Below are 71,336 nucleotides of genomic sequence, written 5' to 3'. Positions count from 1 at the left end.
TTGCCCCAGCCTGGAGGAGCAACTTGAAGCACTGCAGGTTGTGGTAGGCTGCGCTGATGTACAGGGGGCAGACCACCAGAGAGGTGAGGCGCCGGGACAAAGAGGGCTGGAGGTCGGAGGACAGGTGGTGGTTGACATCCACGTCAGCCCCAAACCTAGGAGGAAGAGGGGGAAAAAATCAGTTCGTAGCTCCTGGTACCCACAGAAACAGCAGCACTCAGTGAGCCCCAGGGACCCTCAAGTCTCACAGGTCCTAGTAGCCTCTGTCTACTAGGGAGAGAGAGCAGGAAATGCCGAGTTATCACACTAATCCATGAGGACTTGGGCAGGACCCAGCACAAGGCTGAGCTGGATGTAGCTGAGAAGACAAAGGTCCGTGAAGAATTCTTTCAAAGCCTGAAAGCTGCGGACCCCAATCTATGCGACTTCAGAGCAAACGAAAAAGAAATCTTCTAAAATTATCTTAGGGACCTCTTAAGAGAGCTAATACAGCAGGCAGGGTGCTTGCCTTGCACACGACTGACCCAGGTTCAATCCCCAGCATCCCATATGGTCCCCCTGAGCACTTCCAGGTATGACCTAAAAAAAAATAATAATAATAATAAAATAAAAAAATTTTAAAAATCATCCAGCCCCACAGATTCACTCTGTTCTCAAAAGAAATAAACCAATCAGTGAAAAATCATGGATACATGGGCCATGAAGCTAAAAGGTGGCAATCTTGGGAAGAGACGGATGACCCTACGGATGCCACGCCTGCTGCACTCATCACCCATAATCACCATCACCACTTTACCTACTTTGCCACTATTCTACAACTCTCTGTAGACACACCAATCTGACCAAAACTCCAGATATGCCAGTATTGGGGATGATAGAGTAAGTACAGGCATCCTCCCTCCACCTTCTCATACTTCCAGAAGACCTGACAGCTGAAAACAAACACCACATCAGCAATAGTGCTTTAAATTCCTGGACACACAGACATATTTGTGGCCAAATGATGGCCCCATTTTTAACACTGTCTTCCCTGTAGGAACACACCAATTTAGACACCAATGTGTATCTGAAGCCACCTAATGTTCAGAAATAAATGAAGTATTAGAATGGTTAACTAGCAACAAGAGTTTACTAAACCTTCTGACAATGATTTAAAGACCTCGTTGGAGATACAAATTTTTAAAAATTTGCTTGTTGCTGTATTTCTTTTTTCTATTCTTTTTTAAATAATTTTGCTCTTATCTGAAAACAAATGTATTACAATCAACTAGCTATCTTCTCTTTAAATAAAGTAAATTAAAAAAAAATTTTTTTTGCTTTGTATACATGAGGCTCTGGATTTGATCCCTAATACCACATGCCCAGTATGGCACCTAGTTTAGAGAAAGAGGAAAATTGACACCATGAGCCCAGGGTCCTCCAGAAGCACCAGCATAGGCCTGTGTTGGACACAGCAGTGACATAGGCATTTGGGTCCTAGAAACAGTGGGAAAACCAAGCTGAGTTCTAGAGAATATTCCTCTTTCATAGAAGAAAGAAATCAAAAAAAAAAAAATGGTGGTTTAAGACATGCGCACCATCAAGAGACCATGATCTGACATAGTCGAAATTAATTCCTCAAGTAGAAGCCAGGAGCCAGTCACAGATGAATCAAGATGTAGGAACTCCCAACAGAAGCTGCCTTCTCCACTGGAGCCAATCTCTTGTTTGGGATGAAAGGCTGTCTTGCTAGCAGTGTTAGGCACCACCAGGACTACACACAGCAATAACTGGAAGGCCATACAGTTTGAGGATCAAACTTTAACTCTCACCCACCTAATCTTTAAACAACTTCCCAGCAGAACTTTTGGATCCCTGTAAGAGATCCATCCTTGTGACCATCCCCAGGGGTGCTAACTACTCTCTACCAGGTCAGCATCATATACCAGTCCAGGTCCCTTTCCTCCAGGCAGGAGCAGACAGGTCAGACACCCCAGCCCAGAGATCTGACCAAAAAGGAGCCAGCCCGTGTCTGAGGAGGCAGTGTAGATGGCCACATGTGGAGATGAGGCCACAAAAGGGAGGGTGTTGACCAAGCCAGAGGTCTGAGAACACCAGCAGTACAGAGAAAGAGGAAAGCAGAAAAAAGGGAACTGGATCTGGACAGTGGGAAAGCCCACTGACAGGGAGCACCCCAAGCATCCTGGTCATGGTTTACAAACACCATTTTCTGAAGAAGGAACCAAGACTGGTCAGCAAAATTACCAATCCCAGGGCAGAGAATGAGCCTGAAGTGCAAGCCAGCTCAAGATTGAGGAGACCCCTCAGGGAAAGCCCAACAACCCACAGAGGCCTCACAGCTCAGAGGTCTAGAGGGGAAAGAAGATAGGAAGTGTTGGGAAGACATCACAGGGCACTGGGGCCCATTTCCAGGCACTGTCTCTGGTCTCTACACTTCTCAGAGTCCAAGGCTGGAGGACATGCAGACCAAGATAGTGTGCACACTCTGAACAAGAACTGAGTGCTGAAAGGGGATAAAGTGATATGCATAGTATCCCTTAATTAGCAATAGTGCAAACCACAGTATCAATCAAGAAGAAAGAGGAGAGATCAAATGCCTTTCCCAGAAGCATGCAGTGGAGGATGGGTAGGAGGGAAACTGGGGACATTGGTGGCAGAAAATGTGTACTGGTAAGGGGTAGTGTACATTCTATAATGGGGACTCAACTGTGAACAAATTTGCAACCACAATGATTAAACAAATTATTATAAAAAGAAAAATGGTGTGTTCATGTAACTAGTGTCCCACAGGGAATTCAACATCTCAGATACTACAGAGGCAAGTGTTACATCACAACATTCAGGGGTGGGGTGCATTTACAGCAGCTACCCAGCAAACAGCCCATCCAGGAACAAGAAGCAGAATCCTTCACGATCTCTGATTTGGGGCGATCAGCTGGAAAAGTCAGCACTCTAGAGTTCCTCTCACATACACTGGCCAGGATCCAGTTCATTTTCCAGAATTCCCAACTTCAATCTTGCTGGCAAGGAGCCAGTGGAATAACTCAATAAATTGACCCAAAGCTGCACTTACACACACTGCTCCCTGCCTTCACTTAAAAAGCAGCAATGCGGGCCCGGAGAGATAGCACAGTGGCGTTTGCCTTGCAAGCAGCCGATCCAGGACCAAAGGTGGTTGGTTCGAATCCCGGTGTCCCATATGGTCCCCCGTGCCTGCCAGGAGCTATTTCTGAGCAGACAGCCAGGAGTAAACCCTGAGCACCAAAGCAGCAATGCAAACCTCGGGTACAGGTGGAGGCACCAAGGAGCTGCCAGTCACTGGCCTGTGCCAATCCCACTGCAGGCTCCAACTCTAGGAGACAGAGCACAGGATCTAAGCTCCAGGAAGGAACAAGGTAAATAAATAGCCTCCCAGAAGGACCCAGGCCTTCTGCATGTCCAGCTGTGACTCAATCACAGAACTACACATGTGCCTGGTGGAAATACCAAAGGAACTTCCAGGCCTGTATGAAAATCCACTCCTCCCCAAATTTCTAAGTAATGACTTGCTGTTGTGCTTTCTTCTAAATAAAACCATGTTTTACTCACTTCTGACACTGTACAGTACATGATGGCTCAAAATGAACAGACTAGCAAATATTAAAGAAAAAAAAAAGATCTTGAGGCCAGAATGATAGGACTGTGGAGAGAGCACTTGCCTTGCACATGACTGGCCCAGATTTGATCTCCAGCATCAATATGGTCCCCCAACACTGCCAGGAGTAACTGCTAAGTACAGAGCATGAGTAAGCCCTAAACACAGCTGGGTGTGGCCCCCCAAGAAAAACAAAAGAAGCCACTCTGACACAGTAATATCACCTTTACTGAACAATGCCACCTGGCTTCTACTCATGCCCACAGCCAATCCACAGCCACTTCTTCTAGAGACGTTGGGATGGGATCAGCAACTTTTTTCCGTTCTGGTCAGGGGAGCCCCAAGTCACTTTACCATCCCCACAGTCTTTACCAGGCCCCACAACATCAGGAAACACTCTCATCTGCAATACCCCTCCCCAGCCCTGATGAACAGAGCTGCAATCAATAGATTTGCAGCAATCTGCTGAAAATTAAAATCTGGTGTAAAGGAGCCAATTCCACCAGGTACTGTGGGTTTGCTCATGGAGAGCAGTCTCACTATTAATGGATTTCTGTTCACACAGAGATAATAGATTCTGATCATGTGGGGAAAACATAACTGTTATTTCCGTGCCTCCTGTCTGGACTTTTGAGGAGAGAGAGAGCATTGTCCAGCTTCTGTTACTTCCTTTTATAATGCCTGACCATTCTGATCATCCTAGGATTAAAGTCTTTAATGGTACTAACCCCTATGCCTCTGCTAATCCTTGGTGGCCTTTACTCTAAACTTACAAAGACAGAATGCCCACTGTTAACCCTTGAGATTCATGGCAAGAAATTTAAAGGTATGTTTGACACAGGTGCAGATGTTTCTATCATCTTGAAACACAGGCTCCATAATTGGGCTTTGCAGGAAATACCTTATGGCCTAGAAGGAATAGATGCTCTGCCTTCCCCCTCTCAGTTCTAGATAACTAAAATGCATTGACCCTGAAAGACAGACATTTTTCTGCCATATGTAGCTCCCATTTCTCTGAATCTATGGGGCCAAGATCTACACAATCAACATAGTGCTGAGTACCATAACCCTCGCCCAGCACCTCCCTGGCCACTATTTCAGAGGTTTTGCCTTTTATATTGGAGCTGCTGCAGTTCAGCACCCACCACCCCTCTGCATTGGGTAGAAATCCCATGTTCCTCTATGGAAGCTGCAGTGGCCCCTCAATAACACAAAATTAAAGGAGCTTAATAGGCTTGGTAGAGAAATAGCTTTAACTAAGAAATACCAAAACCTAATTTTCATAATGAAACTCTCCTGTTTTTGTATACAAAACAAGTTGGACAAATGGCAGCTGTTAATTGACTTCAGAAATGTTAATTCTGAGCCCATGCCCAGACCCTCCCTAAGGAGCCGAGTGGGGAATGGGGAAAGCCTAGGGTACCTTCAAGCTCTGCCAAGGGACCCACCTCGCTGGCTTGCCCAGGCATGTGACCCGGGGAAGCCCTGGAGATCTGGAGCAAGACGGTAGAGGGGTGCTGGGGTCACCCAAGTCCCACACCCCCCTAGGCCTTGTTAAGAAGGCCTCTGGCATGGCGGAGGCCTGCCGAACCCCATGCTGCTAGAGCCTCCCAGCTCCCAGGAAGGAAAGAGATCCTTCAAAAAGCTGGGAGGCCGGAAGTTCAGAGCCCACTCCCAGACCCTCCCTAAGGAGCCGAGTGGGTAATGGGGGAAAGCCTAGGGTAACTTCAAGCTCCGCCAAGGGACCCACCTTGCTGGCTTGCCCAGGCATGTGGCCCGGGAATGTCCTGGAGATCTGGAGCAAGGCAGTAGAGGGGTGCTGGGGTCTCTGAACTTCCGGCCTCCCAGCTTCTTGAAGGATCTCTTTCCTTCCTGGGAGCCGGGAGGCTCTAGCAGCATGGGGTTCGGCAGGCCTCCGCCATGCCAGAGGCCTTCTTAACCAGGCCTAGGGGTGGTGCGGGACTTGGGTGACCCCAGTACCCCTCTACCGCCTTGCTCCAGATCTCCAGGGCTTCCCCGGGCCACATGCCTGAGCAAGCCAGCGAGGTGGGTCCCTTGGCGGAGCTTGAAGGTACCCTAGGCTTTCCCCCATTCCCCACTCGGCTCCTTAGGGAGGGTCTGAGTGTGGGCTCTGAACCTCCAGCCTCCCAGCTTTTTGAAGCAGTCACTGGTAATCTCTTACCAGTCTATATTTTCAAGATACATTAGTAGTACTGACTATTATTGAATTATATTTTTATGCATGCAGAATGTCCATTTTGTACTCTGCTCTTTCTCACACCCCTACAAAAGATCATTTTTCTCTTTAACTCTCTCACCCCCTATCATCATTACTCTATATTTACCCTTTTTAACTTAAGTACTGTAGAGTCCTAAGTCACAGACCAAAGTAGTGTGCCCTGGAGTTAACACACACATACCCCCCACTATTCCAAAAGGCATAAAAAAGGACACGTGGGCTGGAGAGATAGCATGGAGGTAAGGCGTTTGCCTTTCATGCAGGAGGTCATCGGTTCGAATCCCAGCATCCCATATGGTCTCCTGTGCCTGCCAGGAGCAATTTCTGAGCATGGAGCCAGGAGTAACCCCTGAGCACTGCCGGGTGTGACTCAAAAACCACAAAAAAAAAAAAAAAAAAAAAAAAAAGGACACGTATGTCTTTTCAACATTTTATGTGTGTTTTCTTTGATGGCTATAACTCTTGCTGAATATTTTCTTATATAGTGACGATTCCCACCCCCTTTTTTTTTTTATCTTTTCTTCTCTTTGTGAACTGTTCAATAGGGAATTTGGTGAAAGAGTCCCTCAGTTTACTGCTTATGTTTGAACCAAGTCATGGGTATTGTTGGACGTGTTCTTACACTTCCATATACTCTGATAACGCCACGTGGCTTTATTTCTTGTTTGCATAGGCACATTAAAACGGGAAAATACTATACATACAAATAAGTTCTTATCTAATAGAGATGAGAACACACAAATCTTGTAGTGCAATGGCACCTTAGACCCTGAACATTGACATAAAGACCTGGCATGGGCCTCAGAAGAATGGGCATTCTCCATTCACCCCTGATCTAGGGAAGACATCTACGAAACATCCAAGGTTGTCTATAACATCACCTGGAGGCAATCCTCTACCAGGGAAGACCCTACCGCTGCTCGACATCGATCTACTCACAAGAGACTTCCCTTAACACTGAGAAGACTTCACAACAATGACCTGCTTACTGGACAGGGCTTTCTGTATTGCTGCTTATTTGTGAGGTGAAACTAGAGGATACTCCACACCAGCCTGACTTTGATGTAGGATGTGCAGATTCCAGGATCTTTAATACAGAAACCTGATGCCAACAATAGAGACTGTGTGAAAAATAAAACTGTATTGGCACTACAGACAATGACTTGGATTGAATAAACTAATTTGCCTGGAGCCTAGAGTTGGTCTTGTGCCAGGAAAAATCAGGGGTAGGGTCTTCTTGTATTTAGACCAAGGCTTATCCTTTCCATGTCCCCATATTTTGGTGGGCCTATGCAAACAATATTTGCCACTCTAACACCGTTTTTACTGTGCTCTTTTGACTCTAACCCTTAAAAAAAAAAAACCTCTTAAACTTTTGATGGTAACTTAAACTAATATGCATGTGCATGAAAATATAAAAAAATACTATGCCTTCAATGTTTAAGGAGTCACATAAATCTCATGGCTTTAGATTGCTTTGTGTACTGCTAAGAAATGTTATAATGTACTACAATCTAGGGACTTGTGGACAAAGTAATTGTACATGGGTTCTGCCTTATTTTTCTTAATGTTCTTTGACTGTAAGTTCAATATTTAGGCGTCAGCAAGGGGATTTCTTCTGAGAACTCTGTTTATGAGCGATTATCCTTCCACTGTAATTTTACTTTGTCCTCTTTGCATCACTGTTCTCATAATTAAAATAAAAAAGAAAAAGAAAAAGAAAATGTTAATTCTACTATCCCCACCGTGCTTTACAACTAGGTCTGCCCACCCCAGCAGCAATACCTAGAGAATGGCCAGTGGTGGTGATAAACCTAAAAGACTGCTTTTATAATATCCCCCATATACCCTGAGGGTCACAAGCACTTTGCATTGTCCATTCCCTCTCTTAACAATAAGGCGCCTTGGGGCCGGAGAGGTAGCCTGGAGGTAGGGCATTTACCTCACAGGCAAAAGGACAGTGGTTCGAATCCCGGCTGCCAGGAGCAATTTCTGAGCCAAGAGCCAGGAGTAACCCCTCCCTCCCCCCAAAAAAAAGACAAGGACAGCTTGGCAGATAGGCCAAAGCTTCAGAAATTGGAAACTGTGAGAGTGTACATTACTAAACAGGAGGAAAGTACTCATGCCAAAGGTTTGAGCAAAAAGTAAAGCAAAATCAAGGAAAATGTAAGAAAGGTAGAGAGGGAAGTTACTGAAGCAGCAACAATAAGTAATAAGCAATAAGCTGTATAATAAGCAATAAGCTGCCCACACTGACCTGAGCAGCTCCTGCAGAAGGTCAGCCCTGCCTACCCGCACAGTGTGGTGCACAGGTGTGCTGCAGTGGTGCCGGCTGCCATTGGGGTCAGCACCGGCCTCCAGCAGGAGCCGTGTGCTCTCCAGGTGCCCGTTCACCACAGCCATGTACAGCGCTGTCTGGCCCTTCACGTCCACCAGGTCCACCTCGGCCCCCTTCCGGATCAGGAGGTCCACACAGCTGCCATGGCCTGCAGTGGCGGCGATGCGCAGGGGCGTGCAGGGGAGCCAGCCACCTTGCCACATGGACTTCTCGTTGATTCGGCTGAGAGACAGGAAATTAAGGGGTGATGGGAGGAACCCCAGGACACAACTGAGAAATGGGGTCAGGCAATGAGGAATGAGGGGCCCTGAGAATATGACTCAGATGGGGGGCAGGGGAAGGGGAAGGGACCTCCAAGGGTATGACCAAGACAGGAAGCCAGTGGATGAGGGGGAGGGACCCCAGAGAGGATGGCTGAAAGACAAGAGGCCAAGTGGTGAAGATGAGGGACACTTGCGGTTATGACTAAAGCAGGGAACCAGGTAGTGAGGGGTGAGGAACCCCCAAGGATATGGCTGAGATGGGGAACCACAGGATGAGGGAGGGACCCCAGAAAGTATGCTTGAGATGAAGAACTAGGGAATGACAAGGGTAGGATTCCTGAAGGGACCCCTGAAGCTATGGCTGAGACTAGGAGCCAAACACTGAATGAGGGGTGAGACCCCGGATAATGTACCCTGGGTTCCCATACTCCCTGTCTAATAGGATGGCACAGCAAAAAGGCTGAGGCACAAGCAGGAGACAGAGCCTCCCAGGCAGGGCCTCCCCCATGCAGGCTCCTCCCACCAGGCCCACCAGCAAAAGCCTCGAGGCACAGCAGATGGTCTCTTTGCTCTGCTACAGTCACCCAGACTTGCCCCAGCACTTCCCCAGCCACACTGACAACCCAACAGTCCCAGCTCCTTCAATTGTGCCCTCGCCAAGGAACACTCCCAGGACTTGTCAGAAACAGTGGCAAAATCTAGAGTGGGAATCAGGAGGCAGCCTGAGCACAGGAAGGAAGGACAAGGGCCAGGGTGAGGTGGGTTGGTGAGGGAGCAGCACCCTGCTTCCCACTGTGTAGTCTGTCGCTGGCAGGTGCAGGCTCTCCTGGCTGGTCAACCACATCAGACTCCAGTGTGCCCCATCTGACTGACATTCAGCACCCCCGGCCCTCAGCCAACCCTTACTGCAGTTTGGAGCTTTGTCCAAGCTCCAGTCTGCTCAAATGGCCAATGTTCACATAACGGCACTTAGAAGAGGAATCTGCATTTCCCCACAGCGGTGGAACAGCCTCTGGAAGCCTCAACAGCCCGGATGCAGCACTTCCATTCTAGGCCTGAGTGGGCAGCCAGGTCCTCCCAAGACATGGGGTAGGTACTTGGGGTTCAGTCACAGGGCAGGACCAGGCTCTATGGACAGGGGAAGCAGTGTCAGACACACTGTGAGAGAACTGGCTCTGGGTGGTGAGCAGACAAAAATGACAACCTAAAGGACGAGGCCTTTAGGAACAGTAGGAACAGACCCCTCCTGGAGAGGGCGCAGCTCACCTCCGGTAGTGCTCATCCTGCAGCAGGCTGCTCAGGGCCTGCACATTCCCTTCGTGGGCTGCATCATGGAGCCGTGTATCTTCACAGTGCTCCAGTGGCTGGTCACAGAACTGCTCTCTCAGCCACTCCTTCAGGTTGGAACCTGCACTGGAACAGAGGGAGCAACTATCAGCTCAGGGCACAGGGCCCACTGAAGAGTAGGAGAGTATCCCACCACCACCCCAACCCTCCACAGCTCTGTGGGTACTTACACTCTCACAGACCTCTGGGCCAGAGCAGAGGGCAATCAATAAGAAGGATGCAAATTACCTGGTTCGATCCCTACACCCATTGGGTTCCCCAAGCCAGCTAAAAGTGATCCTTGAGCACAGAGCAAGGAATTAAACCCTGAACACACGGGATATGGCCCCCCCAAAAAAAGATTCCTTTGTTTCTAGCACACTCTTGATAGCAAGTCTATCAAGAATCATATTTAAGGGCCAGAGTGATTGCACAGCGGTAAAGTGTTTGCCCTGCACTCGGAGATCCGAGACAGACCCATGTTTGACCCAACATACCAGAAGCAATTTATGAGCTAAGAGCCAGGAGTAACCCCTGAGTGCCATGTGTCATGAACCAGATGTAAGGGTGCTGATGTTAAAGAAATGATTAGCAAAGTGAAATTAAGCACATGTCCAAAATAAAATGACTCTGCCTCAATACTGTGAAAATATGCAATGGTCTCCTATGGACAAAAATATACTTAAATACCAGGGACAGAACAACGTGTTCGTATGCATGAAACCCAGACCATATGACCTCCTTAGTGCCCATGCCAGCCCATGCTGTCCCAGCTGTGGCCCCTGGAATTGGAGTGGGAATTGGAGTGGGGGAATGAAATAAAACAACACGCCAAAGAGATAGCATGGAGGTAGGGTGTTTGCCTTGCATGCAGAAGGATGATGGTTCAAATCCCAGCATCCCATATGGTCCCAAGCCTGCCAGGAGCAATTTCTGAGTGTAGAGCCAAGAGTAACCCCTAAGCACTGCTGGGTGTGACACCCAAAAAAATAATAAGTAGAACACTTGGATTTGAAAAACTATGATAAAATTTTATAAAATTCCGGGGACTGGAGATAGCATGGAAGAAAGGCATTTGCCTTGCCTGTAGAAGGACAGTGGTTCAAATCCCAGCATTCCATATGGTCCCCCGAGCCTGCCAGGAGCGATTTCTGAACGTAGAGCCAGGAATAACCCCTGAGTGCTGCCGGGTGTGACCCAAAAAAGACAAAAATGAAAAAAAAATTTTTAAATTTTTATAAAATTTCATATCAAACCCTGCCACTTATCTCTGTGCTGGTGCTACAAAGGCCACTGAAAAGTGAACACCAAAAGCTCAAATAGGAACAAGAACCATGCACATCGTCCATGAGAAGATACAATGCCAGGAAAACTGAAGCTGATCACTAAGACGTTCAACGAATTTCTCTGGGGGTCTGGTGTGTGTGTGTGTGTGTGTGTGTGTGTGTGTGTGTGTGTGTGTGTGTGTGTGTGTGTGTGTGTCTGGTGTGTGTGTGTGTGTGTGTGTGTTTTGGACCACACCCAGTAATGCTCAGAAGTCTGGTGTGTGTGTGTGTGTGTGTGTGTTTTGGACCACACCCAGTAATGCTCAGAAGTCTGGTGTGTGTGTGTGTGTGTGTGTGTGTGTGTGTGTGTTTTGGACCACACCCAGTAATGCTCAGAGGTTACTGGCGGGGATGTGGAGAGAAAAGAACTCTTATCCACTGCTGGTGGGAATGCCGTCTAGTCCAACCTTTATGGAAAGCGATATGGAGATTCCTCCAAAAACTGGAAATTGAGTTCCCATACGATCCAGCTATACCACTGCTAGGGATATACCCTAAGCACACAAAAATATAATACAAAAATCCCTTTCTCACGCCGATATTCATTGCAGCGTTATTTTCAATAGCCAGGCTCTGGAAACAACCAAGATGTCCTTCAACAGATGAATGGCTAAAGAAACTGTGGTACATATACACAATGGAATATTATGCAGCCGTCAGGAGAGATGAAGTCATGAAATTTTCCTATACATGGATGGATATTGAATCTATTATGCTGAGTGAAATAAGCCTGAGGGAGAGAGACACAGAATAGTCTCACTCATCTATGGGTTTTAAGAAAAATAAAAGACATTTTTGCAATAATTCTCAGAGACAAAAGAGATGAGGGCTGGAAGGTCCAGCTCACGACATGAAGCTCACCACAGAGTGATGAGTGTAGTTAGAGAAATAACTACATTGAGAACTATCCTAACAATGTGAATGAATGAGGGAAGTAGAAAGCCTGTCTAGAGTACAGGTGGGGGTTAGCTGGGGAAAAGGGAGAATTGGGACACTGGTGATGGGAATGTTGCACTGGTGAAGTGGGGTGTTCTTTACATGACTGAAACCCAACTACAGTCATATTTGTAATCAAGGAGTTTAAATATATTTAAAAAATGACAGTTGGTAGCACAAGTTGACAGTGCTCCTATGTGGTTTCTTCTGGCTATATAGTCATAGTTACAGTTTAAATAGCCAGGTCTTTAGCCCATGATATGAAGCTTACCACAAAGATTGGTGAGCAAAGTTAGATAAATAACTACATCAACAATTATCACAATAATGGTAGTGAGTGAAACAGAATGCCTGTCTTGAAGACAGGCAGGGGTGGGGGAGGAGAAGATGGGGGGCACTGGTGGTGGGAAGGTTGCTCTGGTGGAGGGTGTACCTTTTTTTAATGACTGAAACCCAACTACAAACATGTTTGTAATCATGGTGCTTAAATAAATATATTAATAATATATATCACAAAATGAAAAAAATCGTTCCTGGCAGGCTGGGGGACCACAGGGGATGCTGAGAATCAAACCAAGTCCGTCCCAGGTGGGCCACATGCAAGGCAAATGCCCTACCTGCTATGCTATCGTTCCAGCTCCTCTTCTTTTGTTTTTTTGGGCCACAACCAGATGTGAATGGGACTCATTCCTAGCTGGCTTGGAGGAACCATATGTGGTGTCAGGGATTAAACAGGGGTCAGCCAGACTCAAGGAAAGAATCCTAACTGCTGTACTATACATCTGGCCCCAAGAAGACCTTAGTATAAATACCTACTGTACTAACAAATTTTTTTGTTTTTGTTTTTGGGTCACACCCAGCAGCGCTTAGGGGTTACTACTGGCTCTGAACTCAGAAATCGCTACTTATAGGCTCAGGGGACCACATGGAATGCAGGGGATCGAACCTGGATCTGCCCTGGGTCATCCACATGCAAGGCAAACACCCTACGGCAGTGCTATCGCTCCAGCCCCAACAAGTAAATTTTAGGGCCAGAAAGATAGTCTAGGTAGGAGATACTTGTGAACCAGCATAACCCTGGCTTGAATCCCCAGCACCAAATATGGTCCCTTAAGCACCAGCCCGAGGGATCACACCAGTGCAGAGCCAGAATTAGGCCCTGAGTACTTGTGGGTGAAGCAAAAAATAAGCAAAAAATGTGTGAATAAGAAATTCAAATAATAGGGGCCGGGCGGTGGCGCTAAAGGTAAGGTGCCTGCCTTGCCAGCGCTAGCCTTGGACGGACCGCGGTTCGATCCCCCGGTGTCCCATATGGTCCCCCAAGCCAGGAGCAACTTCTGAGCGCATAGCCAGGAGTAACCCCTGAGCGTTACCGGGTGTGGCCCAAAAAACCAAAAAAAAAAAAAAAAAAAAGAAATTCAAATAATAAAGCAATTTCTATGAAAATGTAGAAAAACATTATCATTTTTTAAAATTCAAAATAATGGTCACCAGAAAAGAGACAGGTCAGAATATGAGAACACAGAGGCCTAGAGCACACGTCCTAAGCAGCTACATGGTGATCTCCCATTCCAGGCCATTGGTAGAAGTGAGGCCTGCAGAGGTACCCACTGTAAAACCAGGGAGCAGCCCGGGACAGACCCAATCCCACAGCAGGCACCCTGGCTCTGATCAACACCAGGATCATGAAACACTAGAGCTGGGTTTCTCTGGGCTCCTTTCCACCTAGACTGTGTTCCGCAGCCCAGGGGACAAGGCTTCAAGGCAAACTAGAACTTCACTCCATACTGTCTCCACCAGGCCTGAATTTAAGCGGGTGGATGTGTATGAGCTCAGGTGGCCCTAAAGCCATCTGCCCACCTGTGTAGATATGAACAGCTGTGTGCACATCCAGCTGTAAGCACATGAACGCCCAGTCCAGCAGTGTGCACATCCAGCTGTGAGCAAATGGCCAGTTCAGCTGTGCACACACCCAGCTGTGAGCACATGAACATGCAGTCCAGCTGTGTGCACATCCAGCTGTGAGCACATGAACGCCCAATCCAGCTGGGTGCAGTCCAGCTGTGCGTGCATGAAGGCCTCGTCCGGCTGTGTGCACATCCAGCTGTGGGCAAATGAATGCCCAGTCCAGTTATGTGCACGTCCAGCTGTGAACACACGAAGGCTCGGTCCAGCTGGTGCAGGTCCTGCAGTGTACATCCAGCTGTGAGCACATGCATGCCCAGTTCAGCTGTGCGCATGTCCAGCTGTGAGCACACGAAGGCCCAGTCCAGCTGGGGGCCAGCCCAGCGCCTAGCAGTGCCCAGTACTCCTGGGGCAGGGTTGCCATTGGGCTGAAGGCGCTTTCTAGACCCAAATCCCCTCAGAGCACGTCAGAAAGTCCGCCGGCGCGGGACCCCCACTCCACAGCCACTCGGACCCGGGCGGGGCAGGGCTAGGCAGTGGGTCTCCCCCAGCTGAGCCAAGGGTGGCCCTCTCGGGCCCTCCCGCAAGTCTCCAGCTGCCCTGGATCTCCAGGTGGCTTTTCCGGCTGCCCAGACCCCCAGAGCGGGATCCAGAAGCAGAAGGCGCGTTACCTGCGGGCCCCGCCCTGGCCCGCTCTGCGGGGCCGCCGCCCCCGGCCATGGCGCCCGGCCGGCCGCGCCTCGCCTCGCTTCGCCTCGCCTGGCCGGCCCCCTGAGGCCGAGCGAGCGACCACTTCCGGGTCACGACCTCCGTGGGAGCCCTTCGTGGGGCGCTTCCTGCGCGACTTCCGGCGGCCGCGCTCCGGCCTGGCGCGCTCGGGGGAGACCTCAGCCACCGGCCGGCCCGGCGCATGCGCATGCGCATGCGCGAGGCCGCGGGTTGATGCGGCTGGTGGCGCGCGGTGAAGGGTGCCCGAGGTGTTGCCGCGTTTTTTCTGCGTTTCTGGCGTGTGCTGGCCGGCGGGGCCCAGCAGAGCGCGTTTGTTTCCTGCGGGCTGGTGGAGCTTCCAGGAAAGGGCCCAGAGGCTGGCGGGATGACCTTCTCTGGCCCTTGCTAGGCTGCAGTTGCAGAGGGGCTACTGGCCGAGAGAGCCAGGGGCCCCCCACGCTGTCCTGGAGACTGGCCAGGGATCTAGGGAGCTCCTGGCCCTGCCCTGCCCTGCCCCAGCATGTTTGTCCTTGATAACCCCGGAGCTACCCTGGCACAAGCTCCTCCAGACCCACCCTTTGCGGCATCTCGAGCGATCACTTTGTGTGGCCGCAGATGGAGATGTTCAGGGAAGGGCTAAGTATGTCCGTCGGTGGGTCCTGCAGAGCCCATGTGAGGATCAGTCGTCCCACTATGTCCCGCAGACTCTGCTTCCAGCTGTTAACACCTGCACTCACTTTTCTTCGCCTTCTGGCCCTTTGGGAAGGGGAATGACAAGACACCCAGACAGTCAATTCCCCACAGGCACCGTTTTCCACAACAGCTCAGCAGAGAAACATGTTTGCCTTTGAGACTGAAATGATGTTGAGTTTCTGGGGGGTGGGCGCAGAGGTGAGGCGCCTACCCTGGCGTACAGCAGACCATGGTGCCATCCCAGTACCACACAGTCCCCTAAGCACAGAGCATGATCCCAAAGTATACAAACCCAAAAAGATATGGTTGACCTGAATGAAAGGCTGCTTCATAGAACTGCATCAGCAGCACAAGGACCCTGATGGAATGATGAGAAAAACTGAGGAGGGCACTTGTCTTGCAGGTGGCTTCCATCCCTGGCACCACAAAAATGCTGTATTGTGAAGGTAGCCTCAGGTTCAAGACCAGAACATTGGAGAGACACGTTTGGAAGCAAACGCTGATGCAGGGGATGGTACCCGGTTAATCCAAGACTGGATTACATGAGTGAAGTGAGAAGACAGAGGAGCAGAACCAAGAGGGCACAGGCCCGGACCTGAAGGGAGAGGTGCCTCTGCTGTTGCTTGTTGGGGGGGGGGGGCATGGTTGAGCCTGACTGCAGGCTCAATGCTAGGGCCTGGGGATTGGGTTTTATAAAGCTAGAGAGGGGCTACTTCCTGCACCCTGGAGGCTGGCCAGCTGTCCTATGGCCAGAGAGCTCCTACACTGCCACTCTTTGGGCAGAGCTCAAAGCTCCTCACCTAGCCGCAAAAGCCTGTGTGACCTTGTGGTGCTCTGCTTCTTTCCAGAGGGTTCCCTGGGGGCATGACCATCTCCTCTGCACTCCAGGGCATGCCCAGCTGCAAGGATGCTGCTGAGTATAGGCCCACAGCTGAGGAAAACTTGTTCCTGTGCCCACCCCAGGTGGCCAACCCTGAGGTGTCTGTCCTCCAGGTTCAAAGGCTGTGTGTGCTGCAGTCTTGAGACAATCTTGTTTTTCCTATGGAATTGGATTTTGTGCTGAAGACTTCCAACCTAAATCCATCCTATTTTTAAAGTAAACCTCTTTTCCTTCCAGTCCAGACCATAAGGGGCCATTAACAGAATGTTTTTTGAGCACAGAAACTAGGGATGGAGCACAGACCTCTGGCCCATGAATCTCATCCCATAAACAACATACACCAGCCATCACACCCACTAAGACACCAATAGAATGGACCAACAGAGGGGGGCCATCAGGCCTAGCTTAATCCAGGAGCTCAAAGTCTGGCCTCAGACTTACCCATGCTGACCTTCCTCTTATGCAACGACCTCTATAACTGTTCTCCTGAGTGACCTTTGACACAGGAATTGGGCTCTTAGCTCTGCGCCACAGGAAAAAGACATCTCTCCCCACATTACTAGCAACATAAGAATCTTTTAGGAACCTGTGCCTACCACTAGGACGTGCCAAACTAAGAGTTGGAGCCAGAGGAGTTCCCCAAAATAGATGGAACATGGAGAAGAGAAGGGGCCATCCAGTCCCAGAGCTCCCCTACCCGTAACCTTAAGAAAGCTCTTCTAGATTCAACTTCTCCTGATGTTTGAAGACAATGTGAGTTGATTTTACTATCCAAGATCAGGGGCAGAAAACAGTCCTAAGGATAGGAAAGACAGTGACTGTGACTCAGGTCACACAGGCCAGGCAGGCCCCTCTCTACTAGCCCATGGCACATAGAGGCCAGGCCAGAGGCACCACCTTGGCCAAGGGCCCAACGCAAAGCTCCTTCTGAGTTACTACAACAGCAAAGACCACTGGCTCACAGTAAGCAAACAGCATTGTTCCCCAGGGCACACTGCCAGGCTTCATTCCTGCCTGGGAGGACCCATTTGGAGAAGTACTTAAGGACTTGGCCAGCCAGCCACTGCGTAATGGTTTCATTACATCCTGTGGATTCATTTTTCTGAGAACATGTTCTCGGGGAAAGGTCCATAAAAGCACCCGAGCAGAGGGAAAGGTGTCTGTTTCTTATAGGAAGTCTGTTTAATTTAAATCCCAGCTTCAGGTGGCTTTCACAGGCTGAAGTGAGCCGACCGCCCCAAGATGTCCAGGCTATGCTGATGTGGCTTGGGGTCAAGAACTGGGTGCTTGTGGTGCATCCTCCACCCTGAGAGGCAGGTCAGGTGAGCATGGGGTGATGCTGCTGATGGACATCTGCACCCCTATTCCTGAACAGCTGGAAGCCTCATTCTCGGAGAGGAGAGGGCTCAGAGATGCCTCTTGGGGAGACATGAACACAAGAATTGGGCTCTTAGCTCTGCGCCACAGGAAAAAGACATCACCTGGAGAGATTATGGTCCTTGGTGTGTCTAGGCTGGCTCAGCAGAAAAAAAAGCCAGAAGTGATTTTTGAGCACGTAGCCAGGAGTAACTCCTGAGCATCACCAGGTGTGCCACACACACACACACACACACACACACACACACACACACACACACACACACACACACACACAAAACTACCTGAGCAGAAAGAACTTCTAGATAGGCTCTTCACTCTCTCCACAGCTGAGTATAGTCCTGTCTTCCCAATAAATACTATGGTGCCAGCTAGCTTTTTCCTCTCACTCCATGTGTGTAAAAGTCCCTGGACCCATGTTTCACCTCTCCAGCCTAGTTTGGATTATTTTCTACAGTAGCCCTGCTCCAGACTGCTTCCTCTGTCCCCTCAGGATTGTGGTGTGAGGAATTATTCACAGCTGGGGTCTGCAGCTCAATGACCGCAGAACCGTGTGCTTTTCTTCTGGCCTTTTATGCCCACCACTGCCAGGTCTGTTCCCAAACACCATGTGCGCAGGGCAGAGCATAAATTCGCTCATCTCTGTGGCCACTGTCACCCACCCCCACTCATTCCCACCTATTCCAGTGCTCCATACTAGATAGAAGTCCCTGCCCACCAGGACATGAGAATATCTGGGTGCTCATCTCTGAGATAAGGAGAGACCAGAGCCCCCAGGCATGGGGACCCCTAGCCCTGGCATCAGTGGCTTGTGGGCTGGATTTTCTCTTTAACATAACAAAATGACACAGAACGGAACAAATCTGAAGGGAATGATGGTTGGAGGGGATGAGGAGGGTTGAAGGTATGTCTTCTTAAGGAGCCAGAGAGATAGCATGGAGGTAAGGTGTTTGTCTTGATGCAGAAGGCCGGTGGTTCAAATCCCGGCATCCCATATGGTTCCCTGAGCCTGTCAGGAGCAATTTCTGAGCATAGAGCCAGGAGTAACCCCGGAGTGCTGCCGTGTGTGACCAAAAAAAAATGCTTATTGAAAAGAAAAATCACTGGGGCCGGGCGGTGGCGCTAAAGGTAAGGTGCCTGCCTTGCCAGCGCTAGCCTTGGACGGACCGCGGTTCGATCCCCCGGTGTCCCATATGGTCCCCCAAGCCAGGAGCAACTTCTGAGCACATAGCCAGGAGTAACCCCTGAGCGTTACTGGGTGTGGCCCAAAAACCAAAAAAAAAAAAAAAAAAAAAAGAAAAGAAAAATCACTGGGGCCAGAGAGAAAGCATGGAGGTAAGGCGTTTGCCTTTCATGCAGAAGGTCATTGGTTTGAATCCTGGCGTTCCATGTGGTCCCCCACGCCTGCCAGGAGCAATTTCTGAGCGTGAAGCCAGGAGTGACCCTGAGCACTGCTGGTTGTAACCCAAAAACCAAAAAAAAAAAAAAGAAAAAAAAGAATTATGAAAATCAAAGTAGAGTGTCAGATAGGGCTGGGATTCAGTAGCACGCACTTGAGTTGTACCCCAAAAGAACAGAAATCAAACAAGAAACCAAACAAAACTTGATTTTTTTTCAGCCTGAATTATTTTTTTCAAAGTTTAAAGTATTTCCTTTGTATATATCAACTTGTGTGTGTGTGTGTGTGTGTGTGTGTGTGTGTGTGTGTGTGTGTGTGTGTGTGTGTGGTTTTTGGGTCACACCCAGCAGTGCTCAGAAATTGCTCCTGGCAGGCACGGGGGACCATATGGGACACTGGGATTTGAACCGATGACCTCCTGCATGAAAGGCAACCGCCTTACCTCCATGCTATCTCTCTGGCCCCACATAGATCAACTTTTAAACTGAAACCCCTAATGTATGATTTCAATACTTTCCCCAAACTTGCAAAATCAAAACAGAGCTCAAAGAGTGATGAATCCAGCCCCTTCCCACCCCTCAAGGTACTCCAGGTCAGAGACGACACCTGAGGCTTCTGGATACCTGATGAACGTCTAGCAATTTTTGAAAAGAACCTTACCTGTCTGTAGAAAGTTCAATTTACACAGAAAAGGGACAAAAAAAAACAACTTCCCGGAGCTTATCAAAATGCACATATCTAACAAACCAAAGAGTTCTCAAGCTTTTCTTTTTAGGCATGAACTAAATTGCAAGACCCAAAGGCTTAAAGAAAAAAATACGTGATCCTCTTTAATGATTCATATAGAAAACAAAAATAAACTTTATGATACAATTTGACAAGCTACTTCATACAAAATCTTACATACAATGTGTCGATTTTTTGAAAACACAAGTTCTAGCAGATACAAATTTATGAAAAATGGCATTTTAATTGGAAGCGACAGAGGCTGTGGAGGGATTGTGGTGTACAAGTGACTGTGAGGATGCTGACAGGCACCTTGCATCATGCAAGTGGGTTAGGGACCCTGAAAATGACAGGATGGAGCTAAACTAAGGAAAGGAGAGAGCAGAGACCCCAAACAACAGTTCTAACAAACACCTGTTCGTGAAAGAACTCAGCTTTAAAAGTTCTAACTAACCTGGGCTGCAGTGGAGAGATCTGAGAGGACTGGAGCACAAGTCAGGCAATCAGAGGCCTTGAATTCTGGCTGTGCACTGTGGCTGTGCACTGTGTGCACTTAGAGCCCTCTAAGCACCACCAGGTGGAGCATGAAGCGCCCCAGCACCACCAGGCCCAGGAACTAAAACGAGCCACACACACACACTCTCGGCAAGGTTGACAAGACATTACTGCATCACTGAAAGTGGTTCCATGACCCCTGAATACTGCCATGGAGCCCTCTACCAAAAGAAAAAAAAGAAAAAACAAAGAAAAACTAACCCATGCCATTTGTGCTAATCTTTCAATAAAACGTCTTTGGGAATTTAGTCCTATGCTATGTTGCTCCACACATGGAGAATCTCTTCTCTTTTATTTTTAAATAAACTTTTCCACCTTGTAAACACACACACACAACATTTTCAGGCCAACTGAACATTTAACATGTCAGCTTAGGTCTCTGAGAGAGATGTAGCAATGCAAGGATTGGGGTCCAGCCTCAGACACCCTGCAATCTTCTATATCTGCACAGAAGGTAGAGCAAGCATTTACAGTATTATATGTGGAAAAGGAAAACAGAAACCACGTTTTAAGAAACAATTTTCCCAAAATGGGTAACATGGAAATCATGCTGGGAATCAGAATATCCTTCTGTGAGAATTCCTGAACTTTCTGTGTCGCGGGTTCCCTTAGGGCCCAAGGCTGCCACATGGGGGAGAAGCTCCTTTACATACAGAGAAACAGTGTTTCCACATGGGGTCTAGCCCTGCATCTGAGAGGACCTGGACCTACAGAGATAGCCTCTGTCTGGCCAGTGCCCAGAGGGCTACATTTTCCACATGGCAACTTTAAGGACTAGAAAGCCAAGCAAGACGTAAGAGGGAGGAGCTGGAAAGCTCCACAGGGTAGAGTGGGCACAGCCTCACTGCTCTGCCAGAACACTGTTGCCTGCCAGCAGCCGTCACCAGCCAGAGTTCTGGAACTGAACTAGAGAGAAACAAAGCACTAGTTGCAAGAAAAGTCACACAGCATGTCTGCAAGAGCCATTTATGAGTGATAGGTGAGGGGCACACAGCAGTTTCAGCGCCGGGAGCTCAGGGCATGCACCATCCTCTGAATCTTCTCCTCATTCCGGAGGATGTTGGCCTTCACTGCACAGATCTTGTCCTGCTGGTCTCGGATCAGCTGTTCCAGCTCCCCAAGCTCTGCTTTCAAGGGCTCCACAGCGCAATCGGTGATGCTGGCAGAGACAAAGTGGTGTATCTGAACAACTGAAGCACCTCTTGCTCACACATGCTTCTCCCCACCAAAAAGCACTTTCTCAACCCAAGAAATGGAATCTGCTTAAATGTGCAACAACAGTATGACAAAAAGTAGCCCCCAGAAGCATGTCATAGTCCCCGATACCCTCAAAATACTGGATATTGAGCTTTATGATCCAGCAATGCCACTCCTAGGAATATACCCTACCACAAAAACACAATACAAAAATGTCCTCTGCACTCCTATGTTCATCATAGTAACATTTACAATAGCCAAAATCTGGAAACAACCGAGGTGCACAACAACGATGAATAGCTAAAGAAACTGGTATATCTACACAATGCAATACTATGCAACTGTTAGAAAAAAAGTGAAGTCATGTAATTTGCCTATATGGACATTAAGACTATTATGCTGAGTGAAATGAGTCAGAGGGAGATAGACATAGAATAATTCACTCATCTGTGGGATATAAGGAAAATGAAAGGCAATATGGTAATAATGTCCAGAAATAATAGAGATGAAGATTAAGAGGACCAGTTCATGGAGGGAAGCTTGCCACAAATAGTGGAGTAGTGCAAGTAAGGAAAAGAAGGGACCACTATGACAATGATAGTTGGAACTGATCACTCTGGACAAGAACCATGTACAAAGGGGATAACGTGACGTGCATGGTAGCCCTTCAATAACAATAGTGCAAATCACAGTGTTAAAGATGAGGAGAAAGAAAGACAGAAGACAGGCACAAGCCAGTGGATGGGTGAGGGTGAAAAGGACCCACAGCACCCAAAGCCATACCTAGCCTCACCTTCCCACCTCCGGGGCCCCTTGCTGAGGCCCCTCACTCAGCGTTCAGACTGCAGCCTCTGAGATGCTGACTCTCTACTGGGAAATCTCTAGAATGAAGCTGCCTTCCCCCTGATGATTGTGGCACAGGACTGTGGAAGAAGGACATGCAGCCTGGCATAATGGACTCGGCATATGGGGGGAAGGGCATGTGCACACCAATACCTGGCACCTCCACGGACACACTCTGACCAGCTGGGGGAAGAGACAAGGCCCACTGACACTAGCATCTCCCCAATACACAGTGGCCAACTGAGAAGCATCATAGTCCCCATGGAACCTCTAGTGCCAAGTGCTTGACATTTCAGGCAAAGAGGAGCTGGACAGAGTTCACGAGACTGAGAAATGGACCAGCCCCAGCTCCCATGGGACTTGCCCCCAATAAATAAAATAGAACAGCATGTCCTTATTACATGCCAGGATGTAGATGCTCAGATCTTTCACTGAGGCAGATCAAGTGTTTGTTTCAAAACATGCTAGAGTTGCAAATTCCCTGCACTCCAGGACCCAGTCAAGCAGGTCCTGTCCAAGAACAAATCACAATAATTTTCTTTTGCAGCAGCAGCTTCAAGTAAACACTCCACCAGCCTCTTCCAGAATATCAGAAAACTTTTCCGGGATGGGCAGCTCAGAATACAGGCTTTGGGGAAAACTGAGTCCAAGAAGTAGGGCCCCTCACTTCCAAGGACCCCATCCAGGAAGGCTTTTAGAGATGTGGGACAATTTCCTGGTGCTCAGGAGACCACAAGGTGCCAGGTTCTCTAGGGGACAGGGAGGAGGACAGAGGTTCCTGGACTATACACACCAACCCCTGCTCACCCTGTTCCCCTCCTCTCCCACCCTTCTCCTCCTATCAGTCCCTGCCTCACGGCTGCCCTGGCTCCTCACCAGCCCCACCTCTCCTGTTCCTCCCTCTCCAACCCTTCCTCCCCTGCGCCTCCCATTCTCCCTGCCCTGTCCCTCCTCTTTCCCCTCCCAACTCTGTCCTTCACTTCCCATGATCCCTTCCCCTCCTACCTTTGCTCCTTCTGCAGTGCCTCTGTGTGCTGCCTGCGCTCACGGTGCCACAGACTGAGCTCACTGTGCATGGCATCCACGTCCTCCTGGATGTAGTCCATGATCTTGCCCAAGGGCAGTGCACTCCTGCACAGGGTCTGGATGGAGGTGCGAAGCTTCTCAAGTTCCTTGGAGACAATGTCCTTCTCCTTCTTCCACGCTGACTCGAACAAGTGCATCTTGTCCTGGGCGGGAGACAAAAACATCTGAGTAAGATGGGGTGGGCAGGAAGTCAGTGCCCACTGACCACATACTTCTTGCTGCTTGGGGCAAGCTTGCAAGAGAAGCTGACAGGAAGGATCCCGTTGTGCTTTCACCTCCTGGCCTCCCCCAAAACAGAGCTGAGAGGCTGTACAGAAGGAAGGTCTGGCCAGCAAGCCTGGGAGACAGAGATGGGAGTCCCTGTATAGGCATGGTGGGTATGAAAGCAAGATAGATATGAGGAGGTAGCGAGGGAGAGTCTAGAAGGACCTCGCAGTGGGCCCACAGGATACGAAGAGGCAGGCATAGACGATGCCTGAGCCTCTGTGATGAGTCCCCCAACACTACACACAAAGGTGGATATGGAACTCAGAACAAGCTGTGAGTCTGGAGGGGAGGGGGAGATCAGAGAGAAGCACAGGACCAGCCGGAACACACATGCTAAATCATCCAATGAGTGCAAGCACACACTGACAGCATAATTGTACACACATATATTCGTATGTTCATGCATAAGGGTCAATGAAAGCATACACACTCTGTTGGATTAACTAGGTGCTATCCCACTCAGTATACACCTTGTTGGTTACACTCATTCATTGGAAACATCTTTTTTTGTTTGTTTGTTTGTTTTTGTTTTTTTGGGCCACACCCAGCAGTGCTCAGGGGTTACTCCTGGCTGTCAGCCCAGAAATAACTCCTGGCAGGCACGGGGGACCATATGGGACACCGGGATTCAAACCAACCACCTTTGGTCCTGGATTGGCTGCTTGCAAGGCAAACGCCGCTGTGCTATCTCTCCGGGCCCATTGGAAACATCTTTGAATGTAGCACCTTGGATTGGTGTTTAGACCACTTGTTCTCCACCCCAGGATGTGGTTTAGTTCTTCCTAATAAAATATCCCAGGTCTCAGGAAAACGCACTTGCATTTCTAAGTTTTATCCACAGAGCTACCTGCTTCCTAGGAGCAGAAGGCTTGCATATCAGAACTCCTGAACCCTTTTCATCCCCCTTCAGTGTATGTGGATTATTTCCTGCATCTGTGTTTGCTTCCAGACTCATGTCCCTGGTCTTGGAGCATGAGACTTCCTTCCCAGATGGCACCTGAGGCAGGAACTCAGCTGACGACTGGTGAAACTGGTGAGGTTAATTCCATGGATTCTTTTTTTTTTTTTTTTTTGGGTCATACCCAGCAGCGCTCAGGTGTTACTCCTGGCTCTACACTCAGAAATCGCTCCTGGCAGGCTTGGGGGACCATATGAAATGCTGGGATTCGAACCACTGTCCTTCTGCATGCAAGGCAAACATCTCCATGCTATCTCTCTGGCCCCATCTTTTTTATTTAATAAATTTTGTTTTGTTGTGTTTTGTTTTGGGTCACACCCGGCAGTACTCAGGGGTTACTCCTGGCTCCATGCTCAGAAATTGCTCCTGGCAGGCACAGGGGACCATATGGGATGCTGGGATTTGAACCAATGACCTTCTGCAAGAAGGCAAACGCCTTACCTCCATGCTATCTCTCCAGCCCCTTTTTTTTTTTTTTTTTTTTTTTTGGGTCACACCCGGCGGTGCTCAGAGATTACTCCTGGCTGTCTGCTCAGAAATAGCTCCTGGTAGGCACGGGGGACCATATGGGACACCGGGATTCGAACCAACCACCTTTGGTCCTGGATCGGCTGCTTGCAAGGCAAACGCCGCTGTGCTATCTCTCCGGGCCCTCCAGCCCCTTTTTAATAAATTTTTTATTTAAGCACTTTGGTTACAAAATTGTTCACTTGAATTTCAGAATTTCAGGCATAGAATATATACTTGTGCACTTTTCTCGACACCATTGTCCTTGATTTCCCTCCCATCCCCTCTTAATTCCATGGTTTCTTAAGTGTATTTCACCAGCCAGGGTTTTTAAGCTGTGTCGATTTGGTTCAAATTTGTGACAATGACTTGGTTTTTGGTTGGAGGACCCTGGCTTTTCCTCATGAAAACTTTTTTCCAACAGTCAAGATAAAATATACTAATGTAGTAATTTATTCATTAGTGGTTCTGGTAGTGGTTTGCCTTGTTATATTAGTCATAAGTATCATGAGATGGAAAACAATGCAGGCTGAATACTCTAACTTCACACTAAAAGTTTCTGAAGGGCTTTCAACTTTTACCAAAAGGCCCCCAAAGCCAAAATATTAAAATATATATATATCCGGTTATTATGCATGGTCAAGCCAAAAGCCCTGAGGTTAGTGTCCCACAGCCCTCTACTGGAGATAGGCCAGAAGAGCCTCTATTATTTCACCCAATGATATTGGCCTGGAAAGTGAAATAAAAATAATACAATCGGATACTGGAGGATACCAAGACCAAACAGTCGTATGAACATTGGTGGAAATAAAAAAATGATCAGACTTAAACACCAAATCCAAAGCCATCAACAACAAAATAAGCACCCAATTTACAACAAGCTAGACCGTGAGGGGACCACCACTTATACTAGCAGACTGGGGGGCAAAAGAGCGGGATATGGAATGCATGCTGGGAACACGGGTGGTGGGAGGACAACATTGGTGGAGGGAATAGCCCTGATTCAATGTCACTATGTACCTAGAGTATTACTGTGAAAGATTTGTAATCCACTTTGATAAAATAAAAATTATTCCAATGGGCCCGGAGAGATAGCACAGCGGCGTTTGCTTGCAAACGGCCGATCCAGGACCAAAGGTGGTTGGTTCGAATCCCGGTGTCCCATATGGTCCCCCGTGCCTGCCAGGAGCTATTTCTGAGCAGACAGCCAGGAGTAACCCCTGAGCACAGCCGGGTGTGGCCAAAAAAAAAAAACAAAAAAAAAAATTATTCCAAAAAAATGACCCAATCAGGAGGCGGGTCGGTAATATTATCACCCATCCACCCCTTCACCTCAGCTCATTAGAGTGTGTGGAAGAGACCCACTTCCCCCACCATGGCTATCTAATAGAGAGATTGGCATTAACACAGAACCAGAAATAAGTCTTCCCCATCAGGAAAACAATCAACCATGTCTAGTTCTTAGGGAAATTGCCACTAATACAAAATCAGAAACAAATTCCTCCATCAGAAAAACAATAAAATTTCAACGTATGAGGGTTTAAATATGGATTATCTCGGTTGATTTAAGAAAAGCATATTCGGGCCTGGAGAGATAGCACAGTGGCGTTTGCCTTGCAAGCAGCCGATCCAGGACCAAAGGTGGTTGGTTCGAATCCCAGTGTCCCATATGGTCCCCCGTGCCTGCCAGGAGCTATTTCTGAGCAGACAGCCAGGAGTAACCCCTGAGCACCGCCGGGTGTGGCCCAAAAACCAAAAAAAAAAAAAAAAAAGAAAAGCATATTCTTGGGCCAGAGCAATAGTACAGTGGCAGGGCATTTGCCCTGCATGCGGCTGCCCAGGACGAACCTGGGCTCGATTCCCAGCATCCCATATGGTCCCCTGAACAATTTCTGAGTGCATAGCCAGGAGTAACCACTGAGCGTCACCAGGTGTGGCTCAAAAACCAAAAAAATAAAAGCATATTAGGAGTAAGTTCCTATTTCTCTGCTTTGTGTTGAATTCCTTAGTACCTGGAGTGATGGTGGGTGTTGGCTGAGCCCACCAGGACTTCAACATTATAGCAAAAACCTGTGAGTGCATCTCAATATTTATTGAAAGATGTGGTTCTCTGAAGGTGCAAAGAAAAAAAAATGAATAGATCATTCTGGAAGGATGGTTACAGGACTCATGTTGCTTTATGAGATGCTGATAGGAGAAGGGAGTTCATAGAACTAAATAAGTAGGCAAGAAACCCCATGTTTTTCTGAGACTGGTCAGGGAACTTGCTTTGAAGGCTTGGAAAAAAATTGACACTGAAACCGAATACAAGGGCTATACTAATACTAATATTATTCAGGGAGCTACAAAGCCATATGCAGATTTTCTGAGGAAATTGATAGAGACAATTAAAAGATTAAGATACAGAACTTCAAAAACTCCTGAAGAAAACCTTAGATTTTGATAATGCTAACGAATATTGTCAGGCTATATTACATATCATGAGGGAGAAAGAAGTTGTCATGGAATTTCTTTTTTTTTGTTGTTGTTGTTTGTTTGGTTTTTGGGCCACACCCAGCAGTGCTCAGGGGTCACTCCTGGCTGTCTGCTCAGATATAGCTCCTGGCAGGCACAGGGGACCATGTGGGACACCGGGATTCGAACCAACCACCTTTGGTCCTGGATCGGCTGCTTGCAAGGCAAACGCCACTGTGCTATCTCTCCGGGCCCATGTCATGGAATTTCTACATGCTTGTAGAAATGCTGGAATTTACTATTTTCCGCCCCACCCCCCACACCAGCACCTTTAACAACATATGCTTTAAGCGTTTGGCAAAATGAGGCATTTACAAAAAACACTTGCAGGACATAATCCCTTTTTATACTGGGCTCAAGGACCCTGCCCCTCGAGAGCAAGACTTTTGTTTGTTTGTTTGTTTTGTTTGGGTCACACCCGGCAGCAGCAGCACTCAGGGGTTATTCCTGGCTCTACGCTCAGAAATCACTCCTGGCAGGTTCAGGTGACCATATGGGATGCCGGAGTTTGAACCACCATCCTTCTGCATGCAAGGCAAACACCCTACCTCCATGCTATCTCTCCAGCCCTCAAGACCAAGACTTAATTTAATCAGGAAACTGGGTCAGGGGATAATCCCTGGCCACTCAAAATCAGTGAACCTTTTCATCAATAGTTCAGTTTCCCAGCCCAAACCAAGGGAACTCCACAACTTAATCTCATTAAAGCTTACCACTTCAGGAAACAGTGGTCTCTATATACCCTGCCCTGAAGATTTAATTAACTATAATTACAATCAATGCCATGACAAAATTAAATTTGGCAAAACAGGGTCAATACCTCCAGGAACTTTAGAGATGATTTTAGGAAGCAGCAGCATAATGCTCAAAGAAATTGATATTCACCTGGGAATTATATATTTTGATCATGTTGGAGAAATAATAGTTCTTCTTTTCATGCCTGCAGTTTGGACTTTTAAAAAAGTGTAAACATAGTTCAGAATTGTTTTTATTTTGTTTTTGGGCCACACCCAGCAGCACTCAGGGGTTACTCCTGGCTCTATGCTCAAAAATTGCTCCAGGCAGGCTCGAGAAACCATATGGAATACTGGGGAACAAACCTTGATCTGTCCTGGGTTCACAGCATGCAAGGCAAACACCCTACACTGTGCTCTCACTCGATCCCATAGCTCAAATTTCGATACTTCTTTATGTTATGCCTGGCAAATCAAAACACATCAGGGAAGGGGGGGTTGGAATTACAAACCCAGAGGCTTCTCATAATCCACTTGTAGTTTTTACTGCTAAGCTTAAAGAGGAAAATACCATGCCAGCCCTTGAAATTCAGGGCAGGAAGTTTAAAGGAATGTTTGACTTTGGGGCTGAAGTCTTAGTAATTGGGAAAAGGTTTTGGCCACATAATTGGGCATTGCAAGACATTGCTTACAGTTTAGAAAGTATAGAAGGTATCCTGCCTCCAGATTCAGTTTGCCAGAGCATTAGGTTTTTGAAGTGACTGGAAAATCAACAAACTGTTTTTAAAACCATAAGCCCAGTTTCAATGAACCTATGGGGCATGATTTGGGAGGGTGAAATAACACATGTCTCACCCAAAACCCTTCCAGCACACTAGCCCAGAGATTTGGGCTTTTTAATGGGGCCACTGGGTTAAAGTGCCCAGAACCTATCACCATCAAATGGAAAGCCAATATTCCAATCTAGATCCCCCAGTGGCCCATTAACTGCACAAAACTGGAAGCACTTAGAAACTTGGTCGACAATCAGCTGAGACTGGGACACATTGAAACATTGAAACCTCCTTTTTTTTTTTTTTTTTTGGTTATTTTGGGCCACACCCGTTTGATGCTCAGGGATTACTCCTGGCTAAGCACTCAGAAATTGCCCCTGGCTTGGGGAGACCATATAGGACGCTGGGGGATAGAACCGCTGTCCTTTCCTGGCTAGCGCTTGCAAAGCAGACACCTTACCTCTAGCGCCACCTCGCCGGCCCCGAAACCTCCTTTTCTAAATGAATTTTGACAGTATTTGTAACAAAAAAGCAATCAAGTAGTTGGGGACTTTTATCTGATTTAAGAGCTGTTAATGAGGAGCCGGGCGGTGGCGCTAGAGGTAAGGTGCCTGCCTTGCCTGCGCTAGCCTTGGACGGACCGCGGTTCGATCCCCCAGCATCCCATATGGTCCCCCAAGCCAGGAGCAACTTCTGAGTGCATAGCCAGGAGTAACACCTGAGCGTTACCAGGTGTGGCCCAAAAACCAAAAAAAAAAAAAAAAAAAATAAGAGCTGTTAATGTATTCATGAGTTCAATGGGTAAGTTACAGAATGGCTTACCTTTACCAGTAGCCATCCTAAAAGACTGACCTTTGATAACAATTGATTTAAAAGACTATTTTTACAACATTTCCAGTCACCTAAAAAGACAGAAAGCCTTTTCTGTTCCTTCTCTCAATAATAGGGACCCAGAAATTTCAATGGACAGTTTTATCAGGGCATGACGAATTTACCCAACATTGTCAATATTTTGTTGAGGCAGTTTTACATCCAGCGCAGTTTCCCCAGGCATATTCGATTCATTATATAGATGACATTCTCATGTCCAGGTCTACTCACAGAGAATTTCAATGTATTTATGAATTTGTCATCAGTTGCTGGCAGGGTGCTGGTTTAATAGAGAAAAAAATCCAGACTTTGACTCCAAGATGTTCAGGTACAAAAAACAATTCACTTATTTGGTTAAAAATAGATAATGAATGGATTGTTGTCTCCATATTTGAGGAAAAGTATATATGTTTCTACAGATGGCAACTCTGGGTCCCACTAAGCCTTTTGTGAAAATCAGAAGGATTCTCACAAATGAAAAAACTCAGACACAAGTGCATGATAAGACTGCAAACCTCCCCTCAGAACCAACAAATCACTTGAAAGGACAAGAGCAGGAAAGCAACTGTAACCTCAACAGGTAACTGAAACAATAAGCTGACCCCACACAAAGAGGCAGACTATTGGGAGTGTAAATGACTAGTTCCAGAATCTCAGTTCTGTACATGAGTGAATTGGTCCTGCTCTGACTGGATTTCATAATTTAGAAAACACTTGTTACATGAACTCAATATTACAATGCCTATATAATATTCCATATTTGACTGATTATTTTTATCAGAACCATTATAAGAAGGACATTAATAAGAAAAATTCGGGGGCCGGCAAGATAGCACAGAGGTAAGGCGTTTGTCTTCCATGCAGAAGGACAGTGATTCGAATCCTGGTATCCCATATGGTCCCCCGTGCCAGCCAGGGGCGATTTCTGAGCATAGAGCCAGGAGTAACCCCTGAGCGTGCCGGGTGTGACCCAAAAAAAATAATAATAAAAAATAAGTCAAATTTATTGGGACATAAAGGCAAAGTAGCAGAAGAGTCTGGTAAGATTATAAAAGCCTTGTGGGCAGGACAACAGGTATATAAACCAAAAAATGACCCTTGGAATTTTGTGCTTTTGATAAAACTAAGTTATAGTGGGGGCTGGCACGATGGCGCTAGAGGTAAGGTATCTGCCTTGCCAGCGCTAGCCTAGGACAGACCGCAGTTCTATTTCCCTGGCATCCCATATGGTCCCCCAAGCCAGGAGCGACGACTTCTGAGCGCATAGCCAGGAGTAATCCCTGAGAATTACCGGGTGTGGCCCAAAAACAAAAAAAAACAACAACAAAAAAAAAACTAAGTTATAGTGTTTGTTTGGTTTGTTATTATCTTCCCCTTAGGCCCCAACAGTTTATCCTGTGGCACTGTTGTTTTTGCCTGTGTACATTAAAATTGGAAAATATTAAAGGAGTTACCATATCCATTAAGAATTTGGGCCGGAGAGATAGCATGGAGGTAAGGCGTTTGCCTCTCATGCAGGAGGTCATCGGTTCGAATCCCGGCGTCCCATATATGGTCCTCCTGTGCCTGCCAGGAGCAATTTCTGAGCCTGGAGCCAGGAATAACCCCTGAGCACTGCCGGGTGTGACCCAAAAACCACAAAAAAAAAAAAAAAAAAAAAAAAGAATGAGAACTTGATAATTTCTTGTTATAAGGAACTGAACATCTGCCACAGTGAACTGACTTAGGCTTTTTAGTTGCTTGGACATTGGCCAATCATCCCTCAATCTTGGGTCTCATCTTTTGGTCCAGCACAGTTTCCTGCACCCACACCAGGAATAAATCATCCACCCGGACAGGCCCTGGAACTGCTTTGTCTCATACTTGCCATGCATTGGGCTCACATGCTAACCTGCCTATGTATGGCTTGGGTATCAACAATGACTTGTTTTGTTTTTGTTTTGGGGCCACACCCAGTGATGCTCAGGAGTTACTCCTGGCTATGCACTCAGAAATCACTCCTGGCTTGGGGGACCATATGGGACGGGATAGCATGCAAGGCAGATAGATGCCTTACGCCCTGCGCCACCTGTCTGGAGCCCCCCACCCACTCCCCAATGACTTGTTTTAAAGGCAAATTTCCGTGCTTTGTAGCATAATAGTGAGTTGAAACCAGAAGATGCCTCAGGACATCCTGACTTCAATTTAGCATAAATGCTAACACCAATATCACCAATTACTGACATTTGACAGTGAAACTGTGATTAATGAGATCCCTTCCTGGACCTTGAAGAAAGCTCTCAGTGTTTCCTCCTGACTCTGCACTCAGGAATTACTCCTGGTGGCCTAGGGGACCATATGGGATGCCAGGGTTCAAATCTGGATTGATCAGATGTAAAGCTAATACCCTAACTGCTGTGCTGTTATGCCAGCCCCTTACCTACATTGTTCCAATATGCCAAAGGCATATTCACCTTGGAGACCTACTGTGAATATGGGTCCCAGCAATGAGAGCCAATCATTATCCTGAAGCTATGGCTCTGGGGTTAGACAAATTAGTGTGTATGAAGACTATAGTTGGACTTATGACAGGATGCTTTGTGGGTAGAGAAATCCTGCCAAAGTTTTTTTCCTCCTACTTTTCCAACTTTTGCTGTGCCTATGCAAAAGTCTGCCAACCCCTTTATATTTTAATTAGAGACATCCGTCCTTCCCTTAGAAAGTTCACATTCCCCTGGGATGTAAATTACTTTGTTTTACCTCATATTTCTGAGTTTTTCTATAAAGTCAATTAGGGGAAGATGTTGGGTTAACTGTGTGCCACCCCACTCAGTATACACCTTGTTACTCATTGGTTGGAAACATCTTTAAATATAGCACCTTTGATTGGTGTTTAGACCACCTGTTCTCCACCACAGGGTGTGGCCTGGTTCTTCCTAGTAAAATTCCCAGGTATCAGAAAAACACACTTGCATTTCTGGCTTTTTTCCACTGAGCTACCTGCTTCTTAGGAACGAAGACTTGCATGTTGAAATTCCTGAAACCGTTTCATGTCCTTTCAGTGTGTGTGAATTATTTCCTATGTCAGCATTTGCTTCCAGACTCATGTCTCTCCATTGTTCTGCTCTTGGGGCATAAGGCTTCCTTCCCAATGCACAGTCCATATACACATATGCACCATACACATGCTTTATATCTCTAGCTGTGACCACTGAGAGGATGCAGAAGCAGGTCCAGGATGGTGAGGCCAATGCACCATCTGGACCTCTCCATTCTGGTGTCTACGAAGAGCACCAAGAAGCAATAGCTGGTCCAGGTTCATGGCAGGAAAGTCAAGGGTAGAGCCCAAGGCATGATGGGTAGGTTGGAAGGACCCAGAAACTGAGAGGCTAAGGACAGAGCTTAGAGAAAGGCAAATGTGTGTGAGGACTTAGGTTAAACCCACAACTGTAGAAACAGAAAAAGCACAAGCCCCATTGCAAATCTAAAGGAATCTGAGCAGCAAATAGTTCGTAGGTGTGACCCACTGAATAAACTTGGACCAAGAGACTGATGCACACTGAACTTCAACCATGAGAACATTGTACACTGCAAACCAGCAAAGACTGAGTGCTCACAGTGCTTCAGAGCAATCCCATAGTAGTCAGGACTGCAGATAAAGAAACCCTTCCTTGGAAAGCCCAGAAGAGATACCCTCAATCCTTCCTGTGGTGCTGGGCAAGGCAGGTCTGTGGTTATACCTTAGAGGCAGTAGCCCTAGAAGGGCATGCCTGGTTACCCAGCGGCTCTCCAGAGATGGGACACAGAGCACCACCAAGAATCTTTCTCCATGGCAACTGGCCTTAAGAAGTCCAGAAAGTCACAGCTGAAATATCCAAATATTCTAGAAGAAGCAATCATAGTTCTGGCAGTCTGTGGCAGTCTGCTGGGGTGACAATAGGAGATGAGCCCTAAGAGTGAGAAGTGCAGGCAGCTCTATCTGGCGTTGAACTCTGGCCCCTGAGGTGTGGACAGTGACCATGAATATGAGCTCACAGCACTGCTGACACAGAGTAACAGTGAAAATGAGCCTCGAGCAGGGGATAGAGGGAACCTTGTCCAGGGGTCACAGTTATCGTGTAGCAAACGCTGCACTGATGGTTCTGGGGTCAACATAGAACAGAAGCAAGGCTGTGTCAGGCCTTTCTGGAGTAATGGGAAAGTCCTTGCTGCTAGGTAACCTACCCACACCCAGGCAAAGCACTGAGAAGTAAACTCAGGAGTTTTTTGTTCTTACCAAATTGTACAAATTAACCACAGTAGGCCCAAAGCCCTCTGTCCTTCCCATGGCCAACTGCTGGCAGCTGCCTCAACACCTGCCTCTGCCTGCCTTTCTTAGAGAGAAGCTGTAGAAACTGCTTAGCAGCTCAGATTTGGTTGAAATGCTGCATTGCTGCCCCCATCCTTATGCCAAGGGCACCACTCAAGAGATCAACTATTTTCTGGGGCCAAAGATAAGACATGGGGAAGGCACCTGCCATGTAAAAAGCTCACCCCTGGCACTATAGGGTCTCCTGAGCATGGAGTAACTCCTCAGCACAGAACCAGGAAGTTCTGAGCACTGCTGGGTTTGCCCCAACCCCTATTATTAAAAAAAAAAAGGAAGGAAGAAAGGAAGGAGGGAGAGAAAGGAAGGAAGGAGGGAGAGAAAGGAAGGAAGGAAGGAAGGAAGGAAGGAAGGAAGGAAGGAAGGAAGGAAGGAAGGAAGGAAGGAAGGAAGGGAGGGAGGGAGGGAGGGAGGGAGGGAGGGAGGGGCTGGATAGCATGGAGGTAAGGCAGTAGGTCATTGGTTCAAATCCCAGCATCCCATATGGTCCCCCAAGCCTGGAGCATGGAGCCAGGAGTAACCCCTGAGCGCTGTCGGCTATGATCCCCCCAAAAAAACAACAACAACAAAAAAAACAGGATGAAAGGAAGGAAGGAAGGAAGGAAGGAAGGAAGGAAGGAAGGAAGGAAGGAAGGAAGGAAGGAAGGAAGGAAGGAAGGAAGGAAGGAAGGAAGGAAGAAAGGAAGGAAGGAAGGAAGGAAGGAAGGAAGGAACAAAGAAGAGAGACAGACACTAAATTAAGCTTTCTGAAACCTAATCATACCAAAAACATTGAAAAACACAATTACTCTCAAGTACCCCAAGTGTCAAAACCTAAAACACCTGACAGCCCCACCTCACTTTCTCCCTGGAGCACCGGACTTAGACTATAACATACAAAGAATTTGATGCCAAAGATGCATTTCTCACATTGTTTTTCCCCCATTAAGGGATGAAGAATTTTCCCAAACATTCAACACCACACCAAGCTTTACCACAACTGAGTCCAAACCACAGAGGTGGTGCTAATAGATATGAAGGACATCCAGATAGGAAAAGAAGTCAAACTCTATTTGCAGGTGACATGACATTTAGAAAATCTGAAAGACTACCAAAAAGCTCTAGAAACAATAGACTTGTATAGCAAAGTGGCAGGCTACAAAATTAACATGCAAAAATCCATGGCCTTCCTATATACAAATAATGATAGAGAAGAAACTTCAAAAAAAATTTTTATTTATAATAGTATCACAAAAACTCAAATACCTTAGAGTGAATTTAACTAAAGAGGTGAAAGACTTGTAAAAGAAAATTACAAAATACTGGTCCAAAAAAAAAAAAAAATACTGGTCCAAAAAATGAAAGAGGTCATGAGGAAGTGGAAACATATACACTGTTCCTGGATTGAGATGATTAACTTCATTAAAATGGCAATACTCCCCAAAGCATTGTACATATTAATACAATCCCTCTAAGGATATCCATGATATTTTCAAAGAAGTAGATCAGGGGCATCAGAGATAGCATGGAGGTAGGGCATTTGCCTTATATGCAGAAGGATGGTGGTTTGAATCCTGGCATCCCATATGGTCCCTTGAGCCTGTCAGGAATGATTTCTGAGCGTAGAGCCAGGAGTAACCCAAAATCCAAAAAAAAAAAAAAAAATTCATTTGAACTATAAACATCCACAAATATCTAAAGCTATAAAGAGATGGAAGGCATCGTTCCCCAACTTTAAATTGTACTACAAAGGGCCCGGAGAGATAGCACAGTGGTGTTTGCCTTGCAAGCAGCCAATCCAGGACCAAAGGTGGTTGGTTCGAATCCCGGTGTCCCATATGGTCCCCCATGCCTGCCAGGAGCTATTTCTGAGCAGACAGACAGGAATAACCCCTGAGCACCGTTGGGTGTGGCCCAAACACCAAAAAAAAAAAATTGTACTACAAAGCAATAGTCATTAAAACAGCATGGTATTGGAATAAAGACAGACCCACAAATCAATGGAATGAATAGACTTCAGTATTCCAAGAATGACCCCCAGACATACAATCAGTTAATCTTTGATAAAGGGAGAAGAAACACAAAGTGGAACAAGAAAGGCCTCATCAACACATTGTATTGGGACAACTGGTCAGCCATGTGCAGAAAAGCTCTCTTTAACACCATGCACAAAGGTCAAATCATAAATGATTCAAGACCTTAAAATCAAACCTTAATCTATATAGTATAGAGAAGAACATGTAGGCAAAACACACTTGAGACTAAAGACATCTTCAAGGAGGAAATACCACTGTCTAAACAAGTGGAAGTAAAGATAAACAAATGGGATTACATTAAACTGAGAAGCTTCGGGGCCGGGCGGTGGCGATAAAGGTAAGGTGCCTGCCTTGCCTGCGCTAGCCTTGGATGGACCGCGGTTCGATCCCCGGTGTCCCATATGGTCCCCCAAGCCAGGAGCAACTTCTGAGCACATAGCCAGGAGTAACCCCTGAGCATTACAGGGTGTGGCCCAAAAAAACAAAAAAAAAAACAAAACTGAGAAGCTTCTGCACTTGAAAGAAAATAGTGACTAGGATACCAAAGCTACCCCCAGATTGGGGGAAATTGCTTACCCAATACACATCTGATAAGGGCCCAATATCTAAGATATACATGACTGACAGAACTCAACAAGAAAAACACATCTATTCCCATCAAAAAATGGAGAGAAGAAATGAACAGACATTTTCTCAAAGAAGAAATACAGATGGCCAAAGGCATATGAAAAAAAGCTCCACATCACTAATCATAAGGGAGATGCAAATCAAAACAACAATGAAGTACGGGGCTGGAGTAGTGGCACAGGGCATAAGGCACCTGTCTGCCTTGTGCGCACTAGCCTAGGATGGACAGTGGTTCGATCCCCCAGCATCCCATATGGTCCCCCAAGCCAGGAGCAATTTCTGAGTGGCATAGCCAAGAGTAACCCCTGAGCATCACTGGGTGTGGCCCAAAAAAAAAAAAAAAAAAAAACCAATGAGGTACCATCTCACACCACAGAGACTGGCACACATCACAAAGAACAAGAGCAACCAGTATTGGCATGGATGCGGGAGAAAGGAACTCTCATTCACTGCTGTCTAGTCCAGCCTTTCTGGAAAACAATATGGAGATTCCTCAAAAAAAAAAAAAACTGGATATTAAGCTCCCATTTGATCCAGCAATACTACTCCTAGGGATATATTTTCGGAACACAAAACACAATGTAAAAATGCCCTCTGCACACCTATGTTCATTGTAGCTCAATTTACAATAGCCAGAATCTGGAAACAACATCCATCTGACAACAGATAAATGGCTAAAGGAACTGTGGCATATCTACACAATGGAATACTATGCAGCCATTAATAAAAATGAAGTCATGAAATTTGCCTACATGTGGATGGACATGGAAAATATTATGCTGAGTGAAATGAGTCAGAGAGATAGACATAGAATAGTCTCACTCATCTGAGCTATAAAAGAAAAATTAAATACAGTATGGTAATAATACCCAGAGACAATAAAGATGAGGGCCGGGAGGACCAGCCCATGATATAAAGCTTGACACAAAGAGCAGTCGTTAAGTACAGTTAGAGCATTAACCAACTACCATGACAATGATAGTGAGAGAAACAGAATACCTGTCCCAGAGACAGGTAGGTGGTGGGAGTGGAGGAGAAAATAGGGGACATTTGTGGTGGGAAAATTACATTGGTGAAGGATGGTGTACATTCTATGACTAAAACCCAACTATGAACATTTCTGTAACAATGGTGCTTAAATTAAAAAACTATTTAAAAAATGTGGGGCCGGAGAGATAGCATGGAGGTAAGGCGTTTGCCTTTCATGCAGAAGGTCATCGGTTCGAATCCCGGCGTCCCATATGGTCCCCCGTGCCTGCCGGGAGTAATTTCTGAGCATGGAGCCAGGAGTGGCCCCTGAGCACTGCCGGGTGTGACCCAAAAACCACAAAAAAAAAAAAAAAAAAAAAAAAAAAAAAAAAATATTTAAAAAATGTAATAAACCATGAAAAAAATGTGAATTGAAACTGAAGTTAATGTTTGGAGAATAAGCAACAAAACTAAAGTAAAAGAAAAACAAAATCATAGGTAAAGATGCTGTTCTCTTTGCACAAGGCCAACTTGAGTTTTTTCCCCAGCACCTCATATGGTCCATGGAGACCTGTCTGATTCCTGAGCACAGACCCAGGAGTAAGCCTTGAGCAGCTCCAGGTGTGGTTTCCCTTCACAAAAAAAAGTTTTAGAAGGCATGAGGAAGCCAGGAGCATGTCTGTGAACACATCATGGTAGAACTGCATGTTTCCATCATTTCCTTGAGTCTTTTCTGACAGGCACCGATGTTACATCATAAACTTTCTCCACAAGCTGTTTGATTGTCCTATAAGCCCCTATCGAACAATAAAACCCTGTACTGGGGGCCCAGAGAGATAGCACAGCGGCGTTTGCCTTGCAAGCAGCCAATCCAGGACCAAAGGTGGTTGGTTCAAATCCCAGTGTCCCATATGGTCCCCCGAGCCTGCCAGGAGCTATTTCTGAGCAGACAGCCAGGAGTAACCCCTGAGCACCGCCGGGTGTGGCCCAAAAACCAAAAACAAACAAACAAAAAAAAAAACCCCTGTACTGGAATTTCCATGGTTCTAAGCTGCCTTTAGAGCACATCCATGGCATAGATCTGAAAATATGCTTAAGTGATACCATTGGTAACTTGGTGGCGACAATTTTATATCTCAAGCCTATAGTGCCCAGGACACATAATGGAAGATATTGCCTTCCTCAGGTGCATAAAACCATCATTATATGAAAATCATGGTGAGCAGTGCTAGCTTAGCTATTTTAACTCACCAGTGAAGAAATATCAAAGCACATATAATTTAAGTGGAAACAAAATTCCTAGGAAAAAAAATATCTGAGGGTCCAGAACAATGGGGAGGGCACTTTCTTTGCATGTGGCAGACCCAAGTTCTATCACCAGCATTCCATATGGTCCTCTATACACAGCCAGAAGTGATTCCTGAGTGCAGAGCCAGAAATAAGCTTTCAGGGCTGCAGGTTGGACCAAAAACAAAAAAAAAATGAGGGGAAAGAAACCCAATGATATTAAAAACTAGAAATAGAAATACTGACCCCTTGTAATGGCAGTTGGGCTGGGATATACGTCCCACCCCACCCCTGCAACTGACCACTGCCCCTGAAGTATAAAAAGGGAATCTGGCAGTAAAGGACACACACACACACACACACACACACACACACACACACGACACACACACACACACACACACACGACACACACACACCACACACACACACACACACACACACACACACACACACACACACACACACACACACACACACACACACACTAAAGTTCCAGGCCTCCCCCAGCCCTTTCTGGCTGGTAAACTGCCTGGCTGTCAGAACTCAGAACCACCACTACCACCACCACCACCCACCCCACCCCAAGCAGTAGCAGACTTCAGGATGGGAATTAAAGGATAAAGGAGACTCTGGTTCTACCCTCTCTCTCCACCTCAATTTCTTTCTTCAGGACTACTTGAGTGGTGGTCCTGGCCAGCTACATTTTGGTGTCCCTGGATGGGCACCTCACCCCACCCCGCACAGATTCCTTGCCCTTGCAGACTTGCAGCTTTGGGACTTTTGCACTTTTACTGCTAAAAGAAAAGGGGCTGGGGCTGGAGAACATGCTTATAGCAGGGTGAAAGGATTTGTAATGAAATTGCTCCATCTAGTGATCAAAACTAATTTTTCCTCATTTTATTTTTGTTTCTGGGTCACTCCTGGTAGTGACTCTAGCTACTCCTGACAGTGCTGTTTTTAACAACTATGCTAGAATTTGGTTCGCAGTGTTGCTTGACCCAAAAAGACACATTTCTAGGCCCTGGAAGACCTTCCAAGAAGTCCACTCTTGCCTCAGTCCCACTTGGTGCATTCAAGCCCACTCACTCAGGGTTGACTGGGAAATGCAGTGTCCTGGGGAGAGACACAAGGCCCAAGAGCCCCATGATGTCCCATCCACAACATCCAAAACCCAATGCACTGAAAGAAGAGGAACTTCAAAGAGAGATAGAGAGTCAATTTCAAAGTATAGAATCTCAGTGACCAGAAAAAAACACCTCTCCATATACGTAAAATGTGCTTATGGCCAGTATAGAATGAAGAGGAAAAACAGAAGGGTCGAAGACACCAATACAGCAGGGATGGTACTTGCTTTGCACACAAGTTTAATCTCCAGCACCACTTACATTCCTCTGAGCACTGCCAGGAGCGGTTCCTGAGCAAGATCCAGGAGGAAGAATGTGACTCAAAGAAACAAAAAATAACTCCCCAAAACAAGTCAAAACAGTAACACAAAATGAGATGAAATGCAGCAATAGAGGCCGGAGAGATAGCATGGAGATAAGGTATTTGCCTTGCATGCAGAGAAGGACAGTGGTTCGGGGCCCAGAGAGAGATAGCACAGCGGCATTTGCCTTGCAAGCAGCCAATCTAGGACCAAAGGTGGATGGTTCGAATCCCGGTATCCCATATGGTCCCCCGTGCCTGCCAGGAGCTATTTCTGAGCAGCCAGCCAGGAGTAATCTCTGAGCACTGCCGGGTGTGGCCCAAAAACAAAAAAAAAGCAGCAATAAAATATTCCAGTAGTACTTTCTGTGCTTTGGTGTTTTTATTTTTGTTTTTGCATAAGTATGGAATGGGCAGAACCCAGGACAACACAGGGGCTAGGCTAGCATCTCCACTGACTACAACGCTCCCCAATGGTACTTTTTTTAGGGGCCAGGGCTTAATCCTAGCTCCTCTTGGTAGGGCTCAGGAGGTCTTATGGGATGCTAGGGATCAAGCCTGGGTTGGTTGTGTGCAATGCAAGTATCTACCCTGCTGTACAATCACTCTGGCCCCTCTCAGTGGTACTTTAAAGTGAATTAACACTCTGAAATTGTTAGCTACTCACCATAGTGTCATAATTTATAAAGCTTAAAAAAGCAAGGGTGGCGCAAGCGGTAGGGTGTTTGCCTTGCACACACTAACCTAGGATGAACCGTGGTTTGATCCCCTGGAGTCCCATATGGTCCCCCAAGCCAGGAGCAATTTCTGAGTGCATAGCAAGCATCACCGGTGTGGCCCAAAAAAAAAAAAAAAAAGCAAGGGTGGGGCCAGAATGATAGCACAGTTGGTAGGGCATTTACTTTGCACATAGTTAACTGGGTCCAATCCCTAGTATCCCATATGGTCCCCCAAGCCTGCCAAAAGTGATGTCTAAGAACAGCATCAGGAGTAAAGCCTGGATGTCACCGGGTGTGCCCCCCCCCCCAAAAAAAAAAAAAACAAGGTTTTTTGTTGTTGCTATTTTGGGGTCACTTCCAGAAATGTTCAGAGCTGGCTCCTGGCTCTCAGCTCAGAGATCACACTTAGCAAGGATACCAAATGAGGTACTGGGGATCCAACCTGGATCGGTCGTATGCAAGGCAAGTGTCTTCCCATGTGCTGTCACTTGAGCTCTCAAAGAAATTTTTTCATTTTTTGAGTTTGTTTTTAGGTCACATCTGGCAGTGTTCAGGGGTTATTCCTGGCTCTGCAGCAGGATTCATTCCTGACAGTGCTCAGGGGACCATATGGAATGACAAGAATCAAACTCAGGTCAGCCATGTACAAGGCAAGAACCTTCCCACTGTCCAATCACTTGGGCTCCCAAAGTAAGTATTTTTAAGGCATAAGAAACACTATTCTAAAACTGTTCATCTTTTAAAAACTACAAATTTTGGGTGGCGCTAAATGGTAAGGCATCTGCCTTGCACACGCTAGCCTAGGATGGACCACGGTTCGATTCCCCAGCGACCCATATGGTGCCCCAACCCAGGAGCAATTTCTGAGCACACATCCTGGAGTGACCCCTGAGCGTCACCGAGTGTGGTCAAAAACAAACACACACAAAAAAAAAAATACAAATTTTGGGGGCCAGAGTGATAGCAGAGTGGGTAGGGCATTTGACTTGTGCACGACAGACCCAGGTTCGATCCCCATCATCCTATATGGTTCCCCGAGCCTGCCAAGAGTAATTTCTGAGTACAGAATCAGGAGTGATGCCTGAGCGCCAGAAAACAAAAACTGAAACTATAAATCTGAAGGAGAAATGCTAGCATGATCTAGTATCTTACTATTTACAGGTCAATTTCCTTTTGAGAAGAGAGCAAGTCAGTGGTGGGGGGGTGAAAATATTCTCAAAGCAATCTGACTCATATGTTTACTCCAGAATATATTACTTGTGTACATTAGGAAGAGAAGAAAGGGCTTTTCATCTGCTTATACTTAAAACTTCAAGGACAGGCTGGCGCACTGCCCAGACTACACATGTGCATTTATTTCCCCAGCACCAACAATGCTGTGAGACGCCGAGTCCACTCTCTGAATCTGAAGTGAAAAGCGACCAACAAGCCTGGGTTGCTGGTGATGATGGCACAATGTTGTGCTCCAAATCTGGGCCCCCTCAATTCCCTACATAGGCACCCTGATCACCAGCACAGAACCCAGAACAGAAGCGTCCACAGGGCTAGCCATGAGACCCCAAGACCCAGAATTCCAGACCAAAATCCACACACTTGACACCAAAATCCCTCCCAGGTTATCTCTGGCATTTTGTGATGCCTGTGGTGTGAGGCTATGATCCTTCAAGAAAATAAGAGCCTGGAGACACGGAGGGTGAGGGAGACTCAGACTCCCTCAGCACCGAAGCACCACTGGGCTGACCAGCAGGAGCCTGGTGGAAGCCACAGGTGGTGACTGCTGAACACGGTCTGGTCCATGTCATCACACCATGGCCAGGACGAAGCAGGCACGGGGTCAACATTGGCCTCCCAACCCGGCTCCCAGGTGGTCAACCATAGCAAATGCCAACACCATCCCCAGAAATTGGGAGCTGCAGACCAGACAGCAGTGCAATGGTCCCTCATATGGCAGGGTCCTGGCCAAGGTGACAGGGGAGCTGCCCATCTGGCCCCAGGGCACAGGGTCTGGGAATTAGTGGCTCCTCTCTGAATTCATTACCTTCTCATTAGACCTCGGCTGTATTCCTTTCTCGTAGTTTTTCTTGGTGTCCAGGATCTTTTTGACAAGTCCTCCTGTGAAAAAGCAGCATCTCTTGTCAGGTCACTTGTTGCCTGGAGCAGCATAAACACAGGGTACCCACTGGGACTGAAACCTAAACAGCCAGACACAGACACACATCTGGGAAGGGAGCCAGCCCATGAACTCTAAATTCTGACCACAGCCACAGTATGGCAGGGTGGTCACTGGCCTTGCATGTGGCTGACCTAGGCTTGATGCCTGGCCTCCCATGTGGCTACTCCTCACGCACACCCAAGAGCCTGCCAAGAATGATTCCTGAGCTCAGAGCATAGAGTAAGCTTAACAAATAAAATCAAACAAGAGTAAAATCCTTAGGAAAATGGGCATTTTCTATTTCAAAAGTAGAAACAAAGAGACAGAGCTGCCTGGCAAGGGGTGTGTACCCATAAGGCCTAGGGTTTGATACTGGCACCCCGTGACCCAGATATCCCTGAGCATTAGCAGGTATGACACCCTCCCTTGAAAACCAGCATGGGTTAGTTCTCAGAACTCACTTCTTCACAACAGAGCAAGAATCTGGTTACACTTGGGGTGTTTGTCAGATGAAAAGTACTTAAAACACTGTTTGCTCAAAGGTGGGTCAGTATGTGGCTGGCCGAGTCCACTCAATCTACATGTGGAGAGGACACTGTGTACACACATGCAGCCCCACACATATATACTCATACACATATGCACCCAGACACACTTATTCTCACATGTTCACATACATACACATCCGACACCTACATGCAGTCACACACCCACATGTTCACTGTTACACATATGCCTACTTACACTCACATGTACTCAGTCACACAGTCATTGTTCATACTTAGTCATTCATATGTGGGCACGTACTCACATACCTACATACATGCTCTCAGACAGTCACAGAATCTCACACATTTGATCGCACTTAGATATGTGAGCACACACAAGTACAGTCACACCATCTCACACATTTGGTCAACTTGCACACTCAAGACATTGGGTATACAGATGCACACACTCCAGTGTGTCTAGGCTGCTGGTACTGATAGGTAGTTCAAGGCCTATTTGTCACCACAGTCTATAAGATGGAGGACTTAATGGGAGGACGGGAAAGAGGGGGCCCACTGCACCAGTGCTGCACATGGCTGTACACTTGGGGATTCCGTCCATGAAGGAAAAGAACCCAAAGAACCCAGTCTATGTGGTCAAGGCCTGAACTCAGGGAGTCAGCAGGACAATGAAGTAGCCAGAAAGCTAATAGCCTTGTGGCCAGAAGCCAGAGCACCTGCCTGTATGCCCAAGTGGACACCACACCTTACCCTGAAACTGGCTCTGAAGCTAAGGGACTTCCACGCACGTAAGTACACACACACACACACACACACACACACACACACACGGCTCCCAAACGTGACTCAGACTCTTAGATACCTATGTGTGCATAATCTGTACATGAGAACCATGCAAACCCAGGACTCACCATGCTTCTCTTCTTCCTTTAATTCCACGGCTGGTACCTGCATAGAAAAGGAAGGAGAGAAAGGACTCAAGGGTCTGAGACAGCATGGGGTGAGGAATTCCCCTGAGGATTCCAGGTACATGTGATCCCGTGCCCCCTAAGCAATGCTGGAAAGACCCATCCACCCCTCCAAAAAACAGTCAGGCCTGCAGGACTCAAAATCATGCCTCCAGCATTTCATCAAAGTAATCAACGAATTGAAGGGCATGGGAACTCTCAGAACTCACAGACTGCAACATGATCAGCAAGATGCATGGAGACCAGAGCTCAGGGACAGCTCAGTGGGGGGCAATGTGGGGGCAAAGTGGCAGGACACGGTGGCAGTCCAGCAGGGACATGGGGCAATGTGTCACACACAAATTCAAACACAATCATATGTACAATCTCACACACACTCTTATTATAAGCACACACACACACACACATTCAGGATGTATGAGTGGACACATAGTTATATGTACAAATGCACAATACTCACACACTCATGTACAAACTCATACACACATATACAAGGCTGCATACATTATACACACATTACACATACACACATCACACACATTACGCATACAAGCTTATATACTCAAACGTACAAGTTCATTCATATGTATAAGCTTATACTCATAAGCACACACATACTCACTCATGTACAAGCTCATACACATACTCAAAATACAAGCTCACACTCATGTATAAACTCACGCAATATCCCCCACTCATCCATATAAGATCACAACATCACTCTTACACACACTTTCATGTGTACAAGCTCACACACATGTACAAGCTTGTAAAAATTCATATGCAATCATACATCCAAGCTATAATACATACTCATACATATGAGCTTTCACATGCCCTCAACCATGAAGCTCACACACACGCAGACCCTCACTGGACAAGCTTGCACGCACACATCAGACTTGCTGACATACCGATTCCAGTTCCGCCAGCTCCGAACCCTGCAGCGCTGCCTCCACCACAAACTCTTCGTCGTCATTGTCATCGTCAGCACCCCGGGAGTCCACGATCACATTGGACACGGGCTTCCCGCTGCTGGCCCTGAGCAAAGGGAACCTGATGGGCTAGCCGGGGCTGCTCATCTGCTCCCAGTCCTGCCGCTAGTCAGGCCACTGACCCCTCACACTCACTGACCTCTCACTGCGCTGATCCCTCACAACAATCACCCACAATGATCCCTCACCTGTCAACAGTCGGCACCTCAGCACTTTCCTGGCGTCTGATACGGGGAGGGGCGGGCCGGGCACTCCCTGGCCGAGCTATTCTTCTAAAACCAATGTCAAGAAAATTAGGAGGTCAGGCATTCTGCTCACAAGTGAACCAAGCACCCCAGCCTTCTAAGATGGTGACTAGCCCACGTGGCCAGACTGAGATGCTCCCACATCAAGACGCTGGGGTCCCTCGCCCTCCACTCTAGCCAGAAAACTCAAGGGTCTCATTTCTGCCAAATGTTTTCACAGGAGGGCACAGACCCCTCAGTGGTTAAGCAGAGACAGGGCACGGGAACAAACCTGACATTTGAGGTCAGCTCACTGGGAGCCTCCGGGTTTTCAGGCACCTCAGGCTTCCCCTGGGCAGCAGCCCCAGCATCTACACAGAAACCAGGATCTGATCAGCCCAGCTGAGGACAAGGAACGTGGGGCTCCCATTGGCACTTACTACAGCTGGGGGGCCTGATGGGGCTCCACTGGCTGGTATCCTGCCCTGGAGACGGCACTCGCCACTCCAGGTCAGAGGCGCCACTCCAGGTCAGAGGCGCTGGGGCCGCTCAAAGCATGTGACCAAAAAACAGTGACAGTGGCATTCCTAGAATAGGTCCCAGGAGCCCTAGGGCCCTTCTATGTGCTGCATCATGGTTTGTGCATTTGAATGTTTTCTACTTTGAGTATGTCCCATGTTTTTTTGGTCATTCAAACTTGGTATCTTCATTTTGGGGGAGAAGGGTTTTGGGAAGCCCAAACTATCAAGACACTCAGTTTATTGGCTATGACAGAGGGCACCCCCAATAACCAAGTCAAGTAAAATTAGGGCTTTTCACACTTCTTAGAAAATAGCAAAAAGGATCGATGTGGTGGTGTCACGCTCTCCTGGGCCAGGCCTAAGCCGCGCCAGACGAGGGACGGACATTCATGGCGAATGGGACCGATCTTCTCGCTCTGCCAGCGGGCCCCTCGCTTCTCCCCGCACCGAGTGTGTCGTGGGTGGGCGCAGGGGTGCGGAATCCGGCCCGACCCGGCTCTCTTCGCTGAGGGCCGGGGTCCCTCTGACGCATCAGAATGTTTTTTTTATTTTTAAAAAAAGTAAAAAAAATTTTAAAAGAAAATAGCAAAAAGAAATTGGATTTAGGGGCCAGAGGACAGTAAAGCGGGGAGGGTGTTTGTTTGCCTTGCATGTTCAGTCCCCTAAGCACCACCTGAAGTGAACCCCAGAGCTCAGGAGTAACCCGAGCACTGCCAGGTGTGGCCCCAAATCAAGAAGAAATCTATTTGGGCTGGAGTGAGTTTTGATTTGGGCCACATTCAGCTCATGCTTCGCTGTTTCTGGTGTCCCTAGAAGGAAAAAGGAGATTCTGAACATGAAACTGAACTGGCTACTCTGGGAAAAAAATCCTGAAGCAGGTCCTCCTGACATATCAACCAGGGAACAATTCAAATCTGATGTGGCCACTTCTCTGGGTCCTCGCCCAACCAGACCGTGTCCTCACCTGCCTCACTCGAGGTGTCACCTGGAAACAAATGAAGGACAGGGTCAGATCCTGTGTACCCAGCTCTGTCAGGCCCTGCCACCATACCCAGACAGCAATGGAAAAGGGTATCGTTAAGACGATGTCCACATAACCCCTCAAACAGGACCCCTATGAGACTCCCAGACAGAGGTGAGCTAAGGAGGGCTCTGCAGTGGGGAAAAATGCCCAGGAACTGGGGAGCACACCAGGGGCAGCCCTAAGAGGACACAGGCCTGCTGAGATTTCACAGTGATTCTGTGATTCTGAGGTATGGAAGCCTCCAGCTGCTGAGCCCATCTGTCCCAGGACCCCACCCAAAACACCTGAAGGCCCAGAAAGGATCACCCCAGCTGTCTTATTCACACCTCTGACCAAACTTCTTTTTTTTTTTTTTTTTTTTTTGGTTTTTGGTTTTTGGGCCACAGCCAGCAGCGCTCAGGGGTTACTCCTGGCTCTACACTCAGAAATTGCTCCAGGCAGACTCAGGGGACTATATGTGATGCCGAGATTCAAAGCCCCTTCCTTCTGCATGCAAGGCAAATGTTGGTTGTTATCTCTCCGGCCCTCAAACCTCTATTTCTGAGTCTAGAAGCTACTGGCATTAGCCCCTGACCCCAGCCTCATCCTCCCACCATTCAGAAGATAGACAGATAGACATGGCCCTTCTCTCCCTCTGACCCCTCAGCAGACAGACACAGTCTGTCACTCCCCTCTAACCTCAGCAGGCAAACAAACAGACATGTCAGTCCCTGCTCTCTCTGACCAGGCATAAAAGTCCCCTCCCATTGTGTGCATTAAGTGTCCCAACTAGGCCACAGGGTAGCCCCGTCCTGATACTGAAATTTGCTTCTAGAAGATTCCAGCACTGTCCAGTAGTACCTGCCATCCAATCTCTCAGAAAGCAAGGGCCAAGAAAGGGCCACATGGTAGAAGGTCGTAAGAGAAGATGCGCAGGGGCCGGGCGGTGGCGCTAGAGGTAAGGTGCCTGCCTTGCCTGCGCTAGCCTTGGATGGACGATGGTTCGATCCCCCAGTGTCCCATATGGTCTCCCAAGCCAGGAGCAACTTCTGAGCACATAGCCAGGAGTAACCCCTGAGCATTACCGGGTGTGGCCCAAAAACCAAAAAAAAAAGAAAAAAAGAAAAAGAAAAGATGCACAGCCCTGGTGGCTGAGGGAGAAGGGGTGTCAGTGAGGTCTCAAGAGGACCCCCAAATGAGGGTGACGGGGCCATTCCCTGCACAGGCCCATGAAGGGTGACGGGGACATTCTTACCTGGCTGCTTTCCTACAGCCTCTGTTTCGGGGTTCTCCGGCCACGGGCCGGCTGGGTGGCTCTCAGGAACACTGGCTGAGTGCACTTCAGCATCTCCTATCCCTGGCATAAATGACAGAGGTTTGGAGGGTCAGCACCCACACACAGGGTTGTCCCCACTCACAACACCCCCAGGGTGTACTCCCAGGAGAACAGGCATCACGGTGGCTTCCAAGCTGTGGTACCTGGACAGTGCTCAGTCCTCTGTGCCCAACAAAAGGGGAGACAGGCCGTGCCCAAAGCCCAGAAAACTCAGGAACTGTCCACCGCTGGGCCCCTGCCTGTCTGCCCTCCTTGGGGTGTGGGGAGATATACCCGTAAAGCTCCCTACAGACAAACAGCCTAACCCCCCACTCTAAACATTCAGTGCAGCAACTGAATGGAGTTGGGGCCCCAAGTCCAGACTGAACCAAGCCACCCTAGGTAGGCATGCCCCTGACTATTCTGGGCTCCCAGACAGACAGACCACACCCCAATTAGTTGCCTCGGAGATACTGTACTGCTTCTGCTGTGAGGAAACAAAAGTGGGACCCAAGAAGTTCGACACTGGGAAAGGAATGTTCCAGAAAAACTGGAGCCTTCCAACAGCCATATAGCAGGAATAAGGTTCACTGGGAGGGACAGGTGTGTTTCCTGGAGCCCAGGAGGGCAGGACACCAGCCACTGTCAAAGCAGCAACTGAGCAGGATGGGGAGCCAAGCTCACCACGACACCCCGCCAAGGCAAGGCCATATCTGTGTCCCCACAGTCCTGACAGATGCAGGGAGAAGGAAGGTGCAATATTTAGCCACCTGAGGGTACTCCGGGGGGAGGGCAGTCTAAGATTTGGTTCCCCACACAGGCTGGTGCCTAGATATGACAAAACAGCGCTTTTGAACATAAATGGCCCATAGTCACAGTGAGCCCATAGCACCTACACCAACAGACTGGGGACAGATATGGGCTCCCTGATCCCACCTTCTAACATTGACCCCCTTTTTCCACCCAGCCCAGCCACACACAGGGAAGTCAGAGAGGAGACCCCCAAGTTAGTCAGGCTCTGTACCCTAAGGGGTCCCCCCTGTCAGCTGATACAATGAGCTCTAACCCCCTCTTCTGGGGACACTGCTGAGGACACATCCCTCAGGGCTAGGCCAACCACTCCCTTGAAACCCCACTTGGAGACAATGAGGAGCAGGGATGTGCTTTTAGATGCAAAAAATGAAACAACAGTTGTGAGTATGGGGTGAGCAGAGAGATGGGCTCTGTCCCCAGAGGAAAGAACAAATGGTGACAGGAGCAGGACACTACCACCAGGCAGGAAGGAGACATTCCAGCTCCTCAGAACAGCTTGGGGACTCAGGAGCCACATCAGGTGCTGGGATGAGGGACAGCAGGCCAGCCGCACAAGGCTCCTTACCGAACTTCAGGGCGGCTACTTTCTGTTCTGCTCCACGCAGACCTCCGCATATTATGGGGTCTACGACTTTAGCTGAGACAAGCACCTCCTTCCTTCCTGACACAGTGAGACAGCGAAGAGCAGTTAAAAGGGAAGCCTGTGTCTGCCACTTGCTTGGGTGGGAGGAGGGAGAACCTAAGCCAGGCCCATTCATGGCCAGCACCTTCCTCCCCAGGGTGGGGGACACAATTCACACCCTGTCCAGGCCAGTTTCCAGCCTCCATCTCCGCCAACCCAAATGCCTGTGGTGGGCCCAGGCTCAGAACTGGCTAGTCTCTATTCTCTCGCTCAGCCCAGCGCTCTGCTGCAGGTCCTCATCCAGGTGTCCGGCACAGGCTTCCAAGCCCAATCCTGGCTCTGGTTCTGGTTCTGCCTCTGCCTTCTGCCTCCTGCCTCTCACTGCAGCAATGGGTATTGCCATAAAGTCGCCCATCCTCTCTGGGTTCTGTCCTCTCCTCCTGATCCTCAATGCACCACTGACCTACCTGACCTGGCCCTGCCTGCCCCTGGGGTACCCTAATGCACTCCTCCCTCCCTCTTACTGTACTTTTTTTGGGGTGCTCTGGCTCTTTCTTGCATGCACTAAAGAAAGCGCATGCCATGTCAGAGTCTCTCTTCCTATTCGCCTACCAGGGTTCCCCTACCCCAACAGCTTTCTGCAGGCCACTCCCAGCCCCATCTCATGCTGAGGCCCTCTCAATGACAGGGTTAAGTGATGCCCCAGGTTATCCTCCAGGCCTCACTGCCTTAATGCTGCATCAGCAAGGACAGAGAGATGGACAAATGACAGACAGATAGACAGCCCAGCAACAGATGTGAGAAGGATGACAAACATGAGAGGGATCCCCTGACCCTAGAAACAAAAAGAGAAAGGAAACACAGATAAGAGGCCTGATAGCTGTCGAACTGCCCAGCATTTTTAAGTACCCAATTTCGATCCCTAGCACCATGGTCCCTGAGAATGGCCAGGTCCAAGCTGGAGGGGTCCTACTGGGGATTGGCCTTATTTTTAAAAAGAGGAGAAATGAGAATATAGGAGCTGGAGCAATAATATAACAGGAGGGGCCGGGAAGGTGGCGCTAGAGTTAAGGTGTCTACCTTGCAAGCGCTAGCGTAGGACGGACCGCGGTTCGATCCCCCGGTGTCCCATATGGTCCCCCCAAGCCAGGAGCGATTTCTGAGCGCATAGCCAGGAGTAACCCCTGAGCGTCAAACGGGTGTGGCCCAAAAATAAAAAAAAATAAAAAAAAAATAATAATAATATAACAGGAAAGGTGTTTGCCTGCCATGCAACCAAGCTGGTTCAACCTCTGGCATACCATAGGGTCTCCCCATACTTGCCAGGAGTTATTCCTGAGAGCAGAAACAAGAGTAACCCGTGGGGGTCAGAGAGATAGCATGGAGGTAGGGCATTTGCCTTGCAAGCAGAAGGACGGTGGTTTGAATTCCGGCATCCTATGTGGTCCCTCAAGCCTGCTAGGAGCGATTTCTAAGCGTAAAGCCAGAGTAACCCCTGAGAGCTGCCAGGTGTGGCCCCCCCCCAAAAAAAGAGTAACCCCTGAGCATCATTAAGTGTGGCCTCCCCACCAAAAAAATGAAATGGAATAAAATACATTATTCTGAGTCTCACTCTATATCAAAAATTCAACTCACAAATTAAAAGATAAGCTATGGGGGCCGGAGAGATAGCATGGAGGTAGAGTGTTTGCCTTGCATGCAGAAGGACAGTGGTTCGAATCCCAGCATCCCATATGATCCCCCGAACCTGCCAGGAGCAATTTCTGAGTGTAAGGCCAGGAGTAACCCCTGAGCACTGACGGGTGTGACCCCCCCCAAAAAAAAGATAAGCTACAGAAATGTTTGCCAGACCATAAGCCCAGCTCTCAGTTCCCTGGAGAAAGAGCCAAAGGAAAATCACAAGAGGCTAGAGAATGTGAATGTGGTGGGGGCAAAGACAGTTTGGGAGAAGACCTACCTGTGGCCCCAAGCCACCTCCTGGGCTAATGGAGCTGGAGAGAACAAAGAGGCTTCGCCTCCCTCTGCCCTCAGTGCACCCCACAGTGGTCGTAAACAGGAACAGCCACTCAATGGAGAACATCAGCCGGAGCAGAGCTTCTGCCTCCATAGAGAGGCTGAGGTCTGGGCATGCTCATAGGAGGACTAGAGGCCCTGCCTCCCAGATATCACATAGGGGACCCCACCTCCCAGATATCACATGTGGGGACCCCACCTCCAGGCATCATGTGTGGAGATCCCACCTCCTGGGCATTACATGTGAGAGACCCCACCTCCTGAGTATTACGTATGGGGACTCCTAATTCCCAGGCATTATGTGGGGGACCCCATTTCCTGAGTATTACATATGAGGGAACTACCTCCCAAGTATTACATATGAGGACACTACCTTTGGGACATTAGGTGTGGGAGATCATATGTCCCAGGTGTGTTTGGGGAGGACCCCACCTCCTAGGCATTATATCACACTTAGTCTTTGAAATAGTGACGAGACCACCCAGAGAGGCCGCCAAGCCTACACGAGTGGGTAGCATCTCTTCCATTTCACAACTCATCCCTCTCATATCTGCTTGTCCTTCACATCTTCTCCTATCTCCTCATCTCTCTCACATCTGCTCAACCCTCTTGTCTCCTCACATCCCATGTCTCCTTACCACTGATGTCTGCTCATACCTCTCATGTCTACTCACATCTCATCATCCTTCTCACATCTCCTCATGTATCCTTGTCCCATCGAATTCTGCTCACCTCCCAGGCACTTTGTCATCCCTGCCCCTGTAGACTCCCCCAAACCTTCCACTGCACAGCCACAAGCTGTCCTCCACTGACAAAGGTAGTACCTTCCAGGGAATTCTTGGATCGCCGCCTTGATGCCTTTGCGACCATGGACTTGGATGCTCGACTGGACAGCTCAGCCTCGAGAGAACAGAACAGGCAAGAGTCAGGTAGTGTAGTACACAGACAGCAAGGCCAGGTCCACCTGACCACTTCCCAGGAGATTGGGGGGTTGCTTCCCACCACTGGAGACCTGAGCCTGGGAGGAGATCCCGTTGTCCCCCATAGTCAACCCCACCCTACCTGTGATGCCTGATGAGACCACCCTGGCCAGCATGCACCAGTGCCTCCCTCTGTGAAGGGAGACACCGGACTGGACCTTCACCCTGTAGCTGCTGCCCCTCCTTTGCCATCTGACTATGGTGGTGACCCACAGAAGCCCAGGTCCCCAACAGGACGCTGGCCCCTCTGCCTGTAAGTTAGTGTCTCAGTCTCCTCGCATTGCTCCTTCCACTGCCTTAACCCTTTGGGCACCCCAGTCAACATAGATCTGTGGAGAAGATCAAGCAACATCAAAGCCCAGATAGTGCCTGTCACCGGTCCTAATATGGGCACGTAGAGGGCTGGACCCAGACAGAGCCTGACCTCAGGCCCAAAACGAGCACATGGAGAACAGGGCCAGGCAGCACTATCATGCCCCGCTCACCTCGGGATCAGTCTTGCCGTCTTTGAGGACCCCATCGGGCAGCCTTCTGCTCATCTCCCCCACGCCTGCAGACTGAGAGACAAAGGTCCTCTTTGGACAGAGGGTGACCACAGGCACTTCTCAGCACATGAAGAAAGCAAGAGCCACCCCCACACACACCAGCACCTGCCCCACATGCCCTTTCTAAGAACATCTACAAACACCTGACACCCTATACACCACTTTCCCAGGAGCCTCCTGGTGACATGGGGGCTGCAGTGGGGAGCAGGCCCCCAACTGGAAGGATGGGGCTGAGGGGGTAGCTACAGAAGCTCCAAGTCTGCAGCCATGGGCATCTCTTTGAGGCCACCAAGCTGGGGCTGCAGGGAGACATCACAGTCATGTCTCAACCCCTTGCAATGGGGTCCCAGTACCCCTCACATAGTCCCCAGCACACCTCCCCACAACCAATCTCCTACAGCACAGAACCAAAGGTTCCACCGATCCTTCACACCTCTGCTCGTCAACAACAGCCAGGCACAGCCCTGCACACCCCTTCACAAGACACCCAGGTATGTGCACACAGCAACACAGGCACAGGTCACAGCACACTTGTGTACACGGAGTCCAGTATTTCCCTCCCACATTTACATACCCCACAGAACACACATGCACATGCACACAATGCCTGGGTGTGTGTCCCCCACACCAAGGCAGGTCTGATGTCACTTTACCTTCCTCTCAGCACCGTCATGCTCTCGGCTCTTCTCCCGCTCAGCAGCCCGGGCACGTTCTCCATTTTTTGCCCGCCGCCGGTCCCGGTCCCTGTCCCGATCTCGATCTCGGTCACGGTCGCGGTCTCGGTCCTTGTCGCGGTCCCGGTCCCTGTCGCGGTCCCGGTCCCTGCCTTTGTCCCGTTCCCGCTCCTTCCACCTCTCCTTCTCTCGTCCTGCCTCACTCTTCCGGTCCCTTTCACGGTCCCCGTTCTTGGTGCCCCGATCCCGGTCCCGATCCCGCTCCCGCTCTGTTCGGGTCCTGGTCCTTGCCCTCTCTCTCTCGGTGTCTCTCTCGGCCTCCTTGTGTCTCTCGCGGTTGCTGTCCTTGGCCTTGTCCCGCACTCGGCTCTCCTCCCGAAGCTCCTCCTGCCTGTGTTCTTGGCTAGGGCTTCTCTGGTCTGCCTCAGGCACTCTTGGCTCCTGCAAAGGCCAAGCTTGTCAGTAGCCACTTCTCTGCCCTACCCACGGCTCACACACCCCAGAGCCACTTCCCAGCCCACTCACCTCTGTGTCCCGGCGGACTCGGTCCCTGTCCTCCCGCACACTCACGTTCTTGCTGTCAACTTGCTGCGACCTGGAGGACAGGGGGGCCCGCCCCCGGGCATCCCCCTTCTCCCCAGACAACACTCTCCTCACCGCCTCATCACTGCACAGCTGGCACAGGAGAGAGGAAGGGGTGAGGCTAGTGCCCAGAGGGCACTGCCACCTGCCCAAGAAACTCAAGAGCTTAGGGAGCTGTTGTGGCCACAGTACTGCTGCCAACCCCGAGCCCCTCATGTGAACCAAGTCTCAGCATAGGTCAGAAGCCTGGACCTTCACCACCACTTCCCAGGGACCAGTTCTCCAGTCTCCTGATAGTCAATGTGGCCCACACACCCTCGTGGAATGAACACACACCCTCGACACAGCCCCTCACTCTCTCACCACAGGCATGCACAGTCCCTGCTGCCTACCACAAGGCTCCCAAGGCCCTACGCCCTCTCCCTGCATGAGCTGAGGGCCGCACCCCTTCCCAGACTCCCCTTCCCAAAAGAGCTTCACCTGCCCTGCAGCCCTTCAGGCACACCCCATAGGCCCTGTAGGCTTCAATCTCCAGGGGTGCCCACACCCCCGGGCTGGCCCCATTGGTGCTCTGCACTTCCCCACCTCTAAACACGTCCCAACACAGACTTCACCTGGCAGAGCCAAGTTTAGGTACAAAGAAAAGATCTCGTTAAAGACAAGCCTGAATGAAAGGCAGGTTCTAGGAAAGAAGCCCAGCCTCCAGAAAGGAGATAGGAATGGAGAGGAGGAAGGAGGAGGGAAGAGGAGAGGGAAAGGGAGAAGAGAGGAAGGGTGAAAGAGGAGGGAGGGAGGGAGGACTAGAGGAAGGAGAGGTAAAAGGGAGAGGACAGGAGGGAGGGGTTAAGGGAAAAGGGGAGGGAGGAAAGGAGAGGGGAGGAGGAGGGAAGAAGGAACGGAGGGAGGAAGGCAGTGAGCAGCATGGAGCCCAAGATCCCCGGAACAGGCCCAGGGCTGCTGCCACCAGAGGAGCTGGGTTGGCAGATTAGTATAAGCTACAACCCTGAGTCCGAGTTCCAAGCTTCTCAGGCACCCTGCCTGCCCCCCTAAAGTTCATGCCCTGTGGCACCCATTGTGAGGGGTACCCCACCTTGTGCAGGCAGCATCGACCAATGACCTGGAGCAACTCATTAGTCCTCTCCGGATCATGGCCCGCTACGATCCGTGCAGGCTTGGCCAACAGCGGCTCCCCGGACACCAGTGCCACCACATCGATGGCCTTCTGAAGGAAGCTCATCTTGGCATCTTTCTCCTGTGGGCAGCCAAGCAGGGACTGGCTCTCAAGCTGCCTGCAGCCCCTGCCTTGCCCAGTTCAGAAAGTCTCCCCTCCCAAGCAAACTCCCTGTGTTTTACTGGGTCAAGTGTCAGCGAGGAAGACAAGCTTCATGAAGAGGGTGAAGCAGGGACACCCCACACCAACAGCCCCATCACCTTCACGTTGTCGGACTTCATCTCAGCTTCCGAGTATAGGCCCTTCATGAAGCCGGTCATCCGGATCACCTGAGAGAGAGAGAGTCAGAGACAGAGACAGAGAGAGACAGACAGAGACACAGACATAGAGACACAGAGACAGAGAAAGAGAACACGGGAGAGGTTGTGTACACATGAGAGAGTGAAAGATTGAGAATATTTGAGCAGGAGAGTGTAATAGTGAGAGTGAGAAAGAGAGACATGTGAGAGTAGAGTGAAAGCAAGCATATGAGTGAAAGGGGAGAGGGGAGAAAGGACAGAGGGAGAGGTGGGCAAGGGGAAGATGGGAGGAGGGAGAGAGAGAGAGAGAGAGAGAGAGAGAGAGAGAGAGAGAAACCGAGCAACACTTTAGAAGTTTAGAAGTTGGGCAGTGCATTTGCACATGGTCAAGCTGAGTTTGATCCCTGGCACCCCATATGGGCCCCCAAGTCAGCCAGGAATGAATGATCCTGAATGCAGAACCAGAAGTAAACCCTGAGCATGCCAATTCTAGCCCAAAAACAAAAACAGAAAAGATCTCGAGAGCTTGGCCCAGCCCCACCTCACCCCAGCCCACATCCTAACTCTGGTCCACAGCAAAACCTACACTAGGGTCCCAACCCCTTCAATCCTGGCAGTCATCTGAGCCATAGCTCAGAAGGTAAAGAATGACTTGGGGTAGGGGCTCCTGAGGTCCAGCAGCAGTTTCTGGAGCAGAGAGTCCCCAGGGTCCAGGGGAAGAAAAGAGAAGGGTAAGGAATGGGGAGGGGGGAGGGAAAGGGCAAGAAAGGAGGGAGGAGAAGGGATGGGAGAGGGGGAAAAGGCAGGGTAGAAGAGGGGGATGAGGGAAAGGAAAGGGGAAAGAAGAAGGGGAAAACAAAAGGGAGGCAGGAGTGGGAGCAGAGGGGAAAGGGGAAGGGGGAAGGGGAAGAGGGAAAGAAAAGAGAAAGAAAGGGGAAGGGAAGGGAGACCCTCAACGAACCATGAACACAGCATCAATGCCCCCAATCACTAATGAAAGCTGCTGCTGACCCAGGCCCTTTCCTTGCCTCCCTCTTCGGATTTCCCAGGTAAGTGAGATCAATCACCTTGTTTTGGCTTGGGGGGGAGGAGTATACCTGATGGTGCTTAAGGCTAAGTCCTGGCTTTGCATACAGGTATCACTCTTAGCAGGGCTGGGGGAACTTTGGGGTACAGCAATCACCCCACAAAGGCTGTGAAAGGCCAGGTGTACACTCTCTCACTCTCTCTCTCTCTCTCTCTCTCTCTCTCTCTCTCTCTCTCTCTCTCTCTCTCTCTCTCTCTCTCTCTCTCTCTCTTTCTCTCCCCTTCACACACACACACACACACCAGTGCCCACTCACGTGTGGGAGAGAGGCCACCCAAGCTCTCCATCTCTGCAACGATGGCACCGTGCAGAGCCATGAGGATAGGAATGGAGGGGTGTCCCCTTCCCAAGCACTGTTCAGGGCAGGTCTAAGAGTTGGGCTGCAGAGAAGGGGAGACAAAGTCTGCGAGCAGGAGGGCAGCCCCTATCTAAGTCCACAAACCATGCTGGCTTCCCTGCCCAGCTGGGAGCACAGCTGAGCGCACCATGGAGATGGCAACCACCCCAAGTTACCAGGAGCCTGCAGAGGCGCCAACACAGTGCAACACCTTCTGGGCACCCCGCCCCAGGGGCTCTCCCAGGACTTGCCCACAAACAACCCTGGACTCCAGGTGGCCAGAGCAGGCCCCACCATCCGTGAACACACACATGCTTACACAGGCATGCTTGCACGACTTGCACACACCCACAGGGCCAAAGCGGACGCAGGAGGCCGGTGTGCCCCGGAGAAGCGGCGGGAAGAGGACGGGGACCCCGAAAGGCTGCCCCACGGCTCAACGCTCGGGCCCGGCCCCCCGCCCGTACCTCCGTGATGATGTCGTGCAGGTAGCGGAACGGCGGCTTGTTGAGCAGCTTCTCCGTCAGCGGCGGCCGCCGGATCACCTTGCCCAGCGCCTCCTGCGTGCGCCTCACCACGGCCGCGTTCATGGTGGCCCTGAGCCTACGCCGAGCGCTCCTGCTCCCGCTCCCGCTGCAGCCGCCGCTGCCGTCGGGCCCGCCGCCGCCCGCCCCGGCCTCCACGGCCCGCTCCGCTTCCCATCCCACAGTGCCCCCGGGGTTGCCACTGCGCAGGCGCGGGCCCGCCCCCGTCGTCAAGGAGGAGCGGCCGTAGCAACGGACGCGCGACTCCCCGCCCACCGCCGCAGCCCTGCTTCCGGTCCCATGGCGCTCAGAAACCACTGCGCAGGCGCGAGACCAAGCTCGAGCACCACTGCGCTGGCGCGGACTCGCCCTCGTCGTCAGAGCGGTGTGGTCATAGCAACGGACGCGCGACTCCACGCCCACTGCCGCACCCGCTTCCGGTCCCACAGCTCTCAAGAACCACTGCGCAGGCGCAGGCCCACCCCCGTCGTCAGGGAGGCGCGCCGTAGCAACGAACGCGTGGCTCCCCGCCCACCGCCGCAGCCCTGCTTCCGGCCCCAGGACGCTCGAGAACCACTGCGCAGGCGCGACCTCGCTCTCGTCGTCAGGGAGGCGCGTTCATAGCAACGGACGCTCGGTCCTCTCTACTGGAGACGGAAGGTCTGTGGGCGGCCTGCCCAGGCTTCTCGGTGGCCTCGGGAAACAGTGCTCGCTTGCCCCGACTCAGAGGCGCGGGTTCTGCCCGGTCCCTGCTCAAACGACCCCGGGCATTGATCCCTGCAAGGCGAGAGCTCAGCGTCTGTGGCTCAGGCCCTGCAGCTTCTCTGCACCAACCCAGTTTGCAAGACAGTTTGGAAGTTTGGGGTCCCTGGCTCAGGAAGAGCCTGTTGGGTTTATTTACTTTGTTTGTTTGGGGGTCACACCCCAGTTGCTCAGGGCTTATTACTGGATCTGCATCCATGGATCACCCCTGACAAGGCTGTGGGGATTTATTCAGTCCAAGATTGAGCTGAGTTGGCAGCTTATAACGCAATTTGCCCTACCCACTGTGCTCTTCTCAACCCAGAGTCCCACCCGTTTTTATTTGCAGTGCGTCTCCACTGTTTTCCTTGCTGTTCTCCGGGTATATTCGAATTCTAATCATACACAGCACCTAACAGATGAGAGACTGGTCCCCACATTCCTCTGACAGATGGGGGGTTGGTCCCCATATCCCCCTGACCGATGGGGTTGGTTCCCACACACAACCCTAACAGATGGGAATTGATCCCTCCATACCCTTCTGACCAATATGAACCAGAGAGATAGGACAGTGGGTAGGGTTCTTGCTCGCATGTGACCATCCCCAGTTCCATCCTTGGCACCACCATTCCTTGAGTATGTGAGTCCCTCTAGGGGTGATGCTGGAGCACAGAGCCAGGAGTCAGCCTGAGCATAGAGAAGAGTCAGGGCTGAACATAGCTGATGTATATGAGGAGGAAGCTGAAGTCTTGCTCACTTATGCTCAGGAGAACCCCGACCCCATCACACATCATGGGACTTGCCTCCCCCTCCACTGTCCAAGGGAACGCTCTGGGGTTCACGGTGAGTGATAATTATTTCAGGGATTTTAACCCCCAAACTCTGGCTCTCTTCTCTCCAGGAGTAAGGCAGGAGCACTGAAAGAGGTAAACTCTCCCCTTGAAAGGCCTTCATTAGGACAGCGCATTAGAGGTGACACTTCCTACATCCAGGTGCAAAGCAAGGACCTGAGAGGGGGACAGCAGGTGAGGTGCTTGCTGTGCACAGGGCTGACCCAGGTTCAATCCTCAGCCCCACATATGGCTCCCTGGCCCCATCAGGAGTGATCCCTGAGTACAGAATCAGGAGTAAGTCCTGACTTACACCCACACCTTTTGGGTATGGCTCAAAAGTCAAAAATGAGTAAGACAGTCCATGGCCTGCATGGTGCCACCTTAGAGACTAAGATTTCACATAATTCTCAGCCCCATGACCACCCAGGGCATGCTTTCAGGACTTCCCTCTGGAACACAAGCTATGCCACATAGATGACCCATGCATGCATGATATATGTACTTGCCAGCATTGTGTGCTTGTCACACCCACACACGGCCATGTGTATATGAGAACAATGCATCTCCCTTTGCCAACAGGCCTAGCTTTCATCTCGTTAAAAGCCTCAACTTTTCTCTTAATAGCCTCATGGACAGCAAGTGTGTTTCTGTATCCTTTCTCACGTGGCATAGTAACAAACAGGTTTTTGATCTGAATTAAAACCAAGCCTTTAAAAAAAACTAATAAGTAAATCAACTGGGCATAATTAATCCTGCATGTCTAAGGCAATAAGAAGGAATGCTGGGCCCGGAGAGATAGCACATCGGTGTTTGCCTTGCAAGCAGCCAATCCAGGACCAAAGGTGATTGGTTCGAATCCCGGTGTCTCATATGGTCTCCCTTGCCTGCCAGGAGCTATTTCTGAGCAGACAGCCAGGAGTAACCCCTGAGCACCGCCGGGTGTGGCCCAAAAAACAAAAAAAAAAAAAAAAAGGAATGCTAACATAAGGGGGTAACCTAGGACACCAAGTGTTGGAATAACTAGTCTTCACCCTACTGAGAATAACTGGGTTGAGTTTTTTTGTTTTGTTTTGTTTTGTTTTTTTGGTTTTTGGGTCACACCCAGTGATGCTCAGGGGTTACTCCTGGCTATGCGCTCAGAAATTACTCCTGGCTTGGGGAACCATATGGGATGCTGGAGGATTGAACCGGGGTCTGGTCCGTCCTAAGTTAACATGTGCAAGGCAAATGCCCAACCGCCTGTGCCACCACTCCGGCCCCAAGAATAACTCTTTTTGTTGGTGCTTATCACTGACTAGATGGGAGAACATTTGGATGGAAGCATCCTTTGGATTGAGTGCTTACCCTACCTATTCTCCACCCCTGGGTTTGGTCTTTCACTTCCAAATAAAGTGGGTCCCAGGGAAAAAACACTTGCGGTTTTGGTTTTCCACGACTGAGTTATCTGCTTGCTGGTATTAGTACTAGAAGTGGAAGGCTTGCATGTGGAAGTTTCTGAATCTGTTTTATCTCCTTAATCATGTGTGATTATTTCCTGTGTTGGGTTTGCTTCCAGACTTGTGTCCCACAAGTTTTGGAGCTTGAGGCTTCTGCTTCACCTGGTGCCCAGAGTAGGGGCCCTGTCTACAACTTCACCAGCTTTTTTCCTGGAGTAGTCTCATGGTTGCTCAGGTGCAGGGGTGGCGAACCAGTTCGACACAAAAAGCCAAAATTTTAAACTGTGTGAGTCAGAGAGCCACACCACTCAGTGACCTGCCAAAACAGGCAAACACTCACACAAAAGCATATAATTTTAGCAATAATATATTAAACACATATTGCATTTTGTTATTTTGAGTGAGGGTCAAAATCCTGCAGTGATGGTGAGGATGTGCTGTGTCCTCCACACTAAGAACTAACGACCAGATGTGACCCAACATGTGCCACACGAGTCCCCCCCACTAGCTGGCCCGTGCAGTTATTTCCAAGGGATGGGAGACGGGAAGATGCAGCCTGGGGTATGGCGGAACTCCGCGCTCAAAGATCTCTCCTCAGAGGTCCCTCCTCAGAAGCAGCAGAACAAAATCCAAACTTGGCAAAGAGCCACAGGATACAAAATAATGATAAGAGGCAAAGAGCCGCATTCATTTTGGCCAGGAGCCGCATGCGGCTCATGAGCCACGTGTTGTTAGCCCCCCCTGCTCAAGTGGGTTGTCCCACCATGGATTTTAAATTTAGCTCCTATTTGGTTCAAGCTTATGACGATAGATTGGTTTTGGGTCAAGGGACCCTGGTCTATTCTCACATATATTGCTTCTTTATTCTAAAAAAAGAAAAAAAGATAAAACATACCGACATAGTTATTTATACATTGGCTACTCATTGGCAGTGATTATTTTTCTGGCAGTGATTCTTATCAGTATTATAGTTTGTATGTATTTTGAAATGCAAAAAATTTAAGCTGATCATTCTGAAACATCACCAACTGTTTCTGAAACATTTTGTGCCCATTTTGTTTCTGAAAAATCTCCGAACTTAAAACACAAAAGTGCATCCCCATAATCACACATGCTCAAGTCAAAAGCCCTAAAGCTGGTAATTCACCACCCCCTGCTGGCAGCGGCCAAAGGAACCACCAGCCACTGGTAGCTGATGTTGATTTACTAAATGAAACAAATGCCAAAAATGAAATAGTGACAGCCGAATTAGATGCTGAGACAGAAAGCATTACCATTCACCCGGCCCCCATTGGAGCTTCTTAGTGTGGGATGAATACCACCCACCCCACCACAGCTGAGAATCTTCAGAGATAATGGTAGTAACACAGATCCAGACCCAGTCCTCAAGATCAGGAAAACGATCAAACCTCAACCTATGTGAACCTATATGGAATATCTTAGTCTATTTAAAAAAGTTCAGAGGCCGGAGAGAGAGCATGGAGGTAGGGCATTTGCCTTGCATGCAGAAGGACGGTGGTTCAAATCCCAGCTTTCCATATGGTCCCCTGTGCCTGCCAGGAGCAATTTCTGAGCGTAGAGCCAGGAGTAACCCCTGAGCACTGCCAGGTGTGACCAAAAACCAAAAAAATGGGGGGGGGAGGAAGGAAGGGAGGGAGGGAGGGAGGAGGGAGGGAGGGAGGAAGGAAGGAAGGAAGGAAGGAAGGAAGGAAGGAAGGAAGGAAGGAAGGAAGGAAGGAAGGAAGGAAGGAAGGAAGGGAGGGAGGGAGGGAGGGAGGGAGGGAGGGAGAGAGGGAAGGAGGGAAGGAGAGAAGGAGGAAAGGAAGGAGGAAAGGAGGGAAGAAAGGAGGGAAGGAAGAAAGGGGGAAGGAAGGAGGGAAGGAAGGAAGGAGGGAGGGAAGGAAGGAGGGAGGGAGGGAAGGAGGGAGGGAGGGAAGGTAGGAGGGAGGGAGGGAAGGAGGGAGGGAAGGTAGGAGGGAGGGAGGGAAAGTGGGAGGGAGGGAAGGTGGGAGGGAGGGAGGGAGGGAAGGTGGGAGGGAAGGTGGGAAGGTGGGAGGTGTAGTGTACCCTATCTAATGCAACAGGAGGGAAGGTGGGAAGGTGGGAGGGAGAGAGGGAAGGAGGGAGGGAGGGAGAGAGGGAAGGAGGGAGGGAAGGAGGGAGGGAGGGAGAGAGGGAAGGAGGGAGGGAGGGAGAAAGGAAGGAAGGAAGGAAGGAAGGAAGGAAGGAAGGAAGGAAGGAAGGAAGGAAGGAAGGAAGGAAGGAAGGAAGGAAGGAAGGGAGGAAGGGAGGAAAGAAGGGCATGTTTAGAGCATGGTCCACTTTCTCCATTTTGTGTTGAATTTCTTGCTATCTGGAGTGATGGTGTATTGAATCTAAACCCTCCGGTTCCAACCCTGAACACTGGTGAGACTGGTCTGAGTCAGTCTGTAAAATAATCCAAAACACACACTTAGAAAAAGAGAAAAGGGGGCCGGGAAGGTGGCGCTAGAGGTAAGGTGTCTGCCTTGCAAGCGCTAGCGTAAGACAGACCGCGTTCGATCCCCCGGCGTCCCATATGGTCCCCCCAAGCCAGGAGCAACTTCTGAGCACATAGCCAGGAGTAACCCCTGAGCGTCAAACGGGTGTGGCCCAAAAACAAAAAAAAAAAAAAAAAAAAGAGAGAAAAGACTTTGGAAAATCTCCCACATTACCCTCATTCCTATGCGCCACTCCAAGCAACCAGCATCATAAAGGATCCGGAAACCAAGGGCTTTTTCCTTTTCACCCAAGCTTTTTTTTTTTTTTTTTTTTTTTGAGGGGGGGGAGGCTACACCTGGTGACGTCATCTCAGAGGTTACTCCTGGCTATGTGCTCAGAAATCGCTCCTGAATTGGGGGCCCATATGGGACCCCAGAGGATGGAACCGCAGTCCGTCCTAGGTTAGCGCATGCAAAGCATATGCCCTATCACTTGCGCCACCCCTCCGGGCCCCTCCACCCAAACTTTTTATATGAAGAAAAGCTGGAAGGTGGGATCATCCGTTTTTACTACCAATCAAAGGGGCTACATTCAAAGAATTCCATCCAATGAGAAACAATGTGGATATTAATTGATGCAGAAACAGACAAATCCCATAATCCCATATCTCCCCCTATTTTACATTATAGAAAAAATATGCATAGGTTGATCCCATGACAGTATACTCCAAGGACGGAGAAACCCCATATTTCTTAGGCCAAGTGAATTCCTTTTCGAATGACCCCAATATTTACTGTGCCAGGGCAGGAGGGAAAAAACAAAAGTACAAAAAGCACAAAACCTTGGGTTTTTATATATATATATATATATATATATATATATATATATATATATATATATATATATATATATTTTTACCTTCATTTATTATTATTATTATTATTTTTATTTACTTATCTATTTTGATCGATTTCTCTGGGTGTGATTATTGAAATTGTTGTCCCCAATTATACTTATTTTTTTCTCTTCCTTTCTTTTCTTTCGTTATGTGCTATGCCATGTTTCTTATTTCAAGACCATGGAGTGTTTTTTGTTTCTTTGTTTGTTTTTGTTTGTTTTTTGTTTGTTTTGTTTTTTGTTTGTTTTTTGTGGTGCTTATCGATATAGCTGGAGTCCTCACTGGATATTTGACACTTCTTTTGGTACTGGTAGAGTGTTTCACCTTCTTTTTCTCCTTCATCTCCCAAATCGATGATGAGAGCCTCTAGAAGGATTCCGCCCATTTTCGGGGTATTAGACTCTTACCCCAGTTTATTTCTTTTCTCTTTTTCAGGCAAAACCACGCAACTTGAACTAGCTAGTCCTGCCTCCAGTTAGAGGGGGAAATAAGGGAGGCATCAAGACCAAACAGGTGCAAGACTACTAAGTAGTAGGTTAGATAAAGAGGGGACCACATATTCTAGCCACCCTGGGGGTGAGGGAAGAGGAAATGGGAGGTAGGACAAAAACGGAGGTGTAGGGAGGACAATTTGGTGATGGGAATCCCCCCTGATTTTATGTAAATATGTACCTAAAATATTATTGTCAACAATATGTAAGCCACTATGATCAAAATAAAAATTATATTAAAAAAAAAAGAAAAAAAATATGCATAAATAAGAGGTAACATAAATCAATATACTTCCAAGGAAAGGGGGCTACTAAGGGGCAAAAATAACACACTAATTCTGGTGACAAAATTACACAAGTAACATAAGAACTCCAAGTGTGCTATCTATACTAGATTCTAAACCAATTATTAACTGGGGGTCTCAAACTCAATTTACCTGTGGGCCGCAGGAGGCAAAGTCGGGGTGATCCTTGAGTGCAAAGTCAGTAGTAAGCCTTGAACATTGGGTGGGGGGGTGACCCAAACAACTAAAACAAAACAAAAAAAGATTCCTCTAGGGCAGGGCCACAAAATGTTGTACGGAGGGCCGCAAATGGCCCGCGGGCCACGAGTTTGAGACCCCTAGATTAGATTCTAATCTAAATAAAAAGTAGAAAGCTATTCGGCTAGAGAGAGAGCACAGTGGTTGGGCATTTACTTTGCATGCAGCCAATCCTGGACGGATGGTGATTTGAATCCCAACATTTCATATGGTATTCCATGCCTGCCAGGAGTGATTTCTGAGTGCAGAGCCAGGAGTAATCCCTGAGCACTGCCAGATATGACCCAAAAACAAACAAACACAATGGAGACTGATTATCTTCCTGATTGGGGGTGGGGGGGTGAAGGAGCTACAACTGGAGCACTACAACTGGGAGAAGAGACGCTTTTGGACCTTGAATCCAAAGAGGCAGTAGCCAGCTCATCTTCAGCATCTTCTGCTGCACTTCTGCTGCAGCAAAGGTTCAGGACCCCCCAAAGTGGGTTGGCAAAGAAGACACGCAGAGAGGCTAATTACTTCTCAAAGTGTCTATCTTTTATATACTCTATTTTGGCTTACAGCTGCAGGTTTACAGTGAGGAGGAAGTAACAGGAAAACAATTGTCTGTGTTGGCCCATCTCCCGGACTTAGCACAGACAGAAGTGCTCAGTACAACAATTAAATGTAGTCAATAGGTTACAAGAACATCTTGGAAAAAGAGTAAGCACAGGATTTACATAATTCTAAGAAAATAATTTTCTATTCTATACTTTGGGGTCTTTAATAAGTTCAGTCAGGGCTTTCATAATATCCTTAGTTTCTTTCTCTTTTGTAATGCTTAACCAGCTTAGCAAGTTTTTATTTGTTTTATGAAACTGATCTTTTTTTCTTTATTCAATAAGACCAGTTAGGTCTCCCAAGTGTGATTCTCTATCATAATAACAAACCCTCAAGTCTTTTATACCTATCATTACTGTTTATCCATCATTGTCCACCTGGGCCTTAAGCTCCTGTGAAAGGTTGGACCGTTGGGTATCCTTTGCATGCTGTTCTTGTCTTTGAGTGGGTGCCAATGATAAAACTTTTCAGGTGAAAGTAGGCTGAGCAGGAGAGGATTAATTACCCCTCCTCCAATCACAAGGCCCTGCCTTACTTTGTCATGATTTAGGGAGAATGAGAATAAACCCTCTGCCCTCTCCTGCTGCCATGAGGCAGCACCTCACAGGTCGCCCACTGGAGCTGGGTTGGAAGCTGTTAGCCCCTTCTTTAACAACACTACCCCCAAACCTCCCTCATCCTCCCTCTGCACACTGACTTCTAATAGACAATTATCCATCAAGAGCTTCCCAACTCTCAAACATCAGCAGACATTCCAGTGTGGATACAAGTCCCAAGAAGAACCCAGGCATGAGACACTGAAGATATTTGATCTGTATGTGTGAGTGTGTGGGTGCTAGCATCTTGCATTGTTTGCTCATGTCCAGGAGGACTCTAGGCAACACTTTCTGCCAGAGTTCAGGGGCAACAATAAAGCTGGGACTGAGGGGGGCCAGAGAGATAGCATGGAGTAAGACCTTTGCCTTGCATCCAGAAGGATGGTGGTTTGAATCCCAGCATCCCATATGGTCTCCCGAGCCTGCCAGGAGTGATTTCTGAGCATAGAGCCAGGAGTTAGGTAACCCCTGAGTGATGCCAGGTGTGACCCAAAAACCAAAAAAAAAAGAAAGGAAGAAAAAGCTGGGACTGAAGCTGCAAGCTGAGTATGGAGCAAGACCAAGAAAATAGAAGAAAGGGGGCTGGAGAGATGACATTGAGGTAAGGCGTTTGTCTTGCATTCGGATGGATGGTGGTTCGAATCCTGGTATCTCATATGGTCCCTGAGCCTGCCAGGAGCAATTTCTGAGCCAGGAGAAACCCCTGAGTACTGCCGGGTATGACCCAAAAAAAAAAAAAAAAAAAAAAAAACCAAGCAAACAGAAAACAGAAGAAAGATGTTTTTGACAAGCAGATGAGTTCTTGTTTCCAGAATAAGTTAGCTCACTGGTAACATGACTATTTGCAAAGAAACCAAAAGGCTTTGGTGCATGCAGGTCCTGGTCTTGCATGCACACTTGTGTGTTTGATGGAGTTTGTGAGTGGGAGGGACTGAGGGTAAGTAAGCATGTAAAGAATGTGTGAGAAAGTGTGTATGGGAGTATGAGTGTGAAAGAGTATATGTGGGAATGTGTGTGGCGCAAGTGGTGTGAATGTGAGGGGATGTTCTCACACTTCTCCCTGGTTCTATGAGTGTGGGGACCCACTTTTGAGGCAGCCAACCCTGTCCATACTTCTAGGGTGTTCCAGTGGCTGTGGAAAGGAGAGGGGTGGTGGATGGTGGCAGGCAGCAGGGAGAGATGGCACAATTGTTGGGTTTCTGTGCCTTGCACAGCCTGAGCTTGGTGAGAAGCTGATTACTGGAAAATCATAAGTCACTCTGGCCTTGGACCACAGAAACTATGTGTAGATCATGCCAGGCACATAGTATGGCTAGCCAGTCCAAGGGAGCCACACATGGATGCTATGAGGTATCACTGGGCATTAGTGCCAGGTGTGGGTACTCTGGAGTATATACTGGGCATTTGTACCAAGGCATGTGCATTGGTGAGGGTATTTCTAGAACACTCACTAGATATGTGTGCACGTGAATGGCCCTGTGACCCCTGCTTCTGGTGCCTTTTAGGAACATTCCATTGCCCCAGGATCTGCCCTAGACCTAGTGGAGACCCAGTGCTTGTGGTGCTGTACCCCTGTTGTTGTCTTAATATAAATGAAAGAGTCCTGGGGTTGGTGTGGGGATGGTGAGGCCCTTCTGGGCTCAACCTGGCTCCCACAGCCCCTACGGTCTGGCGGGTCTGAAGGTGTCAGGGTGAGGGCGAAGAGATTCACAAAGCAGTCAGATGAAGTTCCAGGAGTCAGCCAGCTTTATTTCACAGTCCTTACCGCCATGTACACCTCCTCACATGACCTCCATACTAAGCCTTTTCTTTGCAGCTACTTCTCTACTCCTGGATCTCTTGGCCTCTGTCTCCCTCTCAGCTGCTTTTACCAGGTTTCCTAACTGGCTTCCAGGCTGACTAACTCCCTCTGGTGATGTTCCTGCTGCTGCTTCTTTGATGATGCTCAGTTGCTGATGCTGAATCTGATGCTGTATCTCTGATGATGACGGCTCTCTCTTGCTTCTCTCCCTAACTCTCCTTCTTATCCCCTCTCCCTCCCCACTGCAGACTCCTCTACCCGCCCATTCCAGGTGTGGGCAGTTCTGATCATTCAGGTAGGATAGATGAGTTGGGGGAGGGGATACCCACACCCTGTGATCAGCCACTGATGCTCAACTTCCACAGAAAGTAGTAGTTCCTGGCCTGCAGGTAAGCAGGGTCCTTGGGGAAAAAAAGGCCTGAGGTGTCTGGCTACTGTCAGGGTCCCCGAAGGCAGGAGGAACAAACTGGTTCTGGGCATCCAGCAGGCAGTCTGGGTACCTGGGTACTGGCAAGCCCAGGCCTTGAAGACTCAGACATGGGGCCTCATGCCTGTGGGAAAGCAAGGCCAGCACTGTCATGAGCCAGGGGGTAATGAAGATGGGACTCTGGGGAGGTTAGTGGCCTTAGGCTTCCAGAAGATTCTGAAGCTGTACATGACCTGAAGTGCAGGGTACAGTCTTTCCACTACACACCCCTGTACTTCTGTGCCCAGAAAGGAGGAAGCCTCACTTTGTATATTGGCTGGTTAAGCCTGTGATATTCTAAAGCTGGAAGTTCTCCATCATTGTCCATCACCGAGCCAGGGCTCAAGTGCACCCCAGCCCTGGAATCCAGCCTTCCTCACCCTGTGGGCAAAGCATCCAGCGGTGTATACAGATGTATACAGGTGTATACAGGTGTATACATGGAACCCACACAGTTCCTCTGAAAAAGGACGTGTTCTCAGCCAAGCTGGTTGTGAGACAAACAAACATGTAGCCAAACATCTGGGAACTCAGCAAGCAAATCACTGGGCTATTCTGGTATCCTAGGGGGCTCAGGTACAGAGCACCCATCTTGCAGGAGTGAGGCCCTGGGTTATAGCCCCAGCAATGGTGACTATGACCTTGCCAATAGCAACAAAAAATCTTTTTGCTACTATTTGCTTCAACTTTAAGGGTCACACACAGCAGTGTTCAGGTGCTACACCTGCTGCAGTGCTCAGGGGGTCATGTGGTGCCAGGGATAAAAGCCATGCTCCTGCATGCACACCTGGCTCTTAAGCACTTCATGAACTACCATATTTTTTGTACCATAAGATGTACTATTTCTCCCCCCCCCAAAAAAAAAGATGGGGGGAAATGTCTATGTGTCTTGTGGAGCAAATGCTGATTCCGAGATGAGGAGTTCTTGGGGTTCCCTGAAAACTAGAAAAGTACTCAAAACTTAAACTCTCTCCATTTGTTAATAACAGTCATAATGATTCTTAATGTCATGTTGACTGCTGTTTACTTAACATGGTTGAAATATTATTCTGTTATAATTTATTAAATCTTTTAGTACACCATTTACTTTATAATATTTTCTTGTTTTGCTCGTCTAGAAACTATGTATGTCTTATGATTAGGTGTGTCTTATAGAGATAAAATATTATTGTTCTACGTCATTGTACAGTATCTCTTTTCTTTTCTTTTTTTTTTGTTTTTGTTTTTGTTTTTGTTTTTGGGTCACCCAGCAGCACTCCTGGCTCCATGCTCTAAAATCGCCCCTGGCAGGCACATACGAGATGCCAGGATTCGGACCATCATCCTTCTGCATGAAAGGCAAACGCCTTACCTCCATGCTATCTCTCCGGCCCCTGTACAGTATCTCTTGATCCAATTGCAAAGAATTCATACCTTGACGAAGTGCTACCTTGACGAAGTGCCTACAGGGGCTTAGCAGCCTCACTTTGCCACCCCCTGGTGGCCGCCTGCTGCTACCACATATCCCTGATGAGAGCAGAACAGCTAACTTGCCTGTGATCCACATCCTGATTGTCCATGGGTGTCTCTGGGTCAGCCCCACAGACCTGACCTAGGAAGGCATCATGGAACTCGGGTACACCTTACCACATTTAGCTCCAGTATCTCCTCTGTCCTGCCCTGATTCTGAGACAACCCCCAGGACCCTGAGTTTCAGAG

At 48.7% G+C, this 71,336-nt stretch overlaps 2 protein-coding genes across 4 annotated transcripts in view; both read right to left on the bottom strand.

Moving 5' to 3' along the window:
• ASB1 (ankyrin repeat and SOCS box containing 1) overlaps window positions 1–15,261 on the bottom strand; it is a 16,989-nt gene extending 1,728 nt beyond the window's left edge. Inside the window, exons 1-5 of the mRNA XM_049781635.1 lie at window positions 15,250–15,261; window positions 14,638–15,029; window positions 9,741–9,887; window positions 8,131–8,433; window positions 1–155 (exon numbers count right to left, since the gene is read on the bottom strand). The exon at window positions 1–155 is cut by the window's left edge and continues 231 nt beyond it. Coding sequence (XP_049637592.1) covers window positions 1–155; window positions 8,131–8,433; window positions 9,741–9,887; window positions 14,638–15,029; window positions 15,250–15,261 — 1,009 coding nt within the window. The remainder of the gene's footprint in view (window positions 156–8,130; window positions 8,434–9,740; window positions 9,888–14,637; window positions 15,030–15,249) is intronic.
• Window positions 15,262–21,256: 5,995 nt separating this feature from the next.
• Window positions 21,257–58,948, bottom strand: TRAF3IP1 (TRAF3 interacting protein 1). Of its 3 annotated transcripts, none has more exons than XM_049782557.1 (16): window positions 58,721–58,948; window positions 56,791–56,859; window positions 56,450–56,611; window positions 55,303–55,452; window positions 54,757–55,218; window positions 54,044–54,133; window positions 53,403–53,478; window positions 49,071–49,172; window positions 47,777–47,797; window positions 46,584–46,662; window positions 46,256–46,339; window positions 45,987–46,113; window positions 45,016–45,052; window positions 43,482–43,555; window positions 23,350–23,573; window positions 21,257–21,463 (listed from the first exon to the last, which is right to left on the bottom strand). In XM_049782557.1, the coding sequence occupies exons 1-16, from the start codon at window positions 58,841–58,843 to the stop codon at window positions 21,304–21,306; spliced, it is 2,040 nt and encodes a 679-aa protein (XP_049638514.1). In that variant the 5' UTR covers window positions 58,844–58,948; the 3' UTR covers window positions 21,257–21,303. The 3 variants fall into 3 exon arrangements, with proteins under 3 accessions (XP_049638514.1, XP_049638515.1, XP_049638516.1); XM_049782558.1 differs by having other exon boundaries at window positions 54,044–54,115; XM_049782559.1 differs by lacking the exon at window positions 47,777–47,797.
• Window positions 58,949–71,336: the final 12,388 nt, after the last annotated feature.

This window comes from Suncus etruscus, chromosome 10, assembly GCF_024139225.1.
Source record: "Suncus etruscus isolate mSunEtr1 chromosome 10, mSunEtr1.pri.cur, whole genome shotgun sequence".
Classification (NCBI taxonomy): domain Eukaryota; kingdom Metazoa; phylum Chordata; class Mammalia; order Eulipotyphla; family Soricidae; genus Suncus; species Suncus etruscus.
Note: the sequence above shows the minus strand (reverse complement) of the source record. Positions and strands in the feature narration are given on the sequence as shown.

Excerpts from the sequence above, each read along its gene's own strand:
- TRAF3IP1 (XM_049782557.1), bottom strand. The coding sequence starts at position 58,843 with ATGAACGCGGCCGTGGTGAGGCGCACGCAGGAGGCGCTGGGCAAGGTG. Across the intron at positions 56,612-56,790 it reads TGAAGTCCGACAACGTGAAG|GAGAAAGATGCCAAGATGAG; the intron begins GTGATGGGGCTG and ends GGCTGCCCACAG. Across the intron at positions 43,556-45,015 it reads AAAGGAAGAAGAGAAGCATG|GAGGACTTGTCAAAAAGATC; the intron begins GTGAGTCCTGGG and ends GCTTTTTCACAG.